General features: G+C 38.3%; 3 protein-coding genes across 3 annotated transcripts in view; all 3 read right to left on the bottom strand.

Moving 5' to 3' along the window:
* LOC137618788 (alpha-1,2-mannosyltransferase ALG9-like) overlaps positions 1 to 18,304 on the bottom strand; it is a 71,488-nt gene extending 53,184 nt beyond the window's left edge. Inside the window, exon 1 of the mRNA XM_068348983.1 lies at positions 18,116 to 18,304. Coding sequence (XP_068205084.1) covers positions 18,116 to 18,216 — 101 coding nt within the window. The 5' untranslated portion in view covers positions 18,217 to 18,304. The remainder of the gene's footprint in view (positions 1 to 18,115) is intronic.
* Positions 18,305 to 18,657: 353 nt separating this feature from the next.
* Positions 18,658 to 21,462, bottom strand: LOC137619318 (anti-lipopolysaccharide factor-like). The gene is made up of 4 exons (XM_068349481.1): positions 21,417 to 21,462; positions 21,042 to 21,199; positions 20,291 to 20,424; positions 18,658 to 19,398 (listed from the first exon to the last, which is right to left on the bottom strand). The coding sequence occupies exons 2-4, from the start codon at positions 21,194 to 21,196 to the stop codon at positions 19,274 to 19,276; spliced, it is 414 nt and encodes a 137-aa protein (XP_068205582.1). The 5' UTR covers positions 21,197 to 21,199; positions 21,417 to 21,462; the 3' UTR covers positions 18,658 to 19,273.
* A 3,464-nt stretch (positions 21,463 to 24,926) lies between these two features.
* On the bottom strand, positions 24,927 to 55,509 carry LOC137618787 (venom protease-like). Its single transcript, XM_068348982.1, has 10 exons — positions 55,309 to 55,509; positions 51,907 to 52,042; positions 34,316 to 34,469; positions 31,389 to 31,531; positions 30,079 to 30,204; positions 29,607 to 29,739; positions 29,119 to 29,279; positions 28,193 to 28,300; positions 27,447 to 27,592; positions 24,927 to 26,069 (listed from the first exon to the last, which is right to left on the bottom strand). Exons 2-10 carry the CDS (start codon positions 52,040 to 52,042, stop codon positions 25,914 to 25,916), a joined length of 1,263 nt encoding a protein of 420 aa, XP_068205083.1. The 5' UTR covers positions 55,309 to 55,509; the 3' UTR covers positions 24,927 to 25,913.
* Between the last annotated feature and the right edge of the window lie 16,580 nt (positions 55,510 to 72,089).

Below are 72,089 nucleotides of genomic sequence, written 5' to 3'. Positions count from 1 at the left end.
GTAAGACACGCCCACAACCACCGAGAATACTTCTGTGCGGCGATCAAGGCCTGCTGAACCCTTATGCCCTTCGACATTGCTTCTCCCCTGGGCTTGGGAGCTTGCAAGAGGTCCCGGACTGGGAGGACGACTGGCGCGCACAAAAGTACCCTCACGCACTAATCACTTATCACTTTGATTTCTGTTTGCACTTATTTCACTGAACTCGAAACTTTAAGTGGTTTGTACCTGAAATACACAATTCTATCCTTTCTCAAAGTTAGTAATTGCGAAAACAGAATTACAATGTAACAGAAAAATCTAATGAAAGATAATTCAGTGGTTGGAAAGAGACTAAACACTAGATCACTCTAGAAACGTTTAGTTTCTTCCCCTAAAGAGACTAGGGAGAAGAGCAAAAAACGATAACGACGTTACTCGTACGCCTGGCAGGCTTGAATGAAACGTTTATCCTCTTTCTCCCTCCGTCTCTATCTCTCTCTCTCTCTCTCTCTCTCTTGACTTAGAACCTGAGAGAAGAGCCCAATCATATATATCGTTAAAACATATTATTGTTAAAGGAAAAAACTGAAAAGTTCCTTTATTAGGATCAAAACCATTAAGTTAAGAAAGAATGAACAAAACGCTAGACACGGTTACTCTTACTGCAACGTGAAACCGTGAACATTCTTTCTCTATCGTAACGATAGAGTGCAAGTTGAACGTTCTGAACGTCAACAACTGCAGAGACAAAACAAAACGTTAGTTCAACTTTGAAAACAGTACGAGACTGTCAAAGAAAATCTTTCAAACTCTGTGGCGGAAATAGCATATGTTAACAGGTAAAACCGAAATGACGGGCTCAAAGTTTATTAACTTCGGTAAAAGACCGCCTACTATTAGGAAGGTCGAATATAAACAAATATAAAAATTAATTTTAATGAGTTTATAATAAAAGGAAGTTAATCGAAGAGGCCTATAAGAGGCGGAGAGATATAAAATAAATCTATAACTTTTGTTAAGCAAAATTAAGAAAGAGAGTCTAAGGGAAGGGTCGGCCATTGAAAGGTGAACGAGAGTTCATACTCTCTCGTCACCATAATTAATCAAATTAATTCCAAAAGCTAACTAAGCTAATATAGAAGTTTCCAGTAAAGCGACAGCCGAAATCAAAGAGAAATACTTCACCAAAGTCGTGAAAATACTCCAAGAACATAAGCGTATCCCAGAACGTCTTGCCGGAAGCACGACAGAGGAATAATTGAGGAGGTGTCAACAAGAAGTACTTGAGTACCTGGCCACAGGTGGCGCTGGTAAATACACCCCCTTCTAGTATTGTGATAGCTGGCGTATCCCTCCATAGAATTCTGTCGGGCAACGGAGTTGACAGCTACATGATTATCGGGTAAGTTTAATATTGAAAACTAATTTTTCATATTACAGTAGATCGATTTGTTTGAGCTAAATGAATATTACACCTCTGGGGGTCCCATTTAGCTAGATTCCGAGGGTCTGCACTAAAAACCTTTAGGGAAAAGGTATCTGATTACATTAAGAAAATTTTTGATGGAACTCTAGATAAGCACACTATGAGATTTGTTCAATCTGTAAATAAGCAAAAGTTTAACAAAGTAGGCTACCTGCATTATAATTTGTACATAAACAGGTTTAGTACGGTACAGTAATACCTCGGGATATGAACATTTCTGTTTACGAAAAACCCACCACACAAAACGACATTTGAAGATTATTACGCCTCATATTAACCCTTTTACCCCCAAGCTATTAGGAACTTTCCGACCTTTAACCCCCAGGCATTTTCTTTTCTTTCAAGCACATTTTGCAGTGTATTTTTTTTTTAAATTGCTCTAACAGCCTTAATTTTTGCCATAGAGAGATCAGGTTGGTCTCATTCTCTTGGAAAATGCCTGAAGTTTCTCATAAAATTATTGAAAATATGCAAAAAAATTGTAAATAGCAGTTTTTTGCAAGGACGTACCGGTACGTCCATGGGGGTAAAGGGATGGGTTTTGTGAAACGTACCAGTACGTCCATGGGGGGTAAAAGGGTTAAGAAAAAATACTCAGGATACAAACCGAAATTAGCACTGTTAGGTTAGGTATATTTAATGATTCAAATGTATTTGGCTCTATTCCATTATATTTCATTAAACAGAAAAATCATGTTACAAAAGACACTCTGGAATGAATTAATTTCGTATCCTGGGGTATTACTGTACCTGTCACACAGCTTGTATCATAAACTTCCCTTACTTTTTCAAATTTATTCTTACCAGATACTATGGATTTGACTTTCAAAGCTTCATATGTGTCACAAGACATAGCAAAGCCGTCTAACTCTTCGATACTCGCTTCAGAGGATGTGATAAATGTGAAAGAAGGTACTCACCTTACATACTTAATAGGTTACAAGAAGATGTTTGCTAGTCGAAATTTGTTAAATTTTGTTAAAAATTTGTTAAAATATGTTATTTTTATTAATAAAATAAATTTTTTAATATACTTAACAGGTGATTATATAAGCTGCAACTCTGTTGCTCGACAGAAAACTCTACGTTCAAAATACGCCAGCGATCGCTATGCAGGTAGGGGGTGTACATCAACAGCGCCATCTGTCTAGCAGGTACTCAGTACTCAATGTAAACACAGAACCAATTTTCTCCTCGGTCCACTGGGTCTCTATTGGGGAGGAAGGGAGGGTCCTTTAATATATAATCACCGGGTAAGTATATTCAAAAATTTATTTTATTAATAAAAATAACATTTTTCAATATTAAACTTAGCCGGTGATTATATATAGCTGATTCACACCCAGGGGGGTGGGTAGAGACCAGCATTACTTGTTTACATTATTATGAGCTAAGTATTTTGTATTTCATTTTAGCAGTTATCAAAATAACAAACATAAAATAAATAAGTACCTGGTAAGGAAGTCGACTTGAACAATTACTCTGCCTTTTTAAGTACGTCTTCCTTACGGAGCCTCGCGATCCTCTTAGGATGCTGAGCGACCCCTAGGATCTGAAGTATCAAGGGTTGCAACCCATACAACAGGACCTCATCAAAACCTCTAATCTAGGCGCTTCTCAAGAAATGACTTTGACCACCCGCCAAATCAAGTAGGATGCGAAAGGCTTCTTAGCCTTCCGGACAACCCAAAAACAACAATAAAAACATTTCAAGAGAAAGATTAAAAAGGTTATGGAATTAGGGAATTGTAGTGGTTGAGCCCTCACCCACTACTGCACTCGTTGCTACGAATGGTCCCAGAGTGTAGCAGTTCTCGTAAAGAGACAGGACATTCTTAAGATAAAAAGACGCGAACACTGACTTGCTTTTCCAATAGGTTGCGTCGATTATACTTTGCAGAGATCTATTTTGTTTAAAGGCCACGGAAGTTGCGACAGCTCTAACTTCGTGTGTCCTTACCTTCAGCAAAGCTTGGTCTTCCTCATTCAGATGGGAATGAGCTTCTCGTATTAACAGTCTGATAAAATAGGATAAAGCATTCTTTGACATAGGCAAAGATGGATTCTTAACTGAACACCATAAAGCTTCAGACGGGCCTCGTAAAGGTTTTTAAAAAGAACTTAAGAGCTCTTACAGGACATAAGACTCTTTCTAGTTCATTTCCAACCATACGATAAGTTTGGAATATCGAACGATATTGGCCAAGGCCGAGAAGGCAGCTCGTGTTTGGCTAGAAAATTAAGTTGTAGAACATGTAGCCGTTTCGGATGAGAATCCGATGTTCTTGCTGAAGGCATGAATCTCACTGACTCTTTTAGCTGTGGCTAAGCATACCAGGAAAAGAGTCTTTAAGGTGAGATCTTTCCGGGAGGCTGATTGTAGCGGTTCGAACCTGTCTGACATAAGGAATCTTAGTACCACGTCTAAATTCCAACCAGGTGTAACCAAACGACGCTCCTTCGTGGTCTCAAAAGACTTAAGGAGGTCCTGTAGATCTTTATTGTTGGAAAGATCTAAGCCTCTGTGACGGAAGACTGATGCCAACATGCTTCTGTAACCCTTGAAAGTGGGAGCTGAAAGAGATCGTTCTTTCCTCAGATATAAGAGGAAGTCAGCTATTTGAGTTACAGAGGTACTGGTGGAGGATACGGATACTGACTTGCACCAGTTTCGGAAGATTTCCCACTTCGATTGGTAGACTCTAAGGGTGGATGTTCTCCTTGCTCTAGCAATCGCTCTGGTTGCCTCCTTCGAAAAGCCTCTAGCTCTCGAGAGTCTTTCGATAGTCTGAAGGCAGTCAGACGAAGAGCGTGGAGGCCTTGGTGTACCTTCTTTACGCGTGGCTGACGTAGAAGGTCCACCCTTAGGGGAAGTGTTCTGGGAACGTCTACTAGCCATCGAAGTACCTCGGTGAACCATTCTCTCGCGGGCCAGAGGGAAGCAACTAGCGTCAACCTTGTCCCTTCGTGAGAGGCGAACTTCTGCAGTACCTTGTTGACAATCTTGAACGGAGGGAATGCATATAGATCTAGATGTGACCAATCTAGTAGAAAGGCATCTATATGAACTGCTGCTGGGTCCGGGATTGGTGAGCAAAATATTGGGAGCCTCTTGGTCATCGAGGTTGCGAAGAGATCTATGGTTGGCTGGCCCCAGGTGGCCCAAAGTCTCTTGCATACATCCTTGTGGAGGGTCCATTCTGTTGGAATTATTTGTCCCTTCCGACTGAGACAATCTGCCATGACATTCAAGTTGCCTTGGATGAACCTCGTTACTAGTGATATGTCTAGACCTTTTGACCAGGTGAGGAGGTCCCTTGCGATCTCGTACAATGTCAGAGAGTAGGTCCCTCCTTGCTTGGAGATGTACGCCAAAGCCGTGGTGTTGTCCGAGTTCACCTCCACCACTTTGCCTTGAAGGAGAGACCTGAAGCTTTTCCAGGTCAGACTTACTGCCAGTAGCTCCTTGCAGTTGAAATGCATTGTCCTTTGACTCGAGTTCCATAATCCCGAGCATTCCCGACCGTCTAATGTCGCACCCCATCCTACGTCCGATGCGTCCGAGAAGAGAACGTGGTTGGGAGTCTGAGCAGTCAGGGGAAGACCCTCTCTAAGGTTGATATAGTCCTTTCACCAAGTCAGACAAGACTTTATCTTTCCGGAAACCGGGATCGAGACCGCTTCTAGCGTCTTGTCCTTTTTCCAGTGAAAAGCTAGATGGTATAGAAGAGGATGGAGGTGTAGTCTTCCTAGTGACACAAATTGATCCACGGATGACAGTGTCCCTACCAGACTCATCCACAGCCTGACTGGGCAGCGTTCCTTCTTCAGCATCTTCTGGATGGATAGCAGGGCTGGGGGCTGATCGTCTTGTTCAGCAACGTCCTCATCAGAGGGTTCCTCATCCGAAACTGATGAGGAAACGGCAACGGAGTGGGCAACGTCTGACTCGCTGAATCCGGTCGCACTGGTGCATGCGTGACGGAGCCGGACGCAATATCATGGAACTGCTGCACAGTCTGTGAACTGTCAACAACCATGGGTGCGCGAGGAAGTACAGCGTCAACCCGAAACTGTCTAGACTGTCTGAGTTGTGCAGTCAACACCCTACCGGGTTGCTGAGGTTGACGCACTGCGTCACAACAAGTCACCTCTGCTGGTTGTTGAACGTCCTGAACGTCAACAACCACCTCCGAGCGTCGCTTAACGTCAACGTGCGACTGGCAACCCACACTGGGTCGCATCGGTGGAGGAACCACCTCAACTGGCAGACGCGAGTAGGTTACCTCAGCGTCAACAGGGCGCACAACCGACCGGTTGGAAGGTTGTTGGCCAGAAGGAGGAACCACCTCAACTGGCAGACGCGAGTAGGTTACCTCAGCGTCAACAGGGCGCACAACCAACCGGTTGGAAGGTTGTTGGCCAGAAGGTTCTTCTCCGCATTTAAGTCCTCTATCAAGGACGCAAGCTTGGACTGCATGTCTTGCAGCAAAGCCCATTTAGGGTCTACGGGAGCAGGTGTGGCAACAGACGGGGTTAGCGACTGAGGCGGAACCATTTACCATCCCTGAAAGCCTTGTTATGTGTGACATAATAGTACAGCAAAACTTCAAAGGCTCGACAAAAGTTGAGAAGTTGACCTGTAAACAACTTAGAGCGTCTCCTGGCTAGGCGCCAGGGCGAGTCTACCAGAATTGAGAAGTCTATCTGGGCAGAGGCATGAACTCCCAAGCCGAGAACTTCTCTCGTGTCCTATCAGACTCTTGCTCTATAAGCCAGTTTAAAAGAAGGGAAAACAAAGGCTGTATCCCTAAAACTCCTCCTGGTGCAAAAACCAGTCGCCTAGCCAACGTAACGCTCTCTAGGAGAGCGAGAGAGCACTAGCTTAAAAACAACGGCTTCGAAGTAGCTAGGCCTAGTGTAAGTTCTGACGTTTAGGCGAACGAGGAGCAGCAGTTACAAGATCCGGACGAAGATCCTTAAAAAATCATCATGATTTAATTAAAGTCCATAGGAGGCTAAGCAGCTTAAGGCTCCTCTCCAAATGACAGAGTCCTCAAGGGAATATCAGTAGGAGGGAGAACAGCACTTTCTCATCTACAGGAACCTTGTCCGATAAAAGCTAGGTAACCTCAGTGAGTCTCTCACTGGTGCATTAGTAGCAGACCAGAAGGCAACGTCATGTAACTGCTTGACAGTCTGTGAACTGTCAACAACTGAACTGTCAACCACAACAGGTGCGTGAGGACATACAGTGTTCACTCGAGACTGCTTTGACTGTCTATACTGAGCAGTCAAAACAACTCTAGAATGCGGAGGTTGACGCACCGCGTCAAAACAAAACAACTTAGACTGTTGTTGTACCTCGCGAACGTCAACGGAAGGTTCCGTGAGTTACTGAACGTCAACATGCGGCTGGCAGGGTACACTGGAACGCATGGGTGGCGGGACTCTCTCAGCTGGAGTGCGGCAGAAGGTCGCCTCAGCGTCCCCAGGACGCACAACCGTGGTTGGTTGTAGGCTAGAGGTTGGTGCAGTGTCAACCTTCTCCGCACGAAAGTCCCGCATCAATGACGTTAACTGAGACTGCATGGTCTGCATCAAAGACCACTTAGGGTCTACAGGAGCAGGTGCGGCAACAGACGGTGTGACTGCCTGATGCGGTACCGCTTTGCCTCTCTTAGGAGGTGAACAGTCGTCGGAAGACTGCAGCGAGTCCGAACTGACCCAGTGGCTACAACTGGGCCGTTGGACTTGCGCGGAAGGGACCGACTTGCGCTTAATAAGCTGCGAGACCTTGGTCCATGGTTTCTTACGAGAAACCTCTTCCGCAGACGAGAAATAAATGGGCTCTCTCGTCTTTGTGTGGGTGGGGCGATCTTGGGTAGATACGCCCGAAACCACGGAGGGAAACGTCTGTTCGTTGATCAAGGCCTGACGAACCCATAAGTCGTTCGACATTACTTCTCCCCTGGGCTTGGGAGCTTGCAAGAGGTCCCGGACTAGGTGAACGACAGGCACGAACAGACGAACCCTCGGACGCAACACTGTAACACTTTGCGCATATCACTTTATCACTTTGATTTTCTGTTTTGCACTTATTTCACTGAAATCGAAACTTTTACTGATTTCTACCTGAAACACGCAATTCTACCCTCATTAAAAGGTAGTAATTGCTTAATACTAGCAAAAAACAGAAAACATATATAAAGATAAAAAATTCAGTGGCTGGGAAAGAGACTAAACACTAGTTCAAATAAACTACGTTTACAATCTCTCACCGCACATAGCCTGGGGACAAGAATAAAACCCTAGAAACGTTTTACCTTCTTCCCCGTACAGCGACTAGGGACGAGAGTAACACGAGAACAACGTTACCCGCTTGAACGGAACGTTTTCTCTCCTCTCTCTCCCTCCGTCTCTATCTCTCTCTCTCTTTCTCTCTTGATTTCGCACCTAAGAGAAGAGCCCAATTATATATCGTCAAAAAAACATGTTATTTGACTAAAGGAAAAAAAAAACTGAAAGGTTTTCCAATAAAAAGTTCCTTTAATTTAGAATTTAAAACATTAAAGCTAAGAAAGAATGAACAAAACGTCAGAATCGATTTACTCTTACTGCAAAGTGAAACCGTGATACACTCTCTCTCTATCGTAACGATAGAGCGCATGTTGAACGTCCTGAACGTCAACAACTGCGTAGTCTAACAAACTAAACGTTAGTTCATCTTTGAAAACAGTACGAAGACTATCAAAGAAATTCTTTCATAAAACATTAAATTTAAAAAGTTTTAAATTCTTTAAAGGCTAAATACGATATAACGGGCTCAACGTTGATTAACTTCGGTTCCAAGTTAGGACCGCCTACTATCAGGAAAGGTCGCATATAAACAAAACATAAAAATTATCTTTATATGTTTATAATAAATGGAAAGTTAATCGAAGAGGCCTAATAAAGGCGGAGAGATATAAAATATATAGATCTATAACGTGTTAAGCAAAATTACTAAAAACCTAAACACACTTCCGTCTAAGGGAAGGGTCGGCCATTTAAAAGTGAAAGAGAGTCCATACTCTCTTTGTCACCCTAATTAAATCTATCCAAAACGAGTTCAAGTTTTGAGATGAAGATAAAACACCTGCATAGCGAAAGCTCAAAACTAGAATAGTGTACTTCACCAAATAGTTGTGAAAACAAATCCAGTTAGTAACAGCGTATTAGTAGGTCTTGCCGGTAGCCCAACAGAGAGAAAATTGGTTCTGTGTTTACATTGAGTACTGAGTACCTGCTAGACAGATGGCGCTGTTGATGTACACCCCCTACCTGCATAGCGATCGCTGGCGTATTTTGAACGTAGAGTTTTCTGTCGAGCAACAGAGTTGCAGCTTATATAATCACCGGCTAAGTTTAATATTGAAAATAACTCCTATGCCTATAAATAGTCCCACTTCATATAAAAAAATATCAAGTTATTCCAAATGTCATTTTGCTTACTGTATTATACTGATTAATATTGTTTTATTGCTGTATTTCTTTACCTTATCACAGTACAAAGTTTTAACCCTTTTACCCCAGGCTATTTGGAACTTTCCAAACCTTAACCCCCAGGGGTTATTTTTCTCCAAGCACATTTTGCAGTATATTTTTTTTAAATTGCCTAATTTTTGTCATAGAGAGGTCAGGTTGGTCTCATTCTCTTGAAAAATGCCTGAAGTTTCTCAAAAAATTATCAAAAATATGCAAAAAAAATGTAAATAGCAGTTTTTTGCAAGGACGTACCGGTACGTCCATGGGGGTAAAGGGATGAGTTTTGTGAAACGTACCAGTACGTCCTTTGGGGGTAAAAGGGTTTAAACAATATCTGAGATTTATGATTTCAGTTGGCGCTGTGTTTGTATCTCCGATTGTTTGCAAGTTGAGGATCTTCTCTTCTTTAACAAATTTCACAAGAACATATTTACTGGTCATTGAAAGAATTTCCGAAGGTTAACAACCCCTACATATTGAAACTTGTATGACTCGAAATATGTTATTTTCATTAGTAAAATAAATTTTTGAATATACTTACCCGATAATCATGTAGCTGTCAACTCCGTTGCCCGACAGAATTCTACGGGAGGGATACGCCAGCTATCACTATACTAGAAGGGGGTGTACTCACAAGCGCCACCTGTGGCCAGGTACTACAGTACTTGTTGTTGTCGCCACCTCACTTTTTCCTCGGTCCACTGGTTCTTTATGGGGAGGAAGGGTGGGTCAATTAAATCATGATTATCGGGTAAGTATATTCAAAAATTTATTTTACTAATGAAAATAACATTTTTCAATATTAAACTTACCCGATAATCATGTAGCTGATTCACACCCAGGGGGGTGGGTGAAAAACCAGTGTACAAGACTAAAGGATAGCTAAGTATCCCGTATTTCATATAATCAGTTATCCACAATAACAATGAAATAATAAGTACCTGGTAAGGAAGTCGACTTGAACCGTTACTCTGCCTTTAATAAGATCGTCTTCCTTACTGAGCGCAGCGTTCCTCTTGGAAGGCTGAATCAACTCAAAGGTGCTAAAGTATCAAGGGCTGCAACCCATACTAAAGGACCTCATCACAACCTTTAACCTCGGCGCTTCTCAAGAAAGAATTGACCACCCGCCAAATCAACAAGGATGTGGAAGGCTTCTTGGCCGACCGTACAACCCATAAAAAGTATTCAAGAGAAAGGTTAAAAGGTTATGGGATTATGGGAATGTAGTGGCTGAGCCCTCGCCTACTACTGCATTCGTTGCTACGAATGGTCCCAGGGTGTAGCAGTACTCGTAAAGAGACTGGACATCTTTGAGATAGAATGATGCGAACACTGACTTGCTTCTCCAATAGGTTGCATCCATAACACTCTGCAGAGAATGGCTCTGTTTGAAGGCCACAGAAGTAGCCACAGCTCCCACTTCATGTGTCCTTACCTTCAGCAAAGCAAGGTCTTCTTCCTTCAGATGAGAATGTGTTTCTCTAATCAGAAGCCTGAATAGTAAGAAACTGAGTTCTTAGAACTTGGAAAAGAAGGTTTCTTGATAGCACACTATAAGGCTTCTGATAGTCCTCGTAAAGGTTAAGACCTTTTTAGAAAGTACCTAAGAGCTCTAACTGGGCAAAGTACTCTCTCCAGTTCATTCCCCACCAAGTTGGACAGGCTTGGGATCTCGAACGACTTAGGCCAAGGACGTGAAGGAAGCTCGTTTAGCAAAAACCGAGCTGCAAGGAACATGTAGCCGTTTCAGATGTGAAAACAATGATCCTGCTGAAGGCGTGGATCTCACTTACTCTTTTAGCTGTTGTCAAGCACACGAGGAAAAGAGTTTTTAACGTGAGGTCCTAAAAAGAGGCTGATTGGAGAGGTTCAAATCTTGATGACATAAGGAACCTTAGGACCACGTCTAGATTCCAGCCTGGAGTGGACAACCGACGTTCCTTTGAGGTCTCAAAAGACCTAGGGAGGTCCTGTAGATCTTTGTTGGTGGAAAGATCCAAGCCTCTGTGGCGGAAAACCGCTGCCAACATACTTCTGTAACCCTTGATCGTAGGAGCTGAAAGGGATCTTACTTTCCTTAGATATAACAGGAAGTCAGCAATCTGGGTTACAGTGGTACTGGTTGAGGAAACTGCATTGGTCTTGTACCAGCTACGGAAGACTTCCCCTTGAGACTGATAGATTCCGAGAGTGGATGTTCTCCTTGCTTTGGCAATCGCTCTGGCTGCCTCCTTCGAAAAGTCCCTAGCTCTTGAGAGTCTTTCGAAAGTCTGAAGGCAGTCAGACGAAGAGCGTGGAGGATTGGGTGTACCTTCTTTACGTGAGGTAGACGTAGAAGGTTCACTCCTAGAGGAAGAGTCCTGGGAATGTTGACCAGCCATTGCAGTACCTCTAAGAACCATTCTCTCGCGGGCCAGAGCGGAGCCAACCAACGTCAGCCATGTCCCTTGCGAGAGGAGAACTTCTGAAGTAACCTGTTGACAATCTTGAACGGCGGGAATGCATACAGGTCGAGATGGAACCAATCCAGCAGAAAAGCATCCACGTGAACTGCTGCTGGGTCTGGAATCGGAGAACAATACAACAGGAGTCTCTAGGTTATCGAGGTAGCGAACAGATCTATGGTTGGCTGACCCCACAGGGCCCAAAGTCTGCTGCAAACATTCTTGTGAAGGGTCCACTCTGTGGGGATGATCTGACCCTTGCGGCTGAGGTGATCTGCCATGACATTCATACCGCCCTGAATGAACCTCGTTACCAGCGTGAGCTTTCGATCTTTAGACCAGATGAGGAGGTCCCTTGCGATCTAGAACAACTTCCACGAAAGAGTCCCTCCCTGCTTGAAGATGTAAGCCAGGGCTGTGGTGTTGTCAGAGTCCACCTCCACCACTTTGTTAAGCTGGAGGGACTTGAAGTTTATCAAGGCCAGAATAACCGCCAACAACTCCTTGCAATTGATGTAAAGTGTCCTTTGCTCCTGATTCCATGTTCCCGAGCATTCTTATCCGTCCAAAGTCGCACCCCAGCCCGTGTCTGATGCGTCCGAGAGGAGACGGCGGTCGGGTTTCTGAACAGCCAAAGGTAGACTTCCTTGAGAAGAAAGCTGTTCTTACACCACGCGAGAGAAGACCTTCTCTCTTCGGAAACAGGAACTGAGACCGTCTCTAGCGTCATGTCCTTTATCCAGTAAGCAGCTAGATGATACTGAAGGGGGGGGAGGTGGAGTCTCCCTAACACGATGAACAGGGCCAGCGATGAAAGTGTCCCTGTTAGACTCATCCACTACCTGACTGAGCATCGGTTCTTTCTCAGCATGCTCTGGATGCATTCTAGGGCTTGGAAGATCCTTGGGGCCGACGGAAAAGCCCGAAAAGCTCGACTCTGAAGATCCATACCCAGGGAGACAATGGTCTGGGATGGGACGAGCTGAGACTCCTCAAAATTGACCAGGAGGCCCAGTTCCTTGGTCAGATCCATAGTCCATTTGAGAATCTCCAGACAGCGACGACTTGTGGGAGCTCTTAAAAGCCAGTCGTCTGACGGAGCCGGACACAAGATCATGGTACTGCTGCACAGTCTGTGAACTGTCAACCATGGGGAAGCGAGGAAGTACAGTGACAACCCGAAGCTGTCTAGACTGTCTGGGTCGTACAGACAACTCCTTATCTGGTTGCTAAGGTTGCCGTACTGCGTCACAACAAGTCACTCCTGCTGGTTGTTGAACGTCTTCCCAGTGACACACTGACTCCGTAAACAAAAAATCCTCTAACAAGGACTAAGTTTGGACTGCATGTCTTGCAACACAGCTCAAGGACTATGGGAGCAGGTGTGGTAACAGACGGGATTAGCGACTGAAGTGGGACCATTACCTTCCCTGGAAGCATGTTATGCTTAAATAAAAGTCCATAGGAGGCTACGCAGCTAAAGGCTCCTCTCCAAATGACAGAGTCCTCAAGGGAATATCAGAAGGAGGGAGAAAAGCACTTTCTCATCTACAGGGACCATATCCGAGAAAAGCTAAGTTCTCTCAGTGAGGGTTACACTGTGCAAACGCAGCAGACTAGAAGGCAACGTTAAGAAACTGCTTGACAGTCTAGTGAGTTGGCAACAACCAAAGATGTGTGACTGAGAAGCATGCGGTAAGGTATGCAGAGCCTGTTGTATGCAGAGCATGCTGTAAGCAGAGCATGCTGTATGCAGAGCATGCTGTATGTAGAGCATGCTGTAAGGTAAGCAGAGAGTGTTGCATGACGTGTAACATTTCTCAGAAATTCCATGACCAGTGCTAGAGTGAGTAATATCGCATTACCGTCCATTGAAAGTGCACGTGCCGAGGGAAATGATTTAGACTGTTTTGTTGATGAATTTGATAGCCGGCATGATAATCGTAGAATTAAGCTACACTAAATGTACTATAATCTACTTCACCTCCGGAAAGGGAAACTCGCCCTGTTGGCAACACTGCATTACTACATGCATGCTTGCAAGGGGTTTAATATCAACATAATATTACCTTACATTCATAACTCATGATTTTTGCCATATTTTGCGATTTGTTAAAAATATATTGCAAGGAATACAAATATATTTTTATATAAGTAATACAAATAACCTCCATTATCATAATGTTTGAAAATGGAGGTAAGGTATGCTGAACAGCAGAGTCAGAACGAGCTGGAACAACAAAAGTTGTGGTTTCCTCTTCAAGACTCTGTTGAGGGAACACCTGAGGCTCAGTCTGCAAAGGCTGATCAAAAGAAGTAGCAGAAGGTAGGCGCATGGGTGGAGGAGGCTGACTCCTGGCATGAGTGGCTGAACTCAAGGGTTGCGCTTGCTGAGTGGTTGGCGGATGCGCAGTAGCAAGTTCCTGAGGAACGAGTGAGGTTCCTGCGGTGTGAGCTGAGAGCGATGAGGTAGTGGCTGCGCAGAACGCAGTAAATGTCTCGCAAGTTGAGGCTCCTGAGGCGCAAGGCTAAGGTGTTGAGGTGCTTGCCTTGAGGAGGGTTGAGCTCGCTGCAGCGAGAGCTGAGGAGACTGACTCATGGATGGGAGAGGTTGTTGTACCTCAAGCGAGTGTTGCCTCACTGGTGGAACAGCAAGTGGAAGCGGAGGAAGAGAGGTATAAGCCTCCTGTTCCCATTGCTGAGGTTGCCTTAAGGAAGGCGGAGGGAGCTGCACACCACTGGAAACAGTAAACTCAGAACGTGGCTCAACATCGTACGCCTGGCAGGCAGTACTGCGGTCAGGCGGAGCGAGCGCAGGAGGAGGCGCAACCTTCTCAGCCTGACACTCACGCATCAAGACCGTAAGTTGTGACTGCATGGACAGCAGTAGAGTCAACTTGGGGTCGGCAGACACTAAGGTCTGCTGAGGTAAAGCCTTAACAGCAGAGATCTGTTGCGGCAGAACCTTACTCCTCTTAGGCGGAGTGCATTCAACTGATGACTGCGGCGAGTCAGAGCTAACCCAATGACTGCATCCGGGTTGTTGAACTCTAACTTCGTACGTCTGGCATAGGTCTGGACTTTACGTTTAAGAGGTCTTGAGACCTGAGACCAGCGTTTTCTCCCCGAAATTTCTTCTGCAGACGAGCAAAATAAGGGCTCAATCGTCTGCGGGTGGGAGTGACGGTCTCTGTAAGACACGCCCGCAACCACCGAGGATACTTCTGTGCGCCGATCAAGGCCTGCCGAACCCTTTTGCCCTTCGACATTGCTTCTCCCCTGGGCTTGGGAGCTTGCAAGAGGTCCCGGACTGGGAGGACGACTGGCACCCACAGAAGTACCCTCACGCACAACACTGACACACTTTGCGCTAATCACTTATCACTTTGATTTTCTGTTTGCACTTATTTCACTGAACTCGAAACTTTAAGTGGTTTGTACCTGAAACACGCAATTCTATCCTTTCTCAAAAGTTAGTAATTGCGAAAACAGAATTACAATGTAACAGAAAAATCTAATGAAAGATAAATAATTCAGTGGCTGGAAAGAGACTAAACACTAGATCACTCTAGAAACGTTTACCTTCTTCCCCTAAAGAGACTAGGGAGAAGAGCAAAAACGATAACAACGTTACTCGCTTGAATGAAACGTTTATCCTCCTCTTTCTCCCTCCGTCTCTATCTCTCTCTCTCTCTTGACTTAGAACCTGAGAGAAGAGCCCAATCATATATATCGTTAAAACATATTATTGTTAAAGGAAAAAACTGAAATATTTCCCAAAATGAAAAGTTCCTTTATTAGAATTAAAACCATTAAGTTAAGAAAGAATGAACAAAACGCTAGACACGGTTACTCTTACTGCAACGTGACACCGTGAAAATTCTCTCTCTATCGTAACGATAGAGCGCAAGTTGAACGTTCTGAACGTCAACAACTGCGGAGACAAAACAAAACGTTAGTTCAACTTTGAAAACAGTACGAGACTATCAAAGAAATTCTTTCAAAAACATTAAAATAGCATAATATGTTAACAGGTAAAACCGAAATGACGGGCTCAATGTAAATTAACTTCGGTACCAAGAAAAGACCGCCTACTATTAGGAAAAGTCGAATATAAACAAATATAAAAATTAATTTTAATAAGTTTAAAATAAAAGTAAGTTAATCGAAGAGGCCTATAAAAGGCGGAGAGATATAAAATAAATCTATAACAAAACTAAGAAAGAGAGTCTATACTCTCTTAGACACCAACACTTCCGTCTAAGGGAAGGGTCGGCCATTTAAAGGTGAAAGAGAGTTCATACTCTCTTCGTCACCATAAAAATTAAATTAATTCCAAACGCTAGCTAAGCTAACATAGAAGTTTCCAGTATAGCGAATAGCTGCAAATTTAGAGAAATACTTCACCAAACCGTGAACAATACTCCAAAATCATAAGCGTATCCAAGAACGTCTAGCCGGAAGCACGACAGAGGAAAAAGTGAGGTGGCGACAACAACAAGTACTGTAGTACCTGGCCACAGGTGGCGCTTGTGAGTACACCCCCTTCTAGTATAGTGATAGCTGGCGTATCCCTCCCGTAGAATTCTGTCGGGCAACGGAGTTGACAGCTACATGATTATCGGGTAAGTTTAATATTGAAAAGTGTATTGTCAGTGGCATAACTCTAATCAAACGCAGGTAAAAATGCAATGATCATTTTCATCTTGATTTAGATTTGAAGACAAATACTGTACTCTAAATTCCTAACACCTTAGGCTCTATTCAGAACTCGAGTGCACTTTGGCATCTGAATTCAACTTGAAGTTACTTCGCATTCAAATGATCAACGCCGATTAAAGACCGTACTGGCATACTAATTATCATATCCACCAACAAAGCTGGGAGCAAGTTATGTTTTTGCCTGTTTGTGTGTGTTTTTGTTTGTGAAGAGCTTCCTGGACACAATTTTAATCGTAATGAAACTTGCAGGGATTAATTGTTGTGTAAAATGCTGGAAATTATTAAATTTTGGAAGATCAAGGTCACGGTCAAGCAAAATGGCCAATTCATGTAATCAGCTATAGGTTTGGACATTCTTGTCACACAGACTTCAAAATTGATTAATTTTTTAGCATATGAAAATCCACGCCAATTAATACATGTTAAGGTGAAAAGTCAAGGTCAAGGAAAAGGTCGAGAAATAAGCTAACGCGAAAGAGGTCTGCACTCTACTGAGTACCCCTCTAGTTAGACGTTGTAACCAGAGTGAAAACTTGAGGAGCCAAAGTAGGAAAGTACCAACAAAGATTTAAAATAAAAAAATAACAGCTTGGTCTTAACTAGCCTTTGAGACACTATAATGCACAGTAGCCTAGGCTAAAATTATTAAAATCATCTAAGCCACAATATTAATTCGAACTTACATAAATCTAAATTTTCTTTCCTTGCCTTAAGGGTATCGGTGGGGTCTGAAATTACTTTTGAGCTACAGTTTTTTGATTCACACAGTATAAGTTATGTAGACTACAAACAATAATTCTACAAAGCACTAACCAAAAAATGCGTGAATAACAATGGTCTATCTACTGACCAAAGACCTTCCCCCAATCTTTGAGGGTAGCCAATATAAAAAAGAAGAGGGAATTTTCTTTTCTTCGCTCCTTTCACTCTGACGAGGGACTCAGCCGAGTTTGGTTGGTACTGCTGGAGTGCCACAGCCCCGTTCCATTGTTATCCACTACAAGTGAAGCTTCATGTGCTGAATCCCCAACTGCTGCTACCCCAGTGGTCACCGAGGTGACTGAAGGAAACAGCAGGGCCTACCGGAACTGCGTCACAATTGCTCACCATTCATTCCTATTTCTAGCACGCCCGTTTGCCTCTCTTACATCTATCCTCCTATCACCCAGAGCTTTCTTCACTTCATCCATCCACCTGACTATGGTGTTAGGGTAAAATTCAACTTAATAATAAACTTACTAAAACGTCTTACGCACTAAATTTTTGGACAAAGGTTGGTCACTAATCGGACTACATGAGGCTCACACCCATTACTAATGATACGCAGAGTATCGTACAGAGTAACGATGTCAGCGGTCGCTATGGCCGAGATAAAGAAATTCTGGGCTCATATACACAAACACAAGGGCCTTCTAACCCTACAAAGATGCTTCTAAATTACATTATCTCTCGTCTGGCATTGGAACAGACCTCTTACAGCGTAAAAATGACAAAACTAGAAAAAGGCTGACACAAAATATAGCTATTTTCTAGTGTGTCGCTACCCTTAACCTAACCTAGGACAGCGTTTTTATCATAGTAGACTGATTTACCTTTGACAACTGAAAGGGTGAATAGTAGATATTTCAGATAAGACAGTTAACTAGGATTAGTCGAGACTTGGCGGTCAAACAGTGCGGATGACAATCTTAATTCTCGACGACAGCTAGGATAGGGTAACGACCCTGGGACCTAGGTTAAGGACGCCCTCTTGGACACAGGTTAAGGACCCTCTCATAGTCTAAGAAGTAAGATTAGACCCTTCATAAAAAGGACAGATAGGACAAGGCCAGACTCACGTATAGGACAGAAACAGGTAGGATAGGCTCCCGTCCAGAACCGGGACAGCTATGATCAGCCATACCTTAAACAGAATAATGACGGCATGTTAATAACCGAATATATAACTTACGCATCTCTATTGTGTCCTTGGCGTTTAATAAGCTCCTTCTGCAGTTCCTTCCTGGAGTAGGAACCTCCCCTATTACGGGCATTGGGGGCCAATCTCACCATGTTTACAAGTGTGACCAAAAATGACTTTTCCTTCGGGTCTTCGAGACCAGAGGCGTCTGTGACGTCATAGAAGCGGCGTTTGTTTTTGTCAACAAATCTTCTTCTTCTTCTTCATTTTTGCTTAAATTTACTTCGCCTCCAGAACTTTAACTATTAATTCATTAATTCATAGAATTCCTGTTTACATTTTGAGCTTAAAGGCAAAATTTTCAACATAAATGTACAGTTATGTTATCATTTTACAGTTCAAAGTTGATATTTATCAATAATTCATGGTAAAAAGAAATATTTCTTTGGGTGAACGTTACATTTTTTGCTTTAGAAATTGTTACCAAACACTCCAAAAGTGGAACCACAAGAAAAGAAACACGACTTGACATAGAAAACAGGATTATATTTTTTGGAAATTGATAACTTAGCATATTCAAAAACTTGATTTTAGATACAGTAATTGGTCTAGGGATGTTGAAGGATAAACTAAAATAAAAGTGACCATTATCTTTACTAAGTTCATTTGTATAAATTCTTATATTAATGGCCTGGTTAAAACATACACACATATATGTGTTTCTGTGTGTTTACAAATCTCGTTTGAGAGGCCTACATATAGTATTACAGTACTCTCCATTCAATGATGGAATATTTTCTAATATTTTATAACAAACATTATGTATTTTTAGAATTAAAACAATTGTCACAGCTTATATATAAGGAAAATATTATATATGAATTAATTCAATATAATCTCAGCCTTTATAATCACAATGATTAACATATTTGTCACATAAACCCAAATAATCACATTGAAATCGTTCAACAAATTGTCATCATAGAAAACGGACACAACAGCAATTATAAAAAACGGTACAAAATATATGGATAACTAATATAAATGTAACATCGGTATCAAAAAGTTCATTCAACAATTTCCTTACACATTCTGCGTGCATACAAGATTAAATAGAACCTTTAAAAAGAGATGTATTTAATTCTTGCTTTCAAATAACTAAAATAAATGCTTAATTCTTGCTTTCAGATAGCTAAAGGAAATGCTTAATTATTTTTTTTCTTGGCTAAGCCATTCTCTTGCAGCTTCTTCTGTGATGACCCCTTTAGCCATTGCTTGCTGGACAAAATCTCTCACTGCATCGTTGACGGCGTTTGAGTTGCTTCGAGTTAGGGCTGGGGGAGAAGAAAAACGAAAAGATAAATAGAATAACAAGGATAATAATCTGTATTTAACTTTGGTTCATTCGTAAAGCTTCGAGAAGAATGATGACGTGACAGTCGATTCTCTCTGAGAGAAAGTTGGAAAATACTTGATATATAAAAAACTGTCTAATCTATATCTAAATCTGAAGGAGTAGGTTCGAATCCTGGCTAGGGTAGATCTGTATATATTATAATTTTTATTTTTTAGCACAGGTGCAAAAGTGTATATAGGTTTTCTCTACAGTAGCATAATCCCTGTGAATTGTGTGTGTGTGTGTGTGTGTGTGTGTGTATATATATATATATATATATATATATATATATATATATATATATATATATATATATATATATATATAGAGAGAGAGAGAGAGAGAGAGAGAGAGAGAGAGAGAGAGAGAGAGAGAGAGAGAGAGAGAGAGAGAGAGAGAGAGAGAGAGAGAGAGAGAGAGAGAGAGAGAGAGAGAGAGAGAGAGAGAGAGAGACCATATACATATGATTAGCACCCAAGGCCCCTTCCCATCAAGCTAGGACGGACCAGGGAGGGCCAGACAATGGTAGGTACACCTAACAAAATGATGAGGTTGAAGACACTAATAGAAGCTATCGAGTTTGAGTGGGTCTCGAACTTCCGTCCAGCAGGTTGCCGAACATAAGGTATTCTAACAGATTTTACATTTAATAAAAAAATTCACATAAGTGTGTTAATATGTGTGTATTCTTGTGGATAAATATTTATTTGTGAAATAAATTATGAATTACAATTTTGTGTTTCTCCAATTCTGACCCTGTCGCATACACACTTCACAGCTGTTGCTACAACAACAACAATAACAACAACAAACAACAATACAATACTTACATTGTCCTCTGATAGGTGTCCAACCAGGACACCAAAATGTCCCCTTGAAGTAAAGTTCAAATTTCCTGATAGTTGGTTTGACTTGATAGCTACAGACACGGTCCATCAATACAATATCCCCTGTTCGCCACAACCTTAGAGAGAGACATATATATACAGATAAATATATGCGAAGCTATTAATACATAACTATTATCATTATTACCTGCTAAGCTACAACCCTAATTGGAAAAGCAGGATGCTATAAGCCATATCAGGGCTCCAACGGGGAAAATATCTCAGTTAGGAAAGGAAATAAGGAAACGGGTGGAATAGTGCGTCTGAGTGTACCCTCAAACAAGAGATCTCTACCCCTAGATAGTGGAAGACCATATTACAGAGGCTGTAGCACTAACCAAGACTAGAGAACAATGGTTTAATATTGGAGTGTCTTCATAGAAGAGCTGAGCTGCTTGCCATAGCTAAAGAGTCTCTTCTACCCTTATCAAGAGGAAAGTGACCACTGAACAATTACAGTACAGTGATTAACCCTTTGTGTTATGGTTTAATTTTGGGGTGTCCTCCTAGAAGAGCTGAGCTGCTTGCCATAGCTAAAGAGTCTCTTCTACCAAGAGGAAAGTGACCACTGAACAATTACAGTACTGTGATTAACCCTTTGGGTTAAGATGAATTTTTCTGTTATCTTTGCGTTATCAGCTGTTATTATTCAACCAATGACAGGAGACTTCAGAAGAAAGGTAGACAGACATACCCGACTAATTTCTTGGTCACAGCTTCAACCAGTTCGTTTCCTGTGAGTCCTCCCAGAAGACCAGCGACAGTCAAATCTTGTGTGTCTGTTTTGGGTGTCATAGTGGCCACTATGGCCACACCCAGAAGGGCACTGATGATACCCGAGCTGCGCATTGCCTGTAATAATAATAACAACAACTGCAATGATAAACATCTACTTCTTGCCAAAATGTCAATATTGAAACTAGCAACCAGAATTGATCAAAAAATACCACATGCAAAAATATAGTTTACTCTGTTGCTATAAATGTAAATTGACTTTATGTTCTTTTAAAAAGTCTAACTGATATATTCACATTGACGGGAAATGTAAGTGAAAGGACACCGTCTTTACCTGATGCGAAATTGAAGAAGAATTGAAGTGAATTTGATTTGATGCAACGGTATAAATAACCCACTTCCTTGAGAGGTAGAGTTGCCATGTCGTTAATTTAAGGGAGAACAATTTTCACTTATATTATCTAGATTACTTATAAAGTTATTTTTTCAAAGTAAAATGGTTAGGTGGTGATGTTTCTAATATAATTATGAACAAAATAAACTTGTATTAAAGGTATATTAAACATTAGATTAGATAAATTGGTTCAAATTTAACTTGAGGAAGACACACCGGCCGAGGGAAAACCCGTTATGTTGCACAGGTGCAACTTCTCAACATTTCCAGGAAACCAAACGTTTTAATGCAAGCGATTATCTCCCAAGAAATGGAAATAGATTGCAATAAAGAAAAAGAAATGATAATTCTATTAATAATCTACAGAGTTGGAAAGATGGAAAAGGAATTAGTAATAATTTTATAAAAAAGTTTCTTCCTCTTGTAAGTGGCAGAGAAAGTCAGACATGTTTTCTCTTTCCATTTTTAGATAATTTCCTCTCTCTCTCTCTCTCTCTCTCTCTCTCTCTCTCTCTCTCTCTCTCTCTCTCTCTCTCTCTCTCTACCTGGAAGTTCCAGTGACGTCATCAGACCTTTCGTGACGTCACCAAACCTGTCAAACGAATTTCTTGAGCAGGAAAAAATGTTCATCTATTAAAAATATTTTGATTTTGGGGAATTTGTAAAATTGGGAAATCCAGATATTTATTTTTGGTTTTCTTGCTTAAATTAAGTTTTTTTTTTTTTAATTATTGCAAAAAGAGGCATATATGATATTCCAAGTGTCTTAGGTCTATGCCCATTTCTGTCCAATGTTGAGTTTCTTAGGCCTATAAGCCTACCTTATCTGCTCTGAGAATTTTTTAGGCCTATGCCCTTCTCTGACTTGGTGAAATTTGATTCACCTTCCTTATTATTATTATTATTATTATTATTATTATTATTATTATTATTATTATTATTATTATTAAAAGCCAAGCTACAACTCTTGTTGGAAAAGCAAGATGCTAAGCCCAAGGGCCCCAACATGGAAAAATAGCCCAGTGAGGAAAAGAAATAAGGAAATGGATAAGCTATAAGAAAAGTAATAGATAATCAAAATAAAATATTTGAAGATCAGTATATATTGTATATAAACTATAAAAACTTCAAAACAATCAAGAGAAAGAGATATACGATAGAATAGCGTGCCTGAGTGTACCCTCAAACAAGATAACTCTAACCCAAGACAGTGGAAGGCCATGGTACAGAGGCTATGGCCCTACCCAAGACTAGAGAACAAGGGTTCGATTTTGGAGCGTCCCTCTCCCAGAGCCGCTGATCACAGCCAAAGAGTCCCTTCTACCCTTACCAAGATGAAAGTAGCCACCGAACAATGACAATGCAGTAGCCAACCCCTTACCTTATTGCCTTATTTTATGTTTGGGTTCCCCCAGGTCCCTCAGTGTGAGGCACCTCGTATATCCACCAGAGAGTTGCTAATGCATCTTCCGGTGTATTTTGCATCTTCCAGTCTTGGATGGTCTGGGATGCATCTTTGCGAGGACAAAGGAGAACGTGGAAAGAATAGGCCTAACTATTCGTCGTATGTGTAGGCAAAGACAAAATGAGCCGCAACCAGAGAGAAGGATCCAATGTAGCAACGTCCGGCCAGTCGATGGACCTAATAACTCTCTATGGGTAGTATCTCAACGGGTGGCTGGTGATACGGAAACATTCTAAACTATTATTTTTTTAAACATCGAAATAAGTCTTAATCCAATTTCGAAATTTCTTCTATGAAACTATAACTCCTTGTTCTCTTTTTTTTTTCTTTGTGGATTTTAAGAATCAAACACACTTTTTACTTAAAGGCCTACTTTATTTTATTTAATATATACACTTACATGCAACCACAGTTGATTAATTCCAACCAATATTTCACATTGTAGGTCCCAGTTGAATGATCTCCCTTTAGAGTCCTTACTTTTACTTTTACTTTTAGAGGTTTATTTCTCGCCCTCCATCAAACACTAAAGGTCTGTTCAGGCGGGCCTTGGTGTATGAAAAAATAATTCCTTTCCAGTTAATATTTTGCTCTGTATCGTTATCAGTTATTTCGCTAGCATTTGTATTCAGGCTTAATAGTTTTCAGGTCACTATTATAACACTTTCTAAAAAGATAAGTCTTCAGGTTTTTCTTGAAAGCTGCCACATTGTTGCTATTCTTGACATCGAGTGGAAGGTCGTTAAAGAGTCTCGGTGCAGCATAACTGAACGTTCTTCCTCCTATTGCATGATTCACACTAATTTCGAATAGTCTATGTGGGTCATCTGCATGTCTAACTCTTACAGTGGCGCTGGTAGCTTCAGGGTAGGGGATCAAGCAATCAGAATTTAAGAATTTACTTTCCAATTCCTCAAAACTACTACTGTCCAAAAGATACCTTAAGAAATGACTCAAACGTACCTGTAAAATGAGCCTCGATATTTTTCTTACCATTAATGGGGTAGAATTTTCTAAGCTTTTATCAATATGTCACTTAAAACAATTATTCGTGGTTCCACATTGACTCAAAGTTAGCATTAGCAAGTACAAAAACTTGTAACAAAACTTGAACCTCGAGTGGCTTCCATTGAAAGCTATAAAAACTTGTAAACAGGTAATTAAATTTGTAAACAAATAGATATTTCAAAGTCTCACTGTTTCCTTATACGGGTCTTTTCACCAGCTTGTAATTTAGTCCCAGTCTTTGCATTCCAACGTTTCTAGGTTTTTAAGATACCAGTCCTTCTGTTTATGGAGGATTTTGGATTTAAGAATATTGGGGAGTGGTTAGCGCGTCTAAAAAGGTAGGTACAATACCAGATCAGATCAGATCACATTCACCTTGAGGCTCCACCTTTGCAACGGCACCACTTGTATCTTTTAGTTTTGTGTGTTCCTTATTTTCACTAGTACCAACAATGTAACTTTGACATGAAAGTCAGGTTTGGCCTTTTTTTTTTTTTTTTTTTTTTGCAGTTCTCATAGCTTGCTTTCTTTTCCGTCTAACTCAAATAGCGCGCTTTCTTTTCCAACGTCGAACTCAAATAGATTGCTTTCTTTTCCGTCTAACTCAAATAGCTCGCTGTCTTTTCCAACGTCTAACTCAAATAGCTCGCTTTCTTTTCCAACGCTGAACTCAAATAATTTGCCTTTTTTCCAACGTTGAACTCAGATAGCTCGCTTTCTTTTCCAACGTCGAACTCAAATAGCTCGCTTTCCTTTCCAACGTTGAACTCCAAAGATGCAGAGACAAAGCAGAGTAGCTGTTAGGGGTCACAGCAATGCTGCACATGACCTTTAGCACCGTCTACAGAGTGCTATAGATGAGACACTGCAAGCAGTAACCACTGTAATCTGCTATACAGGACAGCCTTCTCAGTCGCGGGTCGGATATCAAAAAACGATGGAAAAATCTTTCAAAACTGGGATAAAAACCACACGAATTAAAGAGTAAATTTCTTTATTGATAAAATCGAATATAAGATTGAATATCACAGCATAGTTACAGATACAGAGACGTAGATATATCCTAATTATGTCATAAATGTGGAACCAGTCCCTTAAATAAATGCGTGCATCAAAAATACCATTTCTTTCGTAAATGCAAGACACGATTAAGAGTGATTTTTACTTTACACCATTGCCAACTCTCTGCAGAATACTTTTAACTTACACTGTTGCCAATTCCTTTTGGGATACATAGGCCTATGTGATAGGTTTACCACAAATAAAAAAGGCTATAATTGGATTTATAAAATTTGCACTTTAGTAAAAATAGGTGAAGTTACAGGACAGAGGGCCATTTACCTACAGTACACCACGTAAGATGCAATGACGGCAGTATCCACTCGCATGGAAACGGAACTTAGAATAGCAATATAGTTCCATGAATAAAATTCTAAATCTCTGATGGGGGAAAGCTATAGAATTCTATGGTTTCATAGATTTATATCTCACTTGTATCGTTAAAAATCAAATTGATAAATCGCTGACTTACAATAAACATGTGAATATAGAAGGAGAGTTTGACATATCGGTTTTAAAAGAGTGATTAAAATATGCCCATTTTGTGCTTAATAATCCCTAGCCTTGATTATTTTAAAATTGAAAAACTAAATAAAACGGTTTATCAGAATTTAAATCTTAGAGATTTATGAATCACGTAAACATGAAAGGTGGCGAGAAATAAATAGTAAATGATAATAAAAGATAATTTGGAAACTTGAAAATAGAAGAATTGAAAAAGATAGAAGCTCAACTATTGGAATTGAAATCAAACCAAAAGGAGAAAGAAAGATAATGAGAAATGATTGTGATGAAGAAAAATAATCCCTTAAAATTGGTTATATGGATTTTCATACAACTGTACGATAATAAAAACCATTTGCATAAAACGCCAACAATTTCTAGAGTTCCGTTTAGAAGGACAATCAATTCAGGTTGGCCACGATCCACTCGTTGAACCGTTGCACCCGGGTGTACACTCCGGGGTACTTCGGCTCCGCGCATCGGAAACCGAAAGAAACGACGCCTACGATGTAGGCCTTCTTGTTGTACACGTACATCATGGGGCCACCGGAGTCTCCCTGAAAGAGGAACAGAAAACGACATTAATATCATTATTAGAGAAACAGCAAAGACATTACTATCATTATTAGAGAAACAACAAAGACATTACTATCATTATTAGAGAAACAACAAAGACATTACTATCATTATTAGAGAAACAACAAAGACATTACTATCATTATTAATATTCTTTGTAACAGTTACTCTGGGTGGAATATTTAGCGTCGTTTCTTAGATTTTCGTACGCTACAGTTCAGCATTTTCAAGATAGGAAGCTTATGAATACAGCATGAGCTCAGGACTCTTAAAATGTAAGTCTGTCGTGATCCCATAACGTATTTTTCTTTAAAAATGTATAGTAAACAACGGATGAATGGATGGTAGGGAGGGAACGAGGTGGGCTTTAGAGGAACCTGTTAGGGGAAGAAGATCAGGAGGAAGGCGGAGAATTAGATGGCGAGATAAGATGAAGGATGACATGGAGAGAGGAGGTTTGGTGGAAGAGGATGCCTTTGATAGAAGCCATTGGAGAGGGCGCATCAGGAAATCGACCCCTTGATGTAGGGATAATGGCGGGAAAGAAGAAGAATTAGATAGCGTGATAAGGTGAAGGATGATATGGAGAGAGGAGGTTTGGTTGAAAAGGATGCCTTTGATAGAAGCCATTGGAGAGGGCGCATCAGGAAACCGAGCCCTTAATGTAGGGATAACGGCGGGAAAGAAGAAGAATTAGATGGCAAGATAAGGTGAAGGATGATATGGAGAGGAGGTTTGGTAGAAGAAGATGCCTTTGATAGAAGGCATTGGAGAGGGCGCATCAGACAACCGACCCCTTAATGTAGGGATAATGGTGGGAAAAAAAAAAAAAGAGATATTAGATGGTAATTTATCTTCGAAGTACATTGCTCAGCTTAGTATCAATTATTCTTTACAAGAGCTTTGTGGAAGTTCTTCCATGCAATTTCAATAGAAATGATTCCTTTTAGACAATGTACGTTAAGTTTTAATACACAGAAGTGTAATTTCCTTTATATATTTTACAGCATTGGTAGGTAATTTTACATGTTTGTGTGTGATATCCGATATGAAAATGGCAGTAATTAACTTGTGTTATTACTTTTAGTAGACAATTTATAACTGGACGAAGATAAAAGAAAAAAAAAACATCAAGTGGCTAATCAATTACGCAGCTTTTGATGACCTGTTTTTGTAGCGATAACTTTGGAAAAAAAGAAGAAGAAGAAGAAGAAGAAGAAGAAGACGACGACGACTATGACAAGGAGAAGAAGAAGAAGAAGACAAGGAGAAGAAGAAGAAGAAGACAAGGAGAAGAAGAAGAAGAAGACAAGGAGAAGAAGAAGAAGAAGAAGTAGATAACGCGATATACATCTCACCTGACAGGCATCTTTGCCGCCTCTGCCCGCGCACAACGTCGTGTCGTCTATGACCACCTGCTTGAAGACTTCGTACCTCGTCTTGCATTCTGCTTCCGGGATTATTGGCAACTGAACGTGCAGCAGGATGTTTGAGGAGACATTGTCTGAAAATAATAATAAAAGCTCTGTTCAAGTGATTCACTGATGAAGTATGATACGAGTACGATACGAACCCTTGGGACATGTTACTTTACAGAAAGATTACAATTTCCGGATAAGAAAAATTAACTGGATTTGATAGGATTTTGTCTAATTACTATTTATTTGAGGGTCATCTATTGAAGCTGTGCTATATATTCAAGTTAGATAGTTGCTTTTTTTTATATAATTTTCAATTGAGTAAAATAAAGAATTAAATATAAAAAAAGTTAAAACTACAAAAATAAGTTTCCATTGGACATGAGGGGTTAAAGATGAGCTGTATAGTTGCTGAAACTACAAAACACTCAATTGTAAGTCAACATCAGTATGCTTTTACTCTATTGTAAGGAGTTTTATTATCTCATAAACAATCTGTATTTTACTACCGATGTCTGTGTATCAAGTAGTTCAACCTAGTTTTGGATTTAGTCAGAGGAACTTCATCACGGATGGGGTCTCAATTTTAAAAGCAGCACTTTTAAGCTTTCTACTTCTACTTCTAAACTTGACAGCGGAAAGTATTTTGGCATTCCTTGTCTTAAAACGGAGCGACGTGTACTCACTATAGGACACAGTGCCCCATCCTGCGACGATGCCAAGATCTCTCCTGGCGACGAGTTCCTGGGAGTTGAAGGGTCCCTCAATCGGCAAGCATATTGGCCTAATACGATCTGAGGAGAAATGAACAAATCTTCAATTCAATGCTGATCAGTTTAGAAGTTCACTTATAAAATAGAGGAAAGATTACGTACCCATCTCTCGTGGAATTGAGAAAAGTTAAGTCAGATATGAAACCTAGCACCGTGTCAGTATATTTTCCACTGGTAGATCACGGTTTTGCATTTTGCCAGTTTATGGAAAAAGGCATTTAACAATCTGCTATACATAACTTGTTCCAATTTACAGACTGAATAAATTTTGCTTGCATATCCAGATAGTTGACATCACTAAGTTTACAAGACTTACAACTACCAGATCACTAACACTGACTGATTTAAAGATAATACAAAGGCTCACAAATTTTCAAGCCAGAAATGGATGGCCAATAATGTTGGACAGGAACAAGTGTCTTAACAATATAAAATAAATCTCATAGTTTTTGCAAAGCATGATAAAAAAGGGTCAATGTTCACTTCTGAGGACAGATTTCATTCACAATACCCATGTTAGAGAGCACAGTGCACTCAGAAGGAATAAATACTCTATAGAAGTGAGTGCTTTAGACTATAGAAATTAAAGTTATAATTGCATCATCATCATTATCTACTAACATTTATTACTATTCTACTGATAAGCCAACAAGCTCTAAATGTTCTGATAAATGTGTCACAATTGAAAATTCAATTGAATAAATTTTCAATTCACATCTAATTGACATCTTCCTGCATCAATTTTCCCAACACATACTAAATCAGTGGATTCCTCCTTTTCAATTTTACAGATCTTAATTCCACAATTGTGTAATTGTAATGACAGGACCAAATCTTACCTCTAAAAGTGACTTTCTTATCCAGCTTAAGGATGGCGATGTCGTTGGCAAACGAAATTGTGTTGAAGTTCTCGTGGATGATGCGGACCTCGATGCCGAAGTCTTCGTGCTGGCCGTCGGTCTCAACGTCCAGGTTGTGTTCTCCTAATCTCACCACCTTCCTGTTGGGGAATGAAGCATTCTCATTAGCATTAGGTAGATTGGAAGATGTTCAGGATCAAAATGAGAGAGAAAACTCTTTTAATTTCCTCAGCGAGATTGGTAGCTACCTAAATAAAGTGGATAATTCAAGATTTCTCTCACATATTCTAAGCATCTCACTTGATTCTTCCACCTCATTACAACATGAGGAGGAAGAAGAAAATTATTCAGTCATCCATTCACTTGGAACATTATGTAAAACGGACACAAGCTGTGACGAAAAAAAAAAATTCACTACTGTACACCAAGGTAGATAACAGACTACAAACAGACTACTCTTCACTTACAAGTCATTCCTGTTTCTGACGCAGTGAGCGGCTGTGACGATGTGCTGGTTTGTGATGAGGGCACCACCGCACAGGAACTCTATCACGCCCTTCCCGTCCTCAAAGCCGAGAGCAGCCAGCCAAGGATACCGACCTACGGAGAGTATAAAGAGGTTGCATCTTTAGGGAGAGAAGTGGCATAGTTTCTTGAAGCTTTATATCAATGAAATAAAATGCATATCAGACTGAACATGTTCCAGTAATGAAGATAAGATTTCAAAGTAGATAATTGGAAAAAATTACTCTTTAGGTCCCAAGTAACATCATACTTAGCTAATTTCTATCCAGTCTTCTTGTAAAGTAATCTTTAATTCTGGAACTATTTGATATTTGAAGTTTTATATATCATTCTCAAAGAATTGAACAACATAAAAGAATTTATATAACAAAGGGACACAAGTGCTCAAGGGATTATAGATAACACAACACTCACCCACAGGAGCCGGCGTGCCACCTACGATACGCAAAGCTATGTCCAATCCAGCACCGCAGGTCTCAGGCAACAACGCTTCCCCTGTAGGGGGAGGGACGGTGGTGATGGGAGCCTCGGTGGTTGTGGCTGAAAAAAATATACTCTAATGTATGGTTACGAAAATAAAAATGTACGCAAGGTGAAAAACTATCTGTGCACAAGGGAGTCCGTTATCTACCGAAAACATTCAGGTCACCCGCAGCTGTTGATTGTGGGTTGGCTATTTCCCTGTCTTCTGTTCCTTGGTGTCAATTACTTAAATATATTGTGCACCAATAGTTTTTCTTACCTTGCGTACATCCACACGCACAGTCCATAGAATCTACAATAGGTTCCCGGATGACATCAAGGGAAGTGAAAGTTTCTTATCCTCTGAGTGTTATGATAGTGTGTCTGGCATCTGCCACTGTCAATAATTGACAGCCTTACAAAGAAAGAGTTTCCTTGTCAGTGATTTGATCAGACGATTGATGTGGTAGCGTCGGATGTGACAAACAGGGCATATACAGTCTCATTTCAAATAGGAAGACAGAACACTCAAGATAAAGGTGCACAAATGAAAACTTAACACACAATCACAGTGTAGCGAACAATATTGAATTCAAATCTCACAATTGATAAACTAGAAAGTTGACTGAAAGGGCATTATTTCATCCTGTTATACCTATAGGGGCCAATTTAAACCATTAGAATGATCGACTTTATTACAAAACTAATAATCTGTGCCATGTAAGCCGTAATTCTCTCAGTCTCCCATTTTCACTTATTTCATCAAGAACAGATAAATTATACTTCATGCAAAGATGATCCACCTTTTGATCACCAGAATGCAAATGTTGTCATAAAACCCAACCTGAAACCTTGGAGGAAATTTAAGGGAAAAGGTAGAGAAATTACCTACTGTACACCAGACATTGCAACCAAGAATACCTACCAGAGGCCAAGAGGGGAGGAGACGGAACCTATCGAGAGCTAAGAACGTGCCAGCGATGGGGTGGAGGAGTGTGGGACATCAGCGGATCACATTGATGAATGTGGTGAGGAGGGATACGGGTGAGGTGAGACTGGGGGAAGAAGTTACAAGTGATAGAAATAGATAAAGTTGACTCAAGCGGCCGATCCTCCAAGACAGGTAATAAGGTCAAAAGAAGGAGAAGAGAGAGTAGGCACGAGATCTTAACCCAGCGGAAGGCTCTACAAATACTACTGAAGTCGTCTCCCTTAGCGGAAACGCTTGTAGCGAAGGAAACTCGTATGCGCTTGTAGCTTACTTTCTGTAGTGGTCTCTGGAGTAGGGGTTGTCGTATTTGCAACTGGTTCCTCCGTTATGTCCACGGGCTCGGCAGTGCTTATCACAGGCTGCGATTTCGCGCAGCAGATGACAGGAGTCGATTTCTCGTAGCGACATATGCTCCTGGAAAAAAGTGGAAGATACGATGTTTAGGCTATGGTAGTCCCCTTCGTCACTCTTACTCTCACTTTAACAATCTTGCATAGCAGACTTTTACCAAAATATAAAGGTTTTGAATTATGGGAAAAGCTACTGCAGTAATATAAGTCATACCTGCATATAAGTACTGTTAGAAATTTACCTGCCATCCCCCCCAAAAAATTTAAACACTATGTATCACCATTGAAGAGTCATAACATACATAAAATTATCAAAGTTGCTTGTGGTATTTAAGCATCAGCACAGGGAAAACTACCCGAAAGAAAATTAGCCGCAATAAACTGTTTTACAGCGCAAGGCATTGAACAAATCACTGGAGTAAGACCATCTCTCATTGAGAAGTCAAATACATTCACTGGAGAGCATGAAGCCAAGAGTTTCCAATAAAATGAATTTTGAGGCCCATTATGGAATAACTTGAACTGATATGAACCAAGACAGGAAAAATGAATTGTCAGTTGATGTGGACAAATAATGGCATGAAATTATTTAAAATACTTAAAAGAGTAAAACTCAAGAACCATTTGTTGTCAGTAATTTTCAAGACAGTAGTGTATTTGTAAAATGATGGTGTGATCTTCAAGGCTATACCCATGTCTCTAAATTATTCTTCAAGTATTGGTCATTCATGAACAGTCTAAACCTACGCTCTTTCTGGACTACTGTTGGTGATACAGTAAATAGTAAAAGTTTTGGTTGTTAACTTGCTATCTTCATGTGGCCTGTCAGACACAATTTAGAAAAGAGGTAGTGCAGAAGGCTCTATGCTTGAATGCAATACCCATGTAAGCCAGAGTCACGTAGAGATCTTTGCAAAAGATATACAATTCCTTTTTATCTTGAATTTAACTTGTCTAACGTCAAAGATGGGTGTTGTTTTGGCATGCAATCTCATTTATGGCATCATCTCAGAAATCATTCCTTTGCTTTGTTATGCGATCTCAATATTTCTAATAGGTAAAAAAACAAGAATAGAAAATCTAATGTTTCTTGCTGCAACCGTGCAAAAATAGAAACATCTAACTCCGAATGTACTGGCAAGCGGTTAATGTTGAGCTGCGCAGGCTACCATCAATGATTAATTATTTATTAGATAATTATTCCTAGTATATATGTTTTTAGGAAATCTAATGGTTCTTGCTTCGCCGTGAAGTGAAGTGCAATTGCTACTATCAGGTGAGATCGCATACCAAAGCAAAAGCACGACTTTGAGATCGCATACCAAAACTGCACCTACAGATGTTATTTGAATGGCTGTGATCACAAGAAACAATGTTATTATACTCCAGATTTAATACTGTATATTTGTTTTGAAAACGCAAAGATGGATGACTACAAGAACATTGTAGAGTAAGATATTTCTGAAATGTTATAGCAAAACAGGGAGACTCAAGTTACATGAGATTTGACACTAGATTGTTGAACACTTACTACTGGGGCATTACCCAATTCCTCCCTTGCTACATATTCTCTTTAGTTTTACCAAGCATTAGGAAGTATTCCATTAACTTAGTTACTACGTGTTTGATACGAGTAGTAGGTATTCCATCTACTTAGTGAATGTATGTCGCATACGAGTGGTAAGCATTCCATTTATTTAGTGAGTAAACGTCTCATACGAGAGGTAAGTACTCCATTTATTTAGCGAGTACACGTCTGATACGAGTGGTATGTATTCCACTTGCTTAGCGAATACACGTCTGATACGAGTGGTAAGTATTCCATTTATTTAGCGAATACACGTCTGATACGAGTGGTAAGTATTCCATTTATTTAGCGAATAAACGTCTCATACGGATGGAAAGTATTCCATTTATTTAGCGAATACACGTCTGATACGAGTGGTAAGTATTCCATTTATTTAGCGAATAAACGTCTCATACGGATGGAAAGTATTCCATTTATTTAGCGAATACACGTCTGATACGAGTGGTAAGTATTCCATTTATTTAGCGAATAAACGTCTCATACGGATGGAAAGTATTCCATTTATTTAGCGAATACACGTCTGATACGAGTGGTAAGTATTCCATTTATTTAGCGAATAAACGTCTCATACGGATGGAAAGTATTCCATTTATTTAGCGAATACACGTCTGATACGAGTGGTAAGTATTCCATTTATTTAGCGAATACACGTCTGATACGAGTGGTAAGTATTCCATTTATTTAGCGAATAAACGTCTCATACGGATGGAAAGTATCCCATTTATTTAGCGAGTAAACGTCTCCAACAAGTGGTAAGTATTCCATTTATTTAGCGAATACACGTCTGATACGAGTGGTAAGTATTCCATTTATTTAGCGAGTACACATCTGATACGAGTGGCAAGTATTCCATTTATTTAGCGAATACACGTCTGATACGAGTGGTAAGTATTCCATTTATTTAGCGAGTACATGTCTCATACGAGTGGTAAGTATTCCATTTATTGAGTACACATCTCATACGAGTAGGAAATATTCTATTTATCTACCGAGTATACGTCTGATACGAGTAGTAAGTATTCCATATATTTAGCGAGTACATGTATGATAAGAGTGGTAAGTATTCCACTTGCTTAGTGAATACATGTCTGATATGAGACATCACGATTTTCTACAAATCTTACTTGTAAATATATGATTAAATCTAAAACCATAACCTAATTCGGTAGTTTCACTCGATCCTTTCTACCATAGCAATAAGACAAATTCATGACAAGAGCAATAACTAGCACGCAATAGACAGTAAGAATGCTGCCTTACTTTCTGAGGAAATTGATGAAATCAGGCGTCGGACTCGACCTAAGCTTGTTATAGAGGTCGCTGCAGGAAACAAGGTCGATACAGGATCCTTCCAGGCCATCCGGCGTGGTGCACTGGTTGGGGTCGGGTGTGGTGCCGATGTTGAAGAAAAGTGCTGAAACAGAAGGACAGAGTTATCACTATCGTTAAAACCGATCAAATTCGGATTAATGAACTTGGGCATTATGGCCAAGCACCTAGACCAGGAAGACCATTCATCATCAAGCTTCTTTTAGGGGAGCAGCAGAAGGTTAAAAGGTGGGAGCAGCTAGTAATTTTTCCCGCTTTTTCAACTAATTTGTCCGTTTTTATTTCCCTCCCGTTCACTTCATATGACGCGAGTGACTAGCACTTGTGACAACATACACTATCCAATTAATCAACAATTTCTAAGAATGTTCGGATTTAGGCAAAACTTAAAAGACAGACTTTTGATATCGGTCCTCTAACAGAAGAAAATGTTGAACGTAATGAATTACAAGAATATAATGTCTGTGAAAGAGAGTGATAATGCCTAAAATGATATTATAATACAAGGATGAATACGTGCAAAAAATATATATATAAAAGGGAAGTCATTGAGAAATATGAACAGGATTTATGAGAACGTTACTTAGGTATGATTATTGCCTGTTATTCAAAATTCATTTGAAAACATATTCCTTACACCTATTATTAATAAAGTTACAAAAATTATCATTACTAAGATTATTAAAGGCTTACTATGATTAAAATTATTATTATTAATATTATTGAAATCCTTGTCATTATTAAAATTAATATTATTAAATAAAATTATTATAAAAATTACTATTATAATTAAAATTATTATAAAATATATTTTTGCTAAAATTAATAAAATTATTATTATTATTATTATTATTATTTGCCAGCTTGCACGCACTTGATATCAACGACTAGTAAACAAAAAGCAAGACGTCTTGCATTATTTATAAGTGAAACTAAATTATAAAAGATGTAGTTCAGTGGAAACTAGAACCAGTCTGGCAGTTTATTCTAAAAGCATGCAGTATAGAAAAAAAACATACATATATGGATATTTTACAAGGACCTGCATACAGTCCGAGTTATTTCCAAATAACAAGAATACGTATTGTATTTTTGCCCAATCATTTAAAAGATGAATTTGACAAGCTAAACTGATGATATTTGTTATGATGTTCTAGTTATATTTCATTAGCATTAAGGCAAGCTTCAACTGGGCCGACATGACCTGTCAGGGTCGCGACTAACCGCGGCCTTTGATCCGATGCAATTTACGTACGATGGGAGGGACAAACCAATTTGAAATTTGTTTTAAAAAGGCAGATATGAGCACGGTGATTGTCGGTTCTCAAAAGTTTCATCACCTCCGTCAACGTCATTGGAAGGAAGTTATTTTCCCACCCGTTTGTCTCTCTGAACAGCTTCCTCGCTAAAATTTTAACAGTAAAGTAAGGAAAGTTATTACACTTCCCACAAAGTAGAACTATTAACTTTTAAGACTTCCATTCAAATGAAAAGTAAAACTATTAACTTATAACACTTCCATTCAAATGAAAAGTAGAACTATGCACTTATAACACTTCCATTCAAATGAAAAGTAAAACTATTCACTTATAACACTTCTATTCAAATGAAAAGTAGAACTATTCACTTATAACACTTCTATTCAAATTAAAAGTAGAACTATACACTTGTAACACTTCCATTCAAATGAAAAGTAGAACTATTCACTTATAACACTTCCCACAAAGTAAATCTATTAACTTTTAACACTTCCATTCAAATGAAAAGTAGAACTATTCACTTATAACACTTCCCTCAAAGTAAAACTACTCACTTTTATCACTTCCATTCCAATGAAAAGTAGAACTATTCACTTATAACACTTCCATTCAAATGAAAAGTAGAACTATTCACTTATAACACTTCCATTCAAATGAAAAGTAGAACTATTCACTTATAACACTTCCCTCAAATTAAAACTATTCACTTTTAACAATTCCATTCAAATGAAAAGTGGAACTATTCACTTATAACACTTCCCTCAAATTAAAACTATTCACTTTTAACAATTCCATTCAAATGAAAAGTGGAACTATTCACTTATAACACTTCCATTCAAATGAAAAGTAGAACTATTCACTTATAACACTTCCCTCAAATTAAAACTATTCACTTTTAACACTTCCATTCAAATGAAAAGTGGAACTATTCACTTATAACACTTCCCTCAAATTAAAACTATTCACTTTTAACAATTCCATTCAAATGAAAAGTGGAACTATTCACTTATAACACTTCCATTCAAATGAAAAGTAGAACTATTCACTTATAACACTTCCATTCAAATGAAAAGTAGAGCTATTCACTTATAACACTTCCATTCAAATGAAAAGTAGAACTATTCACTTATAACACTTCCATTCAAATGAAAAGTAGAACTATTCACTTATAACACTTCCATTCAAATGAAAAGTAGAACTATTCACTTATAACACTTCCATTCAAATGAAAAGTAGAACTATTCACTTATAACACTTCCCTCAAAGTAAAACTATTAACTTTTAACACTTCCATTCAAATGAAAAGTAGAACTATTCACTTATAACACTTCCCTCAAAGTAAAACTATTAACTTTTAACACTTCCATTCCAATGAAAAGTAGAACTATTCACTTATAACACTTCCATTCAAATGAATAGTAGTACTACAGTATTAACTTATAACACTTCCATTCAAATGAAAAGTAGAACTATTCACTTATAACACTTCCCTCAAAGTAAAACTATTAACTTTTAACACTTCCATTCCAATGAAAAGTAGAACTATTCACTTATAACACTTCCCTCAAAGTAAAACTATTAACTTTTAACACTTCCATTCCAATGAAAAGTAGAACTATTCACTTATAACACTTCCCTCAAAGTAAAACTATTAACTTTTAACACTTCCATTCCAATGAAAAGTAGAACTATTCACTTATAACACTTCCATTCAAATGAAAAGTAGAACTATTCACTTATAACACTTCCCTCAAATTAAAACTATTCACTTTTAACAATTCCATTCAAATGAAAAGTGGAACTATTCACTTATAACACTTCCATTCAAATGAAAAGTAGAACTATTCACTTATAACACTTCCCTCAAAGTAAAACTATTAACTTATAACACTTCCATTCAAATGAAAAATAGAACTATTCACTTATAACACTTCCCTCATATTAAAACTATTCACTTTTAACAATTCCATTCAAATGAAAAGTAAAACTATTAACTTATAACACTTCCATTCAAATGAAAAGTAGAACTATTCACTTATAACACTTCCCTCAAATTAAAACTATTCACTTTTAACACTTCCATTCAAATGAAAAATAGAACTATTCACTTATAACACTTCCCTCAAATTAAAACTATTCACTTTTAACAATTCCATTCAAATGAAAAGTAAAACTATTAACTTATAACACTTCCATTCAAATGAAAAGTAGAACTATTCACTTATAACACTTCCCTCAAATTAAAACTATTCACTTTTAACAATTCCATTCAAATGAAAAGTAAAACTATTAACTTATAACACTTCCATTCAAATGAAAAATAGAACTATTCACTTATAACACTTCCCTCAAATTAAAACTATTCACTTTTAACAATTCCATTCAAATGAAAAGTGGAACTATTCACTTATAACACTTCCATTCAAATGAAAAGTGGAACTATTCACTTATAACACTTCCATTCAAATGAAAAGTAGAACTATTCACTTATAACACTTCCCTCAAAGTAAAACTATTAACTTTTAACACTTCCATTCAAATGAAAAGTGGAACTATTCACTTATAACACTTCCATTCCAATGAAAAGTAGAACTATTCACTTATAACACTTCCATTCAAATGAATAGTAGTACTACAGTATTAACTTATAACACTTCCATTCAAATGAATAGTAGTACTACAGTATTAACTTATAACACTTCCATTCAAATGAAAAGTAGAACTATTCACTTATAACACTTCCCTCAAATTAAAACTATTCACTTTTAACAATTCCATTCAAATGAAAAGTGGAACTATTCACTTATAACACTTCCATTCAAATGAAAAGTAGAACTATTCACTTATAACACTTCCATTCCAATGAAAAGTAGAACTATTCACTTATAACACTTCCATTCAAATGAATAGTAGTACTACAGTATTAACTTATAACACTTCCATTCAAATGAATAGTAGTACTACAGTATTAACTTATAACACTTCCATTCAAATGAAAAGTAGAACTATTCACTTATAACACTTCCCTCAAATTAAAACTATTCACTTTTAACACTTCCATTCAATGAAAAGTAGAACTATTCACTTATAACACTTCCATTCAAATGAATAGTAGTAACTATTAACTTATAACACTTCCATTCAAATGAAAAGTAGAACTATTCACTTATAACACTTCCCTCAAATTAAAACTATTCACTTTTAACAATTCCATTCAAATGAAAAGTGGAACTATTCACTTATAACACTTCCATTCAAATGAAAAGTAGAACTATTCACTTATAACACTTCCCTCAAAGTAAAACTATTAACTTTTAACACTTCCATTCAAATGAAAAGTGGAACTATTCACTTATAACACTTCCATTCCAATGAAAAGTAGAACTATTCACTTATAACACTTCCATTCAAATGAATAGTAGTACTACAGTATTAACTTATAACACTTCCATTCAAATGAAAAGTAGAACTATTCACTTATAACACTTCCCTCAAATTAAAACTATTCACTTTTAACACTTCCATTCAAATGAAAAGTGGAACTATTCACTTATAACACTTCCATTCAAATGAAAAGTAGAACTATTCACTTATAACACTTCCATTCAAATGAAAAGTAGAACTATTCACTTATAACACTTCCCTGAAAGTAAAACTAATAACTTTTAACACTTCCATTCAAATGAAAAGTAGAACTATTCACTTATAACACTTCCCTCAAATTAAAACTATTCACTTTTAACAATTCCATTCAAATGAAAAGTGGAACTATTCACTTATAACACTTCCATTCAAATGAAAAGTAGAACTATTCACTTATAACACTTCCCTCAAAGTAAAACTATTAACTTATAACACTTCCATTCAAATGAAAAGTAGAACTATTCACTTATAACACTTCCCTCAAATTAAAACTATTCACTTTTAACAATTCCATTCAAATGAAAAGTAAAACTATTAACTTATAACACTTCCATTCAAATGAAAAATAGAACTATTCACTTATAACACTTCCATTCCAATGAAAAGTAGAACTATTCACTTATAACACTTCCATTCAAATGAATAGTAGTACTACAGTATTAACTTATAACACTTCCATTCAAATGAAAAGTAGAACTATTCACTTATAACACTTCCCTCAAATTAAAACTATTCACTTTTAACAATTCCATTCAAATGAAAAGTGGAACTATTCACTTATAACACTTCCATTCAAATGAAAAGTAGAACTATTCACTTATAACACTTCCCTCAAAGTAAAACTATTAACTTTTAACACTTCCATTCAAATGAAAAGTGGAACTATTCACTTATAACACTTCCATTCCAATGAAAAGTAGAACTATTCACTTATAACACTTCCATTCAAATGAATAGTAGTACTACAGTATTAACTTATAACACTTCCATTCCAATGAAAAGTAGAACTATTCACTTATAACACTTCCATTCAAATGAATAGTAGTACTACAGTATTAACTTATAACACTTCCATTCCAATGAAAAGTAGAACTATTCACTTATAACACTTCCCTCAAATTAAAACTATTCACTTTTAACAATTCCATTCAAATGAAAAGTGGAACTATTCACTTATAACACTTCCATTCCAATGAAAAGTAGAACTATTCACTTTTAACAATTCCATTCAAATGAAAAGTGGAACTATTCACTTATAACACTTCCATTCAAATGAAAAGTAGAACTATTCACTTATAACACTTCCATTCAAATGAAAAGTAGAACTATTCACTTATAACACTTCCATTCCAATGAAAAGTAGAACTATTCACTTATAACACTTCCATTCAAATGAATAGTAGTACTACAGTATTAACTTATAACACTTCCATTCAAATGAAAAGTAGAACTATTCACTTATAACACTTCCCTCAAATTAAAACTATTCACTTTTAACAATTCCATTCAAATGAAAAGTGGAACTATTCACTTATAACACTTCCATTCAAATGAAAAGTAGAACTATTCACTTATAACACTTCCCTCAAAGTAAAACTATTAACTTTTAACAATTCCATTCAAATGAAAAGTAGAACTATTCACTTATAACACTTCCATTCAAATGAATAGTAGTACTACAGTATCAACTTATAACACTTCCATTCAAATGAAAAGTAGAACTATTCACTTATAACACTTCCATTCAAATGAATAGTAGTACTACAGTATCAACTTATAACACTTCCATTCCAATGAAAAGTAGAACTATTCACTTATAACACTTCCATTCAAATGAATAGTAGTACTACAGTATCAACTTATAACACTTCCATTCAAATGAAAAGTAGAACTATTCACTTATAACACTTCCCTCAAATTAAAACTATTCACTTTTAACAATTCCATTCAAATGAAAAGTGGAACTATTCACTTATAACACTTCCATTCAAATGAAAAGTAGAACTATTCACTTATAACACTTCCCTCAAATTAAAACTATTCACTTTTAACAATTCCATTCAAATGAAAAGTGGAACTATTCACTTATAACACTTCCATTCAAATGAAAAGTAGAACTATTCACTTATAACACTTCCATTCCAATGAAAAGTAGAACTATTCACTTATAACACTTCCATTCAAATGAATAGTAGTACTACAGTATTAACTTATAACACTTCCATTCAAATGAAAAGTAGAACTATTCACTTATAACACTTCCCTCAAATTAAAACTATTCACTTTTAACAATTCCATTCAAATGAAAAGTGGAACTATTCACTTATAACACTTCCATTCAAATGAAAAGTAGAACTATTCACTTATAACACTTCCCTCAAAGTAAAACTATTAACTTTTAACACTTCCATTCAAATGAAAAGTGGAACTATTCACTTATAACACTTCCATTCCAATGAAAAGTAGAACTATTCACTTATAACACTTCCATTCAAATGAATAGTAGTACTACAGTATTAACTTATAACACTTCCATTCAAATGAATAGTAGTACTACAGTATTAACTTATAACACTTCCATTCAAATGAAAAGTAGAACTATTCACTTATAACACTTCCCTCAAATTAAAACTATTCACTTTTAACAATTCCATTCAAATGAAAAGTGGAACTATTCACTTATAACACTTCCATTCAAATGAAAAGTAGAACTATTCACTTATAACACTTCCATTCCAATGAAAAGTAGAACTATTCACTTATAACACTTCCATTCAAATGAATAGTAGTACTACAGTATTAACTTATAACACTTCCATTCAAATGAATAGTAGTACTACAGTATTAACTTATAACACTTCCATTCAAATGAAAAGTAGAACTATTCACTTATAACACTTCCCTCAAATTAAAACTATTCACTTTTAACACTTCCATTCCAATGAAAAGTAGAACTATTCACTTATAACACTTCCATTCAAATGAATAGTAGTACTACAGTATTAACTTATAACACTTCCATTCAAATGAAAAGTAGAACTATTCACTTATAACACTTCCCTCAAATTAAAACTATTCACTTTTAACAATTCCATTCAAATGAAAAGTGGAACTATTCACTTTAACACTTCCATTCAAATGAAAAGTAGAACTATTCACTTATAACACTTCCATTCAAATGAAAAGTAGAACTATTCACTCATAACACTTCCATTCAAATGAAAAGTAGAACTATTCACTTATAACAGTTCCCTCAAAGTAAAACTATTAACTTTTAACACTTCCATTCAAATGAAAAGTGGAACTATTCACTTATAACACTTCCATTCCAATGAAAAGTAGAACTATTCACTTATAACACTTCCATTCAAATGAATAGTAGTACTACAGTATTAACTTATAACACTTCCATTCAAATGAATAGTAGTACTACAGTATTAACTTATAACACTTCCATTCAAATGAAAAGTAGAACTATTCACTTATAACACTTCCCTCAAAGTAAAACTATTAACTTTTAACAATTCCATTCAAATGAAAAGTAGAACTATTCACTTATAACACTTCCCTCAAATTAAAACTATTCACTTTTAACAATTCCATTCAAATGAAAAGTAGAACTATTCACTTATAACACTTCCCTCAAATTAAAACTATTCACTTTTAACAATTCCATTCAAATGAAAAGTGGAACTATTCACTTATAACACTTCCATTCAAATGAAAAGTAGAACTATTCACTTATAACACTTCCATTCAAATGAAAAGTGGAACTATTCACTTAAAACACTTCCCTGAAAGTAAAACTAATAACTTTTAACACTTCCATTCAAATGAAAAGTGGAACTATTCACTTATAACACTTCCATTCAAATGAAAAGTAGAACTATTCACTTATAACACTTCCATTCAAATGAAAAGTGGAACTATTCACTTAAAACACTTCCCTGAAAGTAAAACTAATAACTTTTAACACTTCCATTCAAATGAAAAGTAGAACTATTCACTTATAACACTTCCATTCAAATGAAAAGTAGAACTATTCACTTATAACACTTCCATTCAAATGAAAAGTAGAACTATTCACTAATAACACTTCCATTCAAATGAAAAGTAGAACTATTCACTTATAACACTTCCATTCAAATGAAAAGTAGAACTATTCACTTATAACACTTCCATTCAAATGAAAAGTAGAACTATTCACTTATAACACTTCCATTCAAATGAAAAGTAGAACTATTCACTTATAACACTTCCATTCAAATGAAAAGTAGAACTATTCACTTATAACACTTCCATTCAAATGAAAAGTAGAACTATTCACTTATAACACTTCCATTCAAATGAAAAGTAGAACTATTCACTAATAACACTTCCATTCAAATGAAAAGTAGAACTATTCACTTATAACACTTCCATTCAAATGAAAAGTAGAACTATTCACTTATAACACTTCCATTCAAATGAAAAGTAGAACTATTCACTTATAACACTTCCATTCAAATGAAAAGTAGAACTATTCACTTATAACACTTCCATTCAAATGAAAAGTAGAACTATTCACTTATAACACTTCCATTCAAATGAAAAGTAGAACTATTCACTTATAACACTTCCATTCAAATGAAAAGTAGAACTATTCACTTATAACACTTCCATTCAAATGAAAAGTAGAACTATTCACTTTTATCGCTTCCATTCAAATGAAAAGTAGAACTATCAACTTATAACACTTCCCTCAAAGTAAAACTATTCACTTATAACACTTCCATTCAAATGAAAAGTAGAACTATTCACTTATAACACTTCCATTCAAATGAAAAGTAGAACTATTCACTAATAACACTTCCATTCAAATGAAAAGTAGAACTATTCACTTATAACACTTCCATTCAAATGAAAAGTAGAACTATTCACTTATAACACATCCATTCAAATGAAAAGTAGAACTATTCACTTAAAACACCCATTCAAATGAAAAGTAGAACTATTCACTTATATCACTTCCATTCAAATGAAAAGTAGAACTATTCACTTATAACACTTCCATTCAAATGAAAAGTAGAACTATTCACTTATAACACTTCCATTCAAATGAAAAGTAGAACTATTCACTTATAACACTTCCATTCAAATGAAAAGTAGAACTATTCACTTAAAACACTTCCATTCAAATGAAAAGTAGAACTATTCACTTATAACACTTCCATTCAAATGAAAAGTAGAACTATTCACTCATAACACTTCCATTCAAATGAAAAGTAGAACTATTCACTTATAACACTTCCCTCAAAGTAAAACTATTCACTTATAACACTTCCATTCAAATGAAAAGTAGAACTATTCACTTATAACACTTCCCTCAAAGTAAAACTATTCACTTATAACACTTCCATTCAAATGAAAAGTAGAACTATTCACTTATAACACTTCCATTCAAATGAAAAGTAGAACTATTCACTCATAACACTTCCATTCAAATGAAAAGTAGAACTATTCACTCATAACACTTCCATTCAAATGAAAAGTAAAACTATTCACTCATAACACTTCCATTCCAATGAAAAGTAGAACTATACACTTGTAACACTTCCATTCAGATGAAAAGTAGAACTATTCACTTATAACACTTCCCACAAAGTAAATCTATTAACTTTTAAGACTTCCATTCAAATGAAAAGTAGAACTATTCACTTATAACACTTCCCTCAAATTAAAACTATTCACTCATAACACTTCCATTCAAATGAAAAGTGGAACTATTCACTTATAACACTTCCCTCAAAGTAAAACTATTAACTTTTAACACTTCCATTCAAATGAAAAGTAGAACTATTCACTCGTAACACTTCCATTCAAATGAAAAGTAGAACTATTCACTCATAACACTTCCATTCCAATGAAAAGTAGAACTATTCACTCATAACACTTCCATTCAAATGAAAAGTAGACCTATTCACTTATAACACTTCCCTCAAAGTAAAACTATTAACTTTTAACACTTCCATTCAAATGAAAAGTAGAACTATTCACTTATAACACTTCCCTCAAAGTAAAACTATTCACTTATAACACTTCCATTCAAATGAAAAGTAGAACTATTCACTTATAACACTTCCATTCAAATGAAAAGTAGAACTATTCACTCATAACACTTCCATTCAAATGAAAAGTAGAACTATTCACTCATAACACTTCCATTCAAATGAAAAGTAAAACTATTCACTCATAACACTTCCATTCCAATGAAAAGTAGAACTATACACTTGTAACACTTCCATTCAGATGAAAAGTAGAACTATTCACTTATAACACTTCCCACAAAGTAAATCTATTAACTTTTAAGACTTCCATTCAAATGAAAAGTAGAACTATTCACTTATAACACTTCCCTCAAATTAAAACTATTCACTCATAACACTTCCATTCAAATGAAAAGTAGAACTATTCACTTATAACACTTCCCTCAAAGTAAAACTATTAACTTTTAACACTTCCATTCAAATGAAAAGTAGAACTATTCACTTATAACACTTCCATTCAAATGAAAAGTAGAACTATTCACTTATAACTCTTCCATTCAAATGAAAAGTAGAACTATTCACTCATAACACTTCCATTCAAATGAAAAGTAGACCTATTCACTTATAACACTTCCCTCAAAGTAAAACTATTAACTTTTAACACTTCCATTCAAATGAAAAGTAGAACTATTCACTTATAACACTTCCATTCAAATGAAAAGTAGAACTATTCACTTATAACACTTCCATTCAAATGAAAAGTAGAACTATTCACTCATAACACTTCCATTCAAATGAAAAGTAGAACTATTCACTTATAACACTTCCATTCAAATGAAAAGTAGAACTATTCACTTATAACACTTCCATTCAAATGAAAAGTAGAACTATTCACTTATAACTCTTCCATTCAAATGAAAAGTAGACCTATTCACTTATAACACTTCCCTCAAAGTAAAACTATTAACTTTTAACACTTCCATTCAAATGAAAAGTAGAACTATTCACTTATAACACTTCCATTCAAATGAAAAGTAGAACTATTCACTTATAACACTTCCATTCAAATGAAAAGTAGAACTATTCACTCATAACACTTCCATTCAAATGAAAAGTAGAACTATTCACTTATAACACTTCCATTCAAATGAAAAGTAGAACTATTCACTTATAACACTTCCATTCAAATGAAAAGTAGAACTATTCACTTATAACACTTCCATTCAAATGAAAAGTAGAACTATTCACTTATAACACTTCCATTCAAATGAAAAGTAGAACTATTCACTTATAACTCTTCCATTCAAATGAAAAGTAGACCTATTCACTTATAACACTTCCCTCAAAGTAAAACTATTAACTTTTAACACTTCCATTCAAATGAAAAGTAGAACTATTCACTTATAACACTTCCATTCAAATGAAAAGTAGAACTATTCACTTATAACACTTCCATTCAAATGAAAAGTAGAACTATTCACTCATAACACTTCCATTCAAATGAAAAGTAGAACTATTCACTTATAACACTTCCATTCAAATGAAAAGTAGAACTATTCACTTATAACACTTCCATTCAAATGAAAAGTAGAACTATTCACTTATAACTCTTCCATTCAAATGAAAAGTAGACCTATTCACTTATAACACTTCCCTCAAAGTAAAACTATTAACTTTTAACACTTCCATTCAAATGAAAAGTAGAACTATTCACTTATAACACTTCCATTCAAATGAAAAGTAGAACTATTCACTTATAACACTTCCATTCAAATGAAAAGTAGAACTATTCACTTATAACACTTCCATTCAAATGAAAAGTAGAACTATTCACTCATAACACTTCCATTCAAATGAAAAGTAGAACTATTCACTTATAACACTTCCATTCAAATGAAAAGTAGAACTATTCACTTATAACACTTCCATTCAAATGAAAAGTAGAACTATTCACTTATAACTCTTCCATTCAAATGAAAAGTAGAACTATTCACTCATAACACTTCCATTCAAATGAAAAGTAGACCTATTCACTTATAACACTTCCCTCAAAGTAAAACTATTAACTTTTAACACTTCCATTCAAATGAAAAGTAGAACTATTCACTTATAACACTTCCATTCAAATGAAAAGTAGAACTATTCACTTATAACACTTCCATTCAAATGAAAAGTAGAACTATTCACTCATAACACTTCCATTCAAATGAAAAGTAGAACTATTCACTCATAACACTTCCATTCAAATGAAAAGTAGAACTATTCACTCATAACACTTCCATTCAAATGAAAAGTAGAACTATTCACTCATAACACTTCCATTCAAATGAAAAGTAGAACTATTCACTTATAACACTTCCATTCAAATGAAAAGTAGAACTATTCACTTATAACACTTCCCTCAAAGTAAAACTATTCACTTATAACACTTCCATTCAAATGAAAAGTAGAACTATTCACTTATAACACTTCCATTCAAATGAAAAGTAGAACTATTCACTCATAACACTTCCATTCAAATGAAAAGTAGAACTATTCACTCATAACACTTCCATTCAAATGAAAAGTAAAACTATTCACTCATAACACTTCCATTCCAATGAAAAGTAGAACTATACACTTGTAACACTTCCATTCAAATGAAAAGTAGAACTATTCACTTATAACACTTCCCTCAAATTAAAACTATTCACTCATAACACTTCCATTCAAATGAAAAGTGGAACTATTCACTTATAACACTTCCCTCAAAGAAAAACTATTAACTTTTAACACTTCCATTCAAATGAAAAGTAGAACTATTCACTCATAACACTTCCATTCAAATGAAAAGTAGAACTATTCACTTATAACACTTCCCTCAAAGTAAAACTATTAACTCTTAACACTTCCATTCAAATGAAAAGTAGAACTATTCACTTATAACACTTCCATTCAAATGAAAAGTAGAACTATTCACTCATAACACTTCCATTCAAATGAAAAGTAGAACTATTCACTTATAACACTTCCCTCAAAGTAAAACTATTAACTTTTAACACTTCCATTCAAATGAAAAGTAGAACTATTCACTCATAACACTTCCATTCAAATGAAAAGTAGAACTATTCACTTATAACACTTCCCTCAAAGTAAAACTATTAACTTTTAACACTTCCATTCAAATGAAAAGTGGAACTATTCACTCATAACACTTCCATTCAAATGAAAAGTAGAACTATTCACTCATAACACTTCCATTCAAATGAAAAGTAGAACTATTCACTTATAACACTTCCATTCAAATGAAAAGTAGAACTATTCACTCATAACACTTCCATTCAAATGAAAAGTAGAACTATTCACTCATAACACTTCCATTCAAATGAAAAGTGGAACTATTCACTTATAACACTTCCCTCAAAGTAAAACTATTAACTTTTAACACTTCCATTCAAATGAAAAGTAGAACTATTCACTCATAACACTTCCATTCAAATGAAAAGTAGAACTATTCACTTATATCACTTCCATTCAAATGAAAAGTAGAACTATTCACTCATAACACTTCCATTCAAATGAAAAGTAGAACTATTCACTCATAACACTTCCATTCAAATGAAAAGTAGAACTATTCACTCATAACACTTCCATTCAAATGAAAAGTAGAACTATTCACTCATAACACTTCCATTCAAATGAAAAGTAGAACTATTCACTCATAACACTTCCATTCAAATGAAAAGTAGAACTATTCACTTATAACACTTCCCTCAAAGTAAAACTATTAACTTTTAACACTTCCATTCAAATGAAAAGTAGAACTATTCACTCATAACACTTCCATTCAAATGAAAAGTAGAACTATTCACTCATAACACTTCCATTCAAATGAAAAGTAGAACTATTCACTCATAACACTTCCATTCAAATGAAAAGTGGAACTATTCACTTATAACACTTCCCTCAAAGTAAAACTATTAACTTTTAACACTTCCATTCAAATGAAAAGTAGAACTATTCACTCATAACACTTCCATTCAAATGAAAAGTAGAACTATTCACTTATATCACTTCCATTCAAATGAAAAGTAGAACTATTCACTTATAACAATTCCATTCAAATGAAAAGTAGAACTATTCACTTATAACAATTCCATTCAAATGAAAAGTAGAACTATTCACTTATAACACTTCCATTCAAATGAAAAGTAGAACTATTCACTTTTATCACCTCCATTCAAATGAAAAGTAGAACTATTCACTTATAACAATTCCATTCAAATGAAAAGTAGAACTATTCACTTATAACACTTCCATTCAAATGAAAAGTAGAACTATTCACTTATATCACTTCCCGCAAAGTAAAACTAGTAACTTTTAACACTTCCATTCGCATGAAAAGTAGAACTATTCACTTATAACACTTCCATTCAAATGAAAAGTAGAACTATGCACTTATAACACTTCCATTCAAATGAAAAGTAGAACTATTCACTTATAACACTTCCATTCAAATGAAAAGTAGAACTATTCACTTATAACACTTCCATTCAAATGAAAAGTAGAACTATTCACTTATAACACTTCCATTCAAATGAAAAGTAGAACTATTCACTTATAACACTTCCATTCAAATGAAAAGTAGAACTATTCACTTATAACACTTCCATTCAAATGAAAAGTAGAACTATTCACTTATAACACTTCCATTCAAATGAAAAGTAGAACTATTCACTTAAAACACTTCCATTCCAATGAAAAGTAGAACTTTTCACTTATATCACTTCCATTCAAATGAAAAGTAGAACTATTCACTTATAACACTTCCATTCAAATGAAAAGTAGAACTATTCACTTATAACACTTCCATTCAAATGAAAAGTAGAACTATTCCCTTATAACACTTCCATTCAAATGAAAAGTAGAACTATTCACTTATAACACTTCCCACAAAGTAAAACTATTAACTTTTAACACTTCCATTCCAATGAAAAGTAGAACTATTCACTTATAACACTTCCATTCAAATGAAAAGTGGAACTATTGACTTAAATCACTTCCACAAAGTAAAACTATTCACTTATATCACTTCCATCCAGATGAAAAGTAGAACTATTCACTTATAACACTTCCCTCAAAGTAAAACTATTAACTTTTAACACTTCCATTCAAATGAAAAGTAGAACTATTCACTTATAACACTTCCCTCAAAGTAAAACTATTAACTTTTAACACTTCCATTCAAATGAAAAGTAGAACTATTCACTTATAACACTTCCCACAAAGTAAAACTATTAACTTTTAACACTTCCATTCCAATGAAAAGTAGAACTATTCACTTATAACACTTCCATTCAAATGAAAAGTGGAACTATTGACTTAAATCACTTCCACAAAGTAAAACTATTCACTTATATCACTTCCATCCAGATGAAAAGTAGAACTATTCACTTATAACACTTCCCTCAAAGTAAAACTATTAACTTTTATCACTTCCATTCAAATGAAAAGTAGAACTATTAACTTTTATCGCTTCCATTCAAATGAAAAGTAGAACTTTTCACATATAACACTTCCATTCAAATGAAAAGTAGAACTATTCACTTATAACACTTCCCACAAAGTAAAACTATTCACTTTTATCACTTCCATTCAAATGAAAAGTGGAACTATTCACTTATAACACTTCCCACAAAGTAAAACTATTAACTTTTAACACTTCCATTCAAATGAAAAGTAGAACTATTCACTTATAACACTTCCATTCAAATGAAAAGTGGAACTATTCACTTATAACACTTCCCACAAAGTAAAACTATTCACTTTTATCACTTCCATTCAAATGAAAAGTAGAACTATTCACTTATAACACTTCCATTCATATGAAAAGTAGAACTATTCACTTACAACACTTCCCACAAAGTAAAACTATTCACTTTTATCACTTCCATTCAAATGAAAAGTAGAACTATTCACTTATAACACTTCCATTCGCATGAAAAGTAGAGCTAATCACTTATAACACTTCCATTCACATGAAAAGTAAAACTATTCACTTATAACACTCCCATTCAAATGAAAAGTAGAACTTTTCACATATAACACTTCCATTCAAATGAAAAGTAGAACTTTTTACATATAACACTTCCATTCAAATGAAAAGTAGAACTATTCACTTATAACACTTCCATTCAAATGAAAAGTAGAACTATTCACTTAAATCACTTCCATTCAAATGAAAAGTAGAACTATTCACTTTTATCACTTCCATTCAAATGAAAAGTGGAACTATTCACTTATAACACTTCCATTCAAATGAAAAGTAGAACTATTCACTTAAATCACTTCCACAAAGTAAAACTATTAACTTTTATCGCTTCCATTCAAATGAAAAGTAGAACTTTTCACATATAACACTTCCATTCAAATGAAAAGTAGAACTATTCACTTAAATCACTTCCATTCAAATGAAAAGTAGAACTATTCACTTTTATAGCTTCCATTCAAATGAAAAGTAGAACTATTCACTTATAACACTTCCCTCAAAGTAAATCTATTAACTTTTAACACTTCCATTCAAATGAAAAGTAGAACTATTCACTTATAACACTTCCATTCGCATGAAAAGTAGAACTATTCACTTTTATCACTTCCATTCGCATGAAAAGTAGAACTATTCCCTTATAACACTTCCATTCGCATGAAAAGTAGAGCTAATCACTTTTAACACTTCCATTCAAATGAAAGGTCAACTTCTTATAAACTAACTTTGCAAATACACAAGGAAAGCAACTAAAGAGTTATGCGCAAAGGTCAACGAGCATTCACATACTTTGCCTGGCCGATCGGTGATGGTGGTGACTCAACTTGCTCGTCGAGGCGGCGAGTGTGCGATGCGGAAGACTGACTACCGCCACAGCCATCAGGAAATACCGCACGTCTGTCCATCGGGCCGTGTGAATTACCATCTGGAGAGAAGGGATGCTGTTAGTAAGCTAGATTACTCCCATCTTCATAGTTAGCCAGCGGAATAAATATCCTATATTTCAGGCTAAAAAGGATATTTATAATAAATCGAGTTGAATTACACGAAAGAGGCATGGTTTTTACACTCGCAAGTCTGGCTCAGGGATTTTTTTCTTGCAAGAGAGAAACAGTTTGGAGCTTAGTAAAGGTGTGATCAAAGGATATCAAGAGTGAGGCAGAGAATTAGATGGCGAGATAAGGTGAAGGATGATATGGAGAGAAGAGATTTGGTGGAAGAGAGATGCCTTTGGTAGAAGAGAAGGCGCATCAGAAAACCGACCCCTTAGTGTAGAGATAACAGTGGATAAGACGACTTAGGGCCCGGCCAGACCAAGCGCGGCTGGCGGCGAGGTTCCCACGGCAAATAGAAACCTTAGGTATCTTACGTAGGTGGCCAGATAGGAGGCGCGGGAAGCCTCGCGCCTCCTATCTGGCCACCTACGTAAGATACCTAAGGTTTCAATTTGCCGCCATAATCTCTTGCCGCTAGCCGCGCTTGGTCTGGCCGGGCCCTGAGAAGGAGAAAGATGTGATCAAAGGGACAACGTGAACAGCCTTCAGCGCCATCTACAGTATGGCACATGGGCACGACAACTAAAGAAACAACCTCGCGCCCTTAGAGCTATTGAAACTAAGCGACTGTTTCCAAAACGCTAAATTTCTCCGTCACGCTTGCACTGTTGCTAGCAATAGATTAAGTGGGCCTTATACCAGCATGGGATATAGCACCAAGGCGGGAACATAGAAGAAATTTAAAACTATAATAAATAGATCAAATTAGACTTCAGACCTTAAGGACCAGAGATGGGGTCAGCATTGAATTACAGGATGATGAACAGCAAGATGGAAGAAATGAGACAATATATATATATATATATATATATATATATATATATATATATATATATATATATATATATATATATATATATATATATATATAATTCTAGGAATTTCAAAGGAAATAATTCCTTTGTTTCAGTTCAAGTTGAATAGTTTTAAAAAATGAAAAAGATGACTGTAAAAAAAATTCTCTCTCTCTCTCTCTCTCTCTCTCTCTCTCTCTCTCTCTCTCTCTCTCTCTCTCTCTCTCTCTCTCTCTCTCTCTCTCTCTCTCTCTCTCATCACTAGAATTTTTACAACAGAATAAACATCCACCATTTTCTAATGGAAATAAAAAAATATATAAAAAACAGGAAAAATTTTATAAAATCTCAAAGCGTGAAAATAAAGACGCCGATTCACACTCCACAAGAACTTCCTGTTCGGTGAATAAATTCTTATTTTTATCTTTTCTTGTGGAACGACAGAGTTTATAAGAAATATCCTTATATATCTATGTAATTCAATTTCTTAAATATATGTATTTTCTAATATTACAAGATTTTTTCAGCAATAGGCCTATATTTTTAATACAGAGGAATAATGAGTAATAGGCATATATATAATGTTTAGTTTAAAGATGATCGTTATCTAAGTTAAAATCTCTCTCTCTCTCTCTCTCTCTCTCTCTCTCTCTCTCTCTCTCAGTAGCTATAGCAAGAACCAGGAGTCTTTGAAACGTCAGAGACCAAACCAGACATTGGCCAGTCACAGTATCTGCACAATGTCAAAAGGAAGGGGGGGGGGGGGGTTTAGAGCCATTTCCTGGGGAGGGGGGAAGGGGGGGGGGGGGTAAAGAAAGACAGAAAGACCCCCCAATTGCTATAAACTAAATCAAATACTAGATTATATACTAAAGTAATTGCTAAAAGCAACAGACGATGATAACAGGCTAATAGGTAGAAATATCAGCTAGAGATCTTTCACTGTAGGTTTAAACTATATATACCTCGTTTGGCACACTGTAGGCAGTAGTACAGCTAGGTCATGACCTCATTAGGTCAAGGGGGGTCAAACAGAGCCTTGGGGGACGTTGACCCCCCTGAATTTGTACTGAACAATAAAATACATACGTACAGAGATGAGTCATACTTAGGCCGATTCTTAATGCAATAGAGAGAGAGAGAGAGAGAGAGAGAGAGAGAGAGAGAGAGAGAGAGAGAGAGAGAGAGACTTCATTCAATATCCATGGTCAGTATTTTATATAACTAATTTATCATAATATTGTTTTAAACGACCAAGAATCAAAATGTATTTATTTACAATAAAAAAAAAAATATTGATATCAGTAACAAAAAAAACCCGCTCTACATAAAATCTATTTGCACTAGTTTTAACCAGATTAACAGTCCATAATCTGGTTACAGCTGGGATTAAACTTCTAAAATACTGTGTAGGATTGAGTCTAGGCCTATGCCAGATGGTAGCTTACAATGTGATGATCTAATCAAATGAAGGTCTGCATTATGAAATTAATATTAATAAAAGGTTTAATATATATAATCTTAATTAAAATATATATCTGGCGTATAGCAAATAGATTAATAAATATATAAATATATTGTGTAATAAAGATTCAAGGAAAGATCTTTAAAAACGAGACGTCAAAAATATATATTCTTACACATTTTAATAATTAATATAAAACTATTTTATGATATTTATAAATAAAAATAACTTAAAAATTATATACGACAGAAAAATCAAACGTATAAATATCCACAATTTCTTTAAAATTAAGGATAACTGAATATTTTTTTTTAGGAACGTCAAAAATATATATTTTTACACATTCTAATAATTAATATAAAACTCTTTATGATATTTATAAATAAAAATAACTTGAAAATTATATACGACAGAAAAATCAATCGTATAAATATCCACAATTTCTTTAAAATTAAGGATAACTGAATAATTTTTTTAGGAACGTCGTGGTTTACAGAGTACAATTACAGGATGTCCTTCACGGCCAGCCGACTGTATATACAGGTGAGTCGACGGGAAATCCTACAGGATTGTCATAAGGAGCCACCTGTACAGTAACCACAGTACAGATATCTATAGACATATCCATATCTAGAAATGTATAGGCCTATTCACAATAAATCAGTTAAAAACCTATAGTTCTATCAATCACTTGAAAACCTATAGTTCTAGTTTTAATAAATATAAATATATCTTATAAACTTTATAAATTAATAATATATTAAATAATATACTTAATAAGTAGATATATTACTTAATAAAATACTTATAATAACTATAATGACTTATGCCTAAATGACCTTGAAAATGATGAAGAACAAAAAAAGTGTATATTTACCTTATATCGAGTTTTCTTGTTTAGTTAACTCCAAGGGCAACTCCCTCCGAGTAAAGTGTTTGTATTTACAAACAAAGAAACACAGAAACAAACAAACAGACACAAACAACGACACTTGTAACGAGCTTATAACAAACTGTCCACTTCGGAGACTCCAGCCGCTATCTTGACAAAGAGGAGTCCTTCTGGCCTTATGCTGCTCCTCCTCCTGTCTTCTTGGGAGAGGGAGGGAGAGAGAGGGGGAGAGGGGGGAGTAGAGGGAGGGGCAGGTTACGTATATCCGGTGAAGGAAAAGGGGGGAGAGGGAGGGAGAGGGAGGGAGAGGGGTATAAGAGTTCGTTCGTAAGTTCATGAGACTAGTTCCAGTCTCCAATGGCTTTTACATGGAAATCCCTTACTGCCTAAAGGATTGTTTCCTTGTCCGAATACCTTGGCCTTGGCCAAGTAACTTGGCCGGACACGGATTTAATATATATATTTTTCTTTTTGACTTGCAAATGGCTGGACAGATCGTTAAAAACCGTTAATAGAGTTATAATGATGTAAATAGATAGTTAGACCTATTAATTAGTTGTCTGGTTTTCTAAATTTGAAAAGATGGTTATATATATATATATATATATATATATAATTACACTTTAAACTTCTCAAAGGGCATAGACCTACTCAGGATAAGTGTAGGCCTACATGTTTTTATGATTATTATGAAATTAAGTTTTACAGTTAGGCTAAATATTTATTTAGAGGAAGGCCATGCATAAGTAGGTTGGGGTAGGTCAACAAAGACTTTCTCTTGTGTTAATAAAATCTTATTTTTTAATAATTCAATAACTGGATCACCATATCACAATTAATCACTCATAGACCTATGTATCTTCCCTTAACACTTAGACCTATGGCCACAATTATATTCACATTCTATATAATTTCTTGACTATATCCGAAAGTAATGGAATATGAAAATGTATAAATAAATAAACAATTGTTTTGTGGTTTAAAAAAATGTTTTATTTACATTTTTCCAAAAAAATATTTGGGTTTTTCCAACTAGTGAATCCAGGAAGTCTGCTATTATGGAAGCCAGAAGTCCGTGAACTAAAAGAAAAAAAAAATAGAAAGGAAATGTTTGTTTAAAAAACCCATATAAAGTACGTCATGTGCAACGAGAGAGAGAGAGAGAGAGAGAGAGAGAGAGAGAGAGAGAGAGGCCATTAGCCAAGAAAACAGTCATCAAAATTATTACCAAGACTTTAATCCCTTCAAAAACTCAATGCTATTTTAACAAATAACAAAAAACGGATTTAATTATTCAAAATTCAATAATTTACCAAGAAAACGAATTTACATTTATATATATATATATATATGAAAAAAGCAATTTACAAAACCCGTTTCCGAAAATATTATTTTCCAATCTGGCAAAAAAAATATTGTCGAGAAAAGTATTTTTCATCTTTATCGTATTTTTCCAAAATGTTTAATTCAATATCATACATTTTCTACAATAGATTAGTTAAGAAATACAATTATTTATATAATTAAAAAAATAATTATATATTCAATTGGTCTGGAATACTAATAAATGACCAATTTCCAGAAATTTTCACTTAAATGAGCGAAAATATAAGGTATTTAAATCTAAGGGAATGTCCATTTAATGACGTCACAGTGACGTCATATGACGTCATTATAAAGATGTGGAAACTCGACTTCCTATTATAGTAGAATTACATTATCGAAGTAAGAAATTACTTTATATTATAATAAATTGCTTTAAGTAAGTAAATTAGATATATTAGGATTATATAATTGCTATTTAAGTAAAATAAAATAAATTCGCCATTATCATTCATCGAATGGCAACATAAAGTTGACAGTTTGTCACCAAATGAAATAATTGTACATATTTTACGAAGTATTTTAGTATTTTACGAAATATCTATTGGAACTAATTAAGATTATTTGATAGAATAATAAATAAAAGAACGGAATATTTTACAAACGTAATATACTGTCTGGGATCAGTTATAATTATGGGAAAAAATAAAGACAAAACAGGTTTAGGTTGAATTTCCTATTATTTTACCTGCGGCTTGTGACCAACACACGCACGCACGCGCACGCACACACACACACACACACACACACATATATATATATATATATATATATAGACCTATATCAATCCTGGATTTGGCTACATCGTGAAGAATATGAGAGAGAGAGAGAGAGAGAGAGAGAGAGAGAGAGTACAGGTTGAGGGGGAACCCAGTTGGGGAAACCTGCAAATCCTGTTTGTTACAAAGCGACCTGCATTTCTTTCTTTCCTTCTTCTTGTAAGGCCGGATCTCAATTTTGATTCCACGTGGCATTTGCATTTCTTAATAAATTTAAACTCCCCCTTCCTCTTCCTGTGAACTTGACCCCACTTCCTGCAACGCCTACTAGCGGGGAGAGAGAGAGAGAGAGAGAGAGAGAGAGAGAGAGAGAGAGAGGAAAACCTGCTGTACTAGCTTTCCGTTAGGAAATGCATTCTAAGTTTACGATTTTAACCTTCACCTACTTAATTAAACATAACACACTTATATCCTTTTTTAAGTAATATCGTTGGGGCAGAGGAAATTAATTTTGATAGGTTCACCTTCATTTTAAATTGGCTTTAGGAAATTCTATTTTTTTTATTCTAATCACAAAACTGAAATCCTCGGATAGGCTTATTTTATAGGATCTATTTCATATGCTCTTCAACAATAATTAAATCATTTACATATGGGTAATGAGAAAATTACATCGATGAAATCACAGCAATGTGGGCTGAGTTTTCATTTCTCTGTAAAATTTAATTAGGCCTAATCAACTTGAGTTAGGTCTATGCATTCAATTTTCAAATTCTGAAGGAATGATAGCATAGTCTCTAGACGTCAATTCTTCAAGTTAACTGACTTTTCATCTCCCAGGACTGTTGGGATAGACAAATGTATGACTATTGTTCAACACCTTTACGTAGGAAACAACAGATTTTGGCGTTGGAAAAATCTATGGTCAAACACGCTACTACGAAAGGAATGGAGTTGGCGGGCGGTGATGACGTCAGCAAAATGGCCGACGCATAAGACGTCGTCCGAGTACCCATAACAGTAACGGAGGAGGAGAACTTTGTAACGGCTCCTCCCATATCTTGCCACTTGCTCCCCCCTCGAAGCGTAAACGCTATGTGGGGTGCAGATAGCTATGTGGCGTGTCAAGAATACATCCCCTGTTATTATGCGAAATCCTAAAGGACAACCTTAAGGGTACTCGCGCTATTAGTTAGAATTCTGGAAGCCTTTAGTTTAATTCACTGGGAATATCCACTGTAGTCATATATACCCTTAGGAAGCTACTAGAGGAACCTTCCATCAGGACGACATGGCTATCTCCTGCAAAAATAGATTTTTCGCTTCGCTCAAAATCCGTATTAGGGTGAGATAGCCATGTCGTCCTGATGGAAGGTCCCCTCGGCTGCTTCCTACTGTATAATATTTCTGCGAGTGATATTACAAGAGAATTACCGTCAGGTATCACGGGGTTCTAACCCCCGGAACGACTATCCGAAAATATCGTGTATAATCAGGGACGTATCCTAAGATAACCATAGATATCTGCACCCCCAATAGACTTTACACAGTCTAATCCACTAAGGGAAAGGATAAGGGAGGAGCCGTTACATATCCTCTCACCTTACGGTGCCGGCAAAAAGCTCAACAGCATTTTGTCGAACCACCCAACACTTGAAATGCATATTTTCGCTTCCGTTTCAATATATTTTCACACCATCAAAATTCTTTGAAATGTATTCTTACTAACCTGTTGTCGTTCAATACTTCCAAACGACCGAGCCATGTATAGGTAAAGCCACGCGCTGGCGGAAATTCAACACAGGCTGAACTCACGGATCGCTGAATACTGATCACCACCGAGTAGGCCTACTGGACATAGATCATCCCACCTTGCTACCACGACCTAGAAAGTTAACAGCAGTCTGATCCTGAAAAAGATTGAATTTTGCATACTAATATAATAGAGAGGAAAGGCGAAATTTAACCAAGGCCCTTTGCGTCAATAGTCGTAGGAGGAGATGATGATGATGAATATGAGGGTTGTACTGGATGACTCTTTTACTGAAATCATGTCACAAGGCTATGCAATGGGGCTTGGAAGCCCATTCAACTATGAACTTGAAAGTAAAGAGTTTGGATAACGAAATGGAAGATAAAGATGGCTAAGGCAGGGTTTTATGTCTAGGATAAAAAGTGGGGTGTATGCTTACAGCGATTAACACAAGGCGTATTGTTGAAACTAATGTAGATGATGATGATACCGTATGGCATACAGGAAAAAAGGTCAATAAAACTCTCTACGTTTAACTTTTCCCAGTTTATTTCTAAAACAATATGGACATATCTATACTTATTACAAGTAAACTTTCGTATTTACATATCACCAACACTCAGCAAGTGCAAAACATCACATTTGGATATTCGAGAACATAAGGTGGCCGGAGAAACGACAGCCGACCATCGTCCCCCAGCACAAACATTCGTACGCACCGTGCGCTCCCAACGTACTACGATTTTGAGTCAAGTCTAGCTTTGAGGCTCGACGATGTAAATACTGTAGACTGCATTGAGCTAAAAATTATATTTCAATTGGCAAAGCAGAGTTAAAAAGTCAGTTTTTTTTCAATCACATATGTAAAATCTAAAATTTGCAAAGACGATCATGATAAACAAAGAACCATGGTAACAACAAAGGATTAGGGAACATTCAAAATATTGGCTAAACGTAAATCATCATTTACAGGGAAACAAATTTTGTACTGGTTACGAGTGAGTGAATTTCATCTGTCTGAAAAAATCACATTAGTAAACGGCAAATTCATTCAAAACAATTTTTTCAGTGGAGATACATCATTAGCTAGCAACATCATTATAAAAACAACTATAAGATTTCATAAAACATGTGCAAAACTGTGAAATATAAATTCATATGCAAATAGGTATCTGCAATCGAAGTACGTACTACAAAAAGAAATTGTTTACAACAGCGCTGCTTGGAATACTGTAGGTGGAATGTGCATCGTGAATAGTTAAATAGTTTACTATACGACAAAATAAGTTTGGTCTTCATTCTTGAAAAATAATCTCGCTTTCGTTTTCATGTGCGGCACCGAATCTGCCATCAAAAAACGTGAACGGCGGGTGTTTATGTATCGTGCGATGCCAAAGGCTGTAAGTGGATGTTTGACCTCTTCATTAAGACGTACAAAAGAGGAATAGCAAAAGGCTTAGTATAGTAATTTAATTTTTGCAGATTTGAACACTTAAAAAATGAAAAATACGATCAATTATCTTCTGCAAGCTCTATGCTCGCGCATCGTAACGACAGATGAATTGGAGAAACTACTTGGAAAAATTGTGACAAAGTTGATTACTGCCCTGTTTGTGGCTTAACCTGGTCTTGCGACATTGCTCTGCACAGATTAGAGCTTAATTACCCAGCCACTTAAGGTCTGGAACCAAGACGTAGATATTTAATATCGACTTGAGAAACAAACTAAGTATACAGAACAAAGGTGATTAGAACCATCTGTTGTTGAATGACACAAAAATACAGGAAGGAAAGAAAAGGGGGAAACAACTTTTTAAATTCTTAGAATATCAAGACAACTTTAGGAGTACTGAACACTGTAAATTGTATTAATAAAAGACAAAGAGAAGGCTACACTTCAACTCTAAGGCCAGTCCAACTTAAATGTCGTGTAAAATACGGAATAAGATCAAGAACAAGTAGCTAGCCATTCTATTTGCTATCGGTGATAGAATAAAAGTAAAATATTTAAGGTCGAAACATCAGCTGACGATGATACTGCCAAAGAAGATTCTGTTTGATGTTCGATGATAAAATTGTTGACAAAGAATGACCAAAGCTGTGTTTCAGCATACACCGCTGATGTTCCGAAGGTTGTCGCAGCTTGTGCAATTACAATCCGATTTTTAAGAAATATACAGTATATTCATTCAATCTTTCTCTGAAACTGCTTCCATTAACTCAATGTTAAAATATCATATAAAATTTAATGTTGATAAACCAATGCTAAAGCCTTTCGAATTAAATAAACGATGAGTTACTATAATCCACTACAGTCTAGATATTACAGTACAGTATAAACAAATTGCCAAATGTTCAACATATCAGCCACATTCCATATTCATACATCATAGTAAGAGCAACTTTATAACAAGTACTTTTCCCTAAGATCCGATATCTTTTAATCATTCCCTAAGAAGTACCTCTGAGGCCTATGAAAATAACTGAACGCCATAAAATGCCGATGAACAAAATCATCTACCATTCTCTCAGACTCGGGCTAATTAAGCTCCGTTGCAAAAGGAATCTAGAAGCCGATATAAGCGGGTACTATCCCGGGTTTCTGCACATTCCGCACTCAAGGGTAATACCGGTATCGTAACAGAGCATACAGCATTTCTAGCGAGAATCCGCGGAGGGAACAGCATGAAGCGTAAAATGTTGTTCTACGCAAAGTAGAATGCTACAAGATATAGCTAACGTTAGGCCATTATTCTGATTGCAGACTCGATTCAACGCACAAAGCTTGTGTATATGCAACAAAGTACAGAAGACTTCAATGTAACTGCCTGTGAGTCACACAGTAAACGCTGGTGATTATATGTGCATAAAGTATTTCATTCAATAATTATACAAAAAAATATGTTTTCCTTAAACCTAAGCTTGCATTATCATCTAATAATGAGTTAACTACAAGAAAATAACAGTAAATGTTATGCCGTACATAAAAAGGTATACATTTGAATTCATACCCAAAGCAAAGTTAAGATGTCTTTCATGTTCCCTGGATACAAGCTTGCTAAATCCCTCGGGGCCAAGCTACCTACGGTAAAGCAACGTCAGCTGGGTACAGAGTCATCGGCTGCAGACACGTCTTTTGTTTTACTTCCTCCCTGGCACGGATTCCTACAGAAGAGGTCCTGCCTCTCTGATTATGATGTTCAACATATTATTTTCATCGCTCTTGGGAGCTTTTGCAACACACAGGAGATAAATGATTCAATTGTACGATCACGAAACTAACTTAAAAATATTGGTAAATGTCTCAGAGACGAACAAATATTTTATGTTTTTGCAGAGGCACGGCTATGGTAGGTTTTTGCATTAAGGGTTTTGTTATAAAAAGAATAAAATATGACAAATTCGAAGATAATTTGTATTTTTCCTAACCATACAAACCTTAGCTATTTACAAAGGGTATTACTTTTAGCGTAGCTGAAATGGCGAGCCATTAGAATTTAACGAGGGTGTATTACCCCCGCGCTAGTTAGCGGGGGGGTAGGGGAGTGGTAGCTAGCTACCCCTCCTCCCCCTCACACACAGGTGAATACTCACTTTCACTTAGAGGTAGGACTTGTCTTGGGGGACAGGGCTGGCGGGCAAATATGTGTAAATAGCTAAGGTTTGTATGGTTAGGAAAAATACAAATTATCTTCGAATTTGTCATTTGTTCCGTAACCGAAATACAAACCACGCTATTTACAAAGGGTGACTTATCCCTTAGGAAGGGTGGAAAGTCCCCAGCCATACTGGCTTTGGCTTTACCCGGGGACTCAGAATCCGAGTGAGTCGCACTCGAGAAAAGGAGTCCCTGCACCTCACAAGTTCCTTGCACCGCAAGGAACCATGTGGCCTACGTAAGCTTGTGTGTGAAGGAAGAAGTGTGACCCGTCTTAGGCAGTTGACCTGGAGTTCCAGAAGGAACTCTGGGTTAGGACGTTCCCAATACCACCTCGTCAGGGTATGGGGGACGCGACAGTATTGACTCAATACTCGGAACACAAGGAAGCATGGTTTACCTGCAGAGGTTCGAGGTCAGCTATGCAGAGACCAGGATGCTGCTTCCCCGTAGAGGGGATGATGAAGAAAGAAGTAAGGGCCAGACATACTTCTTTCGTTCATGCAGACTAAAACCTGATAACAATGCCCTCAACCTTCTGCTACCTGTCCAAAAAGGAGCCTGAGGTTAGACCAGCTGTTGTGTAGCCACCACAGAGCGATAGAAAACGTATCGAGACTCCTGTGGGTCACGCCCTGCAGGAAGCGGGCTGCGAAGGTCATCAGACGCTTCCAGACTCCAGCTTGTAGCACCTGCGTCACAGAGTAGTATTACTCGAAGGCGAGGGACGTTGCGATGTATCCAACATCGTGCTGTAGGGCGACGTGACGGGGGAGGGTCTGAAGACAGGTCGAGATGAATGTCCTTGAGTCCGGGCTGAAGAGGTATACTGGTGACTCTCCCCCCATGTCCTCCTTGTGTTCCCAAATCGGCTGCAACTGAGGCCAAACTGCAGCTGTTCCCAGCGCTAACCTCTCGATTCCTGTACTGGCAAGAAAGAGAAGGTCTTGGGACATCAGACACAGAATGGAGACTCAAAATCTTGAATGAATCGGACCGAAGGGTCGGGACCCTCAGATTCTGAGTCTAGCCAACAACTCAGGAGCGAGCCTGAATGTTGCCTTCCCCTCTTCCTTAGAAAGGGGGGGAGTAGTAAGAGACCAAGAAGATTGCTTACACACTGGCCGTGGCCAGAGTGAGCAGAAGACCCAAGGCGGAATACAATCCGAGGCCTGTCGTAAAAGGGTCTTGAGAAGATCTCTTAAAGGACTAAAAGTCCGAGCCATGCTCCAAGTTGGAGGTCTTCCTCCGACTAGGGCAGGGACGATCGTAGCTTCGCATGAGCGAGAATAGATCCAGCGGGCAGGAAAAAGTTATTCCTTTAAGCCTGAAGGTCAGGGAAAGGCTGAGCGACAGGCTTCATTGCCAAGAGCGGAAAGGAGTTTCCTCCCGCCGAAAGGCAATAAGACCGTTATTGCTGGAGAAGAGGCCTCACGGGAAGAGGTATATCTCCCACGGCACCAACCACCTTAGACTCTTCACTTTGCCTGGGAGACCCCTGTGGATGACTATCGCAGATGACGCGACCTCCGTACCGCGACTGTAGCGGGTTGTCTCTTCTAGAGGAGGAAGCGTAGTGTCTCCAGGCATGAAGCCGAAGCGACGCCCCGGTTCGGGAGAGATGTCGCAGAGTGGTTGCTTGAGTAGCCTGCGCCGTGGGAGAAGCTCTCCCGGGAGTTCCGTCAGGGGAAGCAGAGGGTCCAGAAACCGTTCTGCGCATAGTCCCAGTGGAGCTCTCCCATTGAAAGGTTGACAGACAACCTGGTTTTGTTGAGACCCATTGTCCGCAGACAAAAAGGAGGGAAGACGCAGGCGTCGAAGTTGTCCCACCATCACCGGAATGCATCTTGCCAGAGTCTCGGGGTCTGAGACTGGGGGGAAAACTAGCGGAAGCTTGAGGTTCCAAGCTGTCGCGATCAGGTCCCCCAGATCAGCACTTGCTGGTTACCCAAGGTCAAAGACCCCTAGGTACACTCTCTCTATGAGGCTCTGCTTGGATAGTCTGAGAGAAACATTCCCCTGCCTGGAATGAGAGAGCCGATGGTGGAATTGAGAGAATCTCAATCATCCCGGTATCTCTACTGCAAGATGTGAAGGTGTGAAAATGCGTCCCCTGCTGGTTAGCATGAAGTCGACACGCAACGGGGCGACTTGGCAGGAGCGGTAGGACTGAAGAGGGGCCAGACTAAGGCCCTTAAGCCTGCCTGAATGATGGAGAGGTATCCTTCAGGTCTTGACCATAGGCCTGGACCGGAACATGCCCCCCCCCCCCTTTCCTTTGACGAGTCCGAGAACCGCATCAAGAATGTGGGGAAAGGACGAGAATATCCACTACCATCAAGAGGCTCCATAGGTCAACACCCATTGCAGGTTTTAATAGTTCCGCTGGTCCCATAGGGCCAGGGAGTCCGGTTAAACATTGCCTGAAGCCACCGGAACTTGGATCGCCCCACATGGAACTTATCCTGAGGCGACCGTTCGGACTATAAACGGGTCAATGAGGAAAGAAGAACTAGGAAACGTTCCAAGGTAGGGCTGAAAACTCTGCTTGACTGAGAACAGGTACTGCGACTCTCCTCAGTCTTGCCACAGTCAACCGAAAGGAAGGCTCGGAGGATGTGGTAACAGAATCTGGCGTCCCCAGGTGGTCACCCATCCAAGTGCCGACGTTGCTTAACCTCGCTGGACGGACGAGAAGCGGGGTTTCCAACGTGGTAAGGCGGTTGACTCAATATCATGGCCAGATACTCCAGATGTTGAGGCAGAGGAAGAGAAGGCTCCAAGCAAAATACCATGAGCCCACACTCATGGTCAGCATTCGGAAGCTTTTCCCGGCGCTGAAGAAGGTCGAAACCCGAGCCTACCGGAGTTGACCAGCCCTCCAAACAGCAGAGGAGGCGGAAGTCTGCACCTGAGCGGCCAAGAGGAAGGCAGGGAGAGTTCTCTGGGGAAACAAACCTGCTATGCCACGGCGGGATAGCCACACTGCATCATAAGCAGGAATACTTGCAGTTTAGGCTGAATTCGACGAGCACCCTGGAAGATGGATGGAATGGAAACTGAAAGTACCCGTCCTTCCGATCCAGGGTTAAAGGAGTCCTGTCGCCTCGTTACCAGTCTGATCGATTCTGCTGGTCTACGCTGGCCGAAGTTTGTTCGACAAACTTGATCAGGGCTGAGAGGTCGACTATGGACATCCCCTCTCAGATCCTTCCTTACAAGAAAGGATCGACTGAGGGGGCCGGGGGTGAAGCCGTCGATGATCCTAAGGAAGACCTTCGCCTAAGGTATGGATCATTCTGCCCAACCGGGCAACTCTGCTGATGCTATGGCATAGAGGTTCAGAGACACTGAATTCGCTGACAGAGACGGCAGGCGCGATATCCTTGGCTACTCACAGAGATTGTGCGGGAATGGGCATCGGGAAGCTGTCATTCGGATGAGTAACCTTAAGCATCCTCCCAGCGAAAAAACCTGCAATCCTAGAGTTCGTGAACTCCTTTTAGGACTATGCCCCCCCGGGGGAGTCTCCCGTGCCATCTGTTCCTGACAGGAGGAAACTGCAGTTGGACACCTTGTCCCAGTTGTCGTAGCCGATAACTTAGGCCGACGTGGTTGAAAGAAAAGGGAGCTGGAGCCCTGCAGAGTCTGGAAGAAAGCGCCTTGGAGGAGTGAAACCGGAAGTCGATTTACTCCGCACAGCAGATGTTTAAGTCTCTGTCCTTGGGCAAAGACAAAACTCTTCTCAAGGATGGAAGGGTGTCTGAGGTCGTTGACCTCCACAGATGAGACACCCGAAGGAAGCCTTCAGTCAGTGCGTCCAGATGGTAAAACATCGAGCTTGTCCGCAAGTAGATACTTAACGACGAAAGGCCAAGGTGCCTGAGCTCGAGAGGAGGAAAGTACCCTTGATCTTCCTGTAGCTTCCTTGAACCAAACCTCGGGCCGTAACCGAGGAGGGAAAGAACCTGGTAAGCTCCCAGAGGAAGAGGTAAGCAGTCACCCCTTGTCCGATGGAGAAATCTTCAACGGAAAGCCCCCCCGCCAAAAAATCCTTCCAGGGCGGGAGAAGGAGAGAGTACTCGTGCAGGAGAGGGGACCCTCGAGACCGACCTCTTGGGAACCAACTTCGCCCTGGGGGAAGTCACCACGAAGTCCACTCCTCTCTTTCTCTTCAGCGTAGGAGAGACAGCCGCTGGTTTGTTACCCTGGCCGGTGAGTGCTGGTTTCATAACCCTCATTAACGCCCGTGCCAGCGGATCAAACCATGTCTGCTGCTCCAAGGACACAGAGTCCGAAATCCTCGCTAAGGTGAAAGGGATCGGGCGATCCTTTGGAGAGGACACGACGGTTCCTGCCTGAAAAGAAGGTGGGAAGAATGCTGTACTGACCTGTCTTCGTCCTGCACTACCAACCTGTGCTTGGATGGAGGTGATCCCGAGTGCCGCCTAGGAGCACGCGTCCCTGCTGCTACCACCGGCTGTGGAATTCGCCGCGAACTATGGTCGCGCGAGGGCGAACGGTCGCGCAAAGGCGAATGGTCGCGCGGGCGCACAGGCGAGTGGTCGCGCGGGCGCGCAGGCGAGCGTTCGCGAGGGCGCGCAGGCGAGCGATCGCGCGGGCGCGCAGGCGAGCGATCGCGCGGGCGCGCCGGCGAGCGATCGCGCGGGCGCGCAGGCGAGCGATCGCGCGGGCGTGCAGGCGAGCGATCGCGCGGGCGCGCAGGCGAGCGATCGCGCGGGCGCGCAGGGGAATGGGCGTGACGGCGAGGGATCGTGCTGCCGCGTAGGTGAAGAAGATCGCTGGCGGTAAGCGATGGCGAGCAGCATGTGTAGGTGAATGATCGCGTGATAGGGTGCGATGGTGATCAGCATCCGCAAGAGGGCGAGCGTTCAGGGTTGTGCGATGAGGAGCAGCATGCGTAAGCGGGCAATCGTTCAGGGTTGTGCGATGGCGAGCAGCATGTGTAGGTGAATGATCGCGTGAAAGGGTGCGATGGTGATCAGCATCTGCAGGAGGGCGATCGTTCAGGGTGGTGCGATGAGGAGCAGCATGCGTAAGCGGCCAATCGTTCAGGGTTGTGCGATGGCGAGCAGCATGCGCAGGTGAATGATCGCGTGAAAGGGTGCGATGGTGATCAGCATCTGCAGGAGGGCGATCGTTCAGGGTTGTGCGATGAGGAGCAGCATGCGTAAGCGGGCAATCGTTCAGGGTTGTGCGATGGCGAGCAGCATGCGCAGGTGAATGATCGCGTGAAAGGGTGCGATGGTGATCAGCATCTGCAGGAGGGCGATCGTTCAGGGTGGTGCGATGAGGAGCAGCATGCGTAAGCGGGCAATCGTTCAGGGTTGTGCGATGGCGAGCAGCATGCAGTTGAGGGTCGCGCGATGGCGGTCAGCATCTGCAGTTGAGGGTCGCGCGATGGCGGTCAGCATCTGCAGTTGAGGGTCGCGCGATGGTGGTCAGCATCTGCAGTTGAGGGTCGCGCGATGGCGGTCAGCATCTGCAGTTGAGGGTCGCGCGATGGCGGTCAGCATCTGCAGTTGAGGGTCGCGCGATGGCGGTCAGTATCTGCAGTTGAGGGTCGCGCGATGGCGGTCAGCATCTGCAGTTGAGGGTCGCGCGATGGCGATCAGCATCCGCAGTTGAGCTAGTAGCTGGCGAACCATGTTCCTTCAGAAGTGTTGGAGAACGTTGGCGTGCCAGCTGTAACACACGTGGGCGATCTGGAGATCGCTGGCGAGCTGATGATCGCTGACGAGCTGACGATCGCTGGCGAGCTGATGATCGCTGACGAGCTGATGATCGCTGACGAGCTGATGATCGCTGACGAGCAGAAGGCTACGCGTGGAAGCCTGCGCAAAGAAGAAGAGTCCTTGACCCCGACCTGAACCGAAGTTCTAGATCGCGAGGGCGAACGTGGGCGCACAGGGCACGTAACAGGAACCACAGGGAAGATCATCTTGAAAGCGCTGACGAACAGGAGAGCGCTGACGAACAGAAGGGCGCGCAGGGAAACCCTGACACGCAAGGGAAGAACCCCCGTGGGGGCAACCCTTTGCCCCGAAGGGATCGTTGTCCGCCGGGAGACTGATGTCCGTCGGAAGACCGCTGTCCGTCGGGAAGACCGTTGTCCGTCGGGAAGACCGTTGCCCGTCGGAAGACGAGATTAGACTGCTGTCCATCTGCACCAAGACGGAAGATCGAGAAAAAGAAGTTGTAGGCTGCAAACGGAGATTCAAAAAGGCGCCTCAAGCACCCTTATAGGGAGATGAGAGGCCCTTACGACGAGGCGGACGGAGGGCCTTACGGCGAGGGAGGCCAACAGCAACAGCAACAGAAGAAACCTCCGAAGAGGAGTCTCTATGAGTGTACTCTCTCGCGAACGAAAGAGAAACACTTCGTGGAAGAGACTGGTCAGCCAGTGACCTAAGAGGGGCAATCCTCCGAAGAGGAGCTCCTGCAGTTGCCCAGCCCCTTGAGCGAAACTGCAGGTGCGACCGCTCAGCACCAAGAGCATAGTCGCACGAAAAAAAGGCAAGAGAAGAACCCCCCAAAAGAGGAAAAGCTCAAGCCTGGACAGGAAAAAACTTCCCTCGGAAGGAAAGTTATCCGCCCAAGGAGGCAAGCCTCCTGACTGTTCTAAAATGAACTGGAGAGCTGTCCGTCGACACGGGAGTACTACCAGTAGAAGGAGACACGCCCCTGACGACAATACAAGGGGGGAGGCAGCAACAGCCGAATCCCCAGGACTCAACCAGACAGCTCACACCGTTGCTATATTACAGAAACGAACTAGATCGGTAACTGTAAAAAAAATAAAACAAATAATATTAGTACACATTCATTCCCCCGGGAAGGCTCCGAAGAGGAATCCCGAGGAAAAGGAACAAGAATTACACAACAGGCACGTGCCCTCACAACCACTTACACTCGCGGAAGGAGAGCTGTAACCAAAACAGAATTATAACAATTATAATTATGTAACTATGTAATTATGTAATTTAAAAATGAATGAACACTAAAGAAAAAACGAAAACCCCGAAAGGAATCGTTCTACAAGCTGAAAAATTAACAACTACAATTAGATTCATAAACTAATTGAGACAAAATGTACGGCGTAGCAACCCCACCCACACGGGAAGGAAGCTACAAGGGCGTAGTAAAACATAGTAAAAGGGTGAACGACCTCAAGAGAGAGAGAGAGAGAAAGACCGAAGTCAAACTCGATCGCAACCCATAAAATTAGGCCGTGGTGGCCTAACTGCCGAGGCCTCCACGTAGTATCGTACACTACACACACACATCTGAAAAGGAAACTTACTTATTTCTATACTCAAATATATATACAAACATGAAAACATGTTTACATATATATTAAGTAAAAGAAAAGTAAGCGATTAAGTAAAGACAAAACAGACAATGGCTGCCAAGCGAGGACCAAGACAGAGACGTCTGTCACAGTCCGAGCCAAAAGTGAAAGTGAGTATTCACCTGTGTGTGAGGGGGAGGAGGGGTAGCTAGCTACCACTCCCCTACCCCCCCGCTAACTAGCGCGGGGGTAATACACCCTCGTTAAATTCTAATGGCTCGCCATTTCAGCTACGCTAAAAGTAATACCCTTTGTAAATAGCGTGGTTTGTATTTCGGTTACGGAACAAATGACTGTTCATAATATCGAACTATTATTGATTAAGATTTCTAAAGTTATAACAACTGAGGAGGTATTTGAGAATATCCAATAAAACTCTGATAAAAGTATGCAATCCAAAGCACAAGGAGTAACCATTTCGAGTTATGAAATTACGACCCGTAGATCGTAGCGAGTTCAACGAAGAAGCAGACTTTCATTTGCAACCTTACCGTTGATAAAGCGTACCGATCTGACGCTCGAGAAAGGCATTACTGACCCTAGCCATGCAACTTGGTAATAATGAAGCGCACAATACAGCATTGACCTTAAGAGTTAGATGTATGAGAAATGATTAGCAACTCAGAATAACACAAATTCATGATAGAGGAAGACTCAAGACTTCAGTTAATGACTCCGATCACGTACTCATCCGGTACATGGTCGTATGCGTAGGGATTAAAGTTTGTACGGAGTGGAAACTTAAAAAAATAACAGACTGGTTTATCCAACAGAACATAATCACGTGTTTATCAATTTTCAATAAACTCTCACACACTTCGCTGTTAGGGAACGAAGTCCAGTATCTATACAAATCACATTATTGTGCATCAAGAAATTTATAGCTGCTGTTGGGGGGGAACTGAATAACGGTCAAATTGATGGGCAAATATAAACTAATTTCATACAATTCAACTGGTTGTACCTCGCTTAAAAATAAATACATCAGGGTAGTATCATGAGTCGGCAATTTTTACCTGGTTGTCTAATACGCCACAGTATAATAATAAGCTTCATCTGTGGTGAAAAATGTGGGAGGGTGGGCTGTGGCACCCTAGCAGTACCAGCTGAACTCGGTTGAGTCCCTTGTTAAGCTGGAACGTAGAGAGTAGAGGTCCCCTTTTTTGTTTTGTTTTTGTTTCATTTGTTAATGTCGGCTACCCCCCAAAATTGGGGGAAGTGCCTTGGTATATGCATGTATGTATAATAACAATAACAACAATAATAATAATAGAAGCTACTGAGTTGATAACCCATATATCATGACATAAAATGCAACACGATCACAGAGCACCCTTAGAACTAAATGCCTTACTCTTACTCCCTTGAATATACTCTACCTCTTCGTAAAAAATAAAAAGTACCGTATGTCCGACGTACAATATATCTTTGAGAAACTTCAACAGGTTCATTAGAAAATTAAACTGACTTCACTAAGTGAACAGGGGACATATAATGAACGGATTTCTGATGGTACAATTATCTTACTTACTCCAGTACGTAATTAGGCAACACAGAATGAACGGATTTCTAGGCCTACACTTCAAGCAATATCTAAAGAATCCTTTAAGGTAAATAACATATGTACTGTAATCATCCTAAACAGCGTACGGAAGTCTAAAGCAGTTACTATTACTGTGCTGCGATTATCTAAACCTTAAGAAACAATTGGAAGTACGGAAACTGACAAAACTTAAGCCTACCACCTTACGTAATATTTAAAAAGGAACTTTTGAGCTCACCTTCCCTCAATAATCCATGACAAAATACCGAGACGACTGGAAAGAGAAAGTCTGAATTGTGGAATAATTTCATAATTTCGAGTCTGGTAAAAGGCACCAG

This window comes from Palaemon carinicauda, chromosome 25, assembly GCF_036898095.1.
Source record: "Palaemon carinicauda isolate YSFRI2023 chromosome 25, ASM3689809v2, whole genome shotgun sequence".
In the NCBI taxonomy this organism is placed as follows: domain Eukaryota; kingdom Metazoa; phylum Arthropoda; class Malacostraca; order Decapoda; family Palaemonidae; genus Palaemon; species Palaemon carinicauda.
The sequence above is the reverse complement of the archived record's forward strand: the minus strand, read 5'-3'. Positions and strand labels throughout refer to the sequence as shown.

Bases quoted from the DNA above. Each gene is read 5' to 3' on its own strand.
- LOC137619318 (XM_068349481.1), bottom strand. From the start codon at position 21,196: ATGCGCAGCTCGGGTATCATCAGTGCCCTTCTGGGTGTGGCCATAGTG. The intron at 20,425-21,041 runs GTATGTCTGTCT...TCTCTCTCTAAG, and splicing joins GTGACCAAGAAATTAGTCGG to GTTGTGGCGAACAGGGGATA. The intron at 19,399-20,290 runs GTAAGTATTGTA...CTTCTCCCCCAG, and splicing joins GACACCTATCAGAGGACAAT to CCCTAACTCGAAGCAACTCA.
- LOC137618787 (XM_068348982.1), bottom strand. From the start codon at position 52,042: ATGGTAATTCACACGGCCCGATGGACAGACGTGCGGTATTTCCTGATG. The intron at 28,301-29,118 runs GTAAGATTTGGT...ATTTCTCCTCAG, and splicing joins TAAGAAAGTCACTTTTAGAG to ATCGTATTAGGCCAATATGC. The intron at 26,070-27,446 runs GTGAGATGTATA...TTCCTCTTTCAG, and splicing joins GCGGCAAAGATGCCTGTCAG to GGAGACTCCGGTGGCCCCAT.